General features: G+C 45.8%; 1 protein-coding gene and 1 long non-coding RNA gene across 3 annotated transcripts; one reads left to right on the forward strand and one right to left on the reverse strand.

The window, feature by feature from the left end:
* The first annotated feature begins 3,618 nt into the window (after positions 1-3,618).
* On the forward strand, positions 3,619-5,058 carry LOC140609564 (uncharacterized). The gene is made up of 3 exons (XR_012011369.1): positions 3,619-3,830; positions 4,067-4,383; positions 4,886-5,058. It is a non-coding gene; the product is annotated as an uncharacterized lncRNA (long non-coding RNA).
* A 9,236-nt stretch (positions 5,059-14,294) lies between these two features.
* AKR1B1 (aldo-keto reductase family 1 member B) lies at positions 14,295-29,396 on the reverse strand. Of its 2 annotated transcripts, none has more exons than XM_072784638.1 (10): positions 29,233-29,396; positions 20,970-21,137; positions 20,173-20,289; positions 19,377-19,454; positions 18,954-19,076; positions 18,366-18,472; positions 17,971-18,052; positions 17,501-17,584; positions 16,577-16,659; positions 14,295-14,672 (listed from the first exon to the last, which is right to left on the reverse strand). In XM_072784638.1, exons 1-10 carry the CDS (start codon positions 29,296-29,298, stop codon positions 14,630-14,632), a joined length of 951 nt encoding a protein of 316 aa, XP_072640739.1. In that variant the 5' UTR covers positions 29,299-29,396; the 3' UTR covers positions 14,295-14,629. The 2 variants fall into 2 exon arrangements, with proteins under 2 accessions (XP_072640739.1, XP_072640740.1); XM_072784639.1 differs by lacking the exon at positions 29,233-29,396 and adding an exon at positions 28,807-28,925.
* Positions 29,397-71,829: the final 42,433 nt, after the last annotated feature.

The raw sequence follows: 71,829 nt of genomic DNA on the forward strand, positions 1-71,829 counted from the left end.
TTCAGCTTCAAGTGTTGTGGGTCATGATGCAGAATTTTAAAAGTTGGCCTTTTAAAAACAGATTTATTAGGCCCTTTTCATATTGATATAAACATTTCCCAAGCTGTGTCTTACCTTTTTATATTGGATTATCTTTCTCTTGTACCATTTTAATTTTTCATGGGGCCTGGCCAGCAGTCCTCTGCAATTCCTTATTTCAGTTGAAAACAGAAATTCATCTTGTTTCTACAAAGCTGATAAATGATCTGTCCCATCTTTTTGTCAACTCAATTCTTACTGAAGTGTTCTCTGGACACCCCTGAACTTATAAAAATTCATGTCAGCTCAGCAAAATGCAAATGGGGAGCTCGGATACAGATGCTCTCATGGCATGGGCAGATCAAGAATATGCCTTAATCATGAAAGCACAGGCCTCGGTACTCACTTGCCGTGTCAGAGGTTATGTTGCCTCAGCAAACTGAAGCACAAATGCTGCATAAGCAAATGTTTTAATTGTCATCCAAAGGTAGCTACAGAATGACCAGCAAACTTGAAGAGAAAGCAAAGCTGAAAATTCCCAAACACTTGGAAAGAGTCAGAATGATAAGGGGAGCTGAGTTTGGGGATGGATATCAGTTGGAGATTAAGAAAATGATAATAATACTCATGGCTAGTTATTATGTATTTTCCAGGCTCATTTACTCCTCGCCATCTCGTGTAAGGTTGATCACGATTTGCATTCTGCAGGTGAGCAAATGTCAGTCCTAGAAAGCTACGTGACCTACCTGAGGTTACTCAGCTGGCAGGTGCCCGGGATTTGAACCTCAGACCCATGCCACATCCCACAGGGCAGCCAGGGCTTGAAGTCAAAGGTCAACGGTGACTGCCTGGGGATGGTTACTAACAATTTTGGAGTCTCAAAGGAATGCTTTTATTGCCCTATGGGGAACCTTCCAGATTTCCCCTTCCACTCCAGGGAGTTTTTTTCAAATAACTGGATCTAGTCACTGAGTATAAAAGCAGCTGCTAGCCTGTGCAGTGCTGGAGATACACAGACCCATGTTTTGTATTTCATCTATTATTTTGCTGGATGGACTCCGTTCAGGACATGAAAATTCCTAATGTTTCCAGGGCTCAAAGAGGCCGTGGAGACCGAGGCTCGGGGCACAGATGCGGCAGCCCGAGAGCCTCCTCACTTATAAGATGGGAATAATAATAGTACATTCATTCCTGTCGCAGACAGCACCCGATCCACCATAAGCGATACACTGATTATTTTTATGATTGTTATAGAACATAGTTATTTCTTTAAAGTCAGTGCACAGGCATCACCCACTTTTCAAAAGTTCTCATTGCACCACTTTGCTTTTACGAAAGACCTACATTAGTACTTATTTTTAACTGAAAGAACTCCAAAGAGGATTTTCCCTTTTACAAAAAAAGGCCAAGAGGGACGCCTGGGTGGCTCAGCGGTTGAGCATGGGCCTTCGGCTCAGGTCATGATTCTGGAGTCCCAGGATCGAGTCCCACATCTGCTTCCCCGCAGGGAGCCTGCTTCTCCCTCTGCCTGTGTCTCTGCCTCTCTCTGTGTCTCTCATGAATAAATAAATAAAGTCTTAAAAAAAACAAAGGCCAAGGGTGTAAACAGTGTTCCATGAGCCCCTCTAGAATCAGCGTGCACCCTGGCACCCTGCCCCGGGAGGGTGTCCCCACCAACCTCTGCCCCAGGAATGACACCCAGCCTCTCAGCATCCGGCCACCATGGCTGTGAACCATGTCTGTGAGCACCTGCTTTATCTCATTTTATTTTGGGCATCTGTTAGCAAGGTGTGTCCTCAGGTACCAGGAAAGCTTGGGAGAGGTTAGTTTCATTTGAACGCTCAAACGAATTCCATATAAATTAATGACAATCGTTCCTTCGATTGATACCCTTTTGGCTTAGGAAGGTTTTCTTTTTTACGTATAAATTTATTTTTTATTGGTGTTCAATTTGCCAACATATAGAATAACACCCAGTGCTCATCCTGTCAAGTGCCGCCCCCAGTGCCCCTCACCCATTCACCCCCACTCCCCGCCCACCTCCCCTTCCACCACCCCTAGTTCGTTTCCCAGAGTTAGGAGTCTCTCATGTTCTGTCACCCTTTCTGATATTCCCACTCATTTTTTCTCCTTTCCCCTTTAGCTTAGGAAGGTTTTCATAGGACTACTCTACTTTTAGATGGTGGGGGAATCCCGGCTTTATATTAGTTATACTTTGCTTTCTCTGGATTTTAGGATATCATCTAGTTTTATTAGCAGCACATTTATAGAGTTTTTGTGCTGATGTTTGTAAGTTACATTTAATCACCTGGCATTTTCCTAATCCTTTAGGTTCCCAGGTACATGCTATTTGGGTGGGGTGACCATATATCCTGGTTTACACTTGCTGTCCCAGCCTAATTATTAATAGTGCCCCCCTTTCAATTAAAAAGTGTCCTGGTTTGGAGGCTACACCATATGGCCATCTTATTTGGAGAACTGCAAACACTCTTATCCCTGGTCACTGCTACATTATACGATCTGGGTCAGGAGGACCAAAGCGTGGCATAGAATCAAGGGCAGTGGCTCTTACTTTTCATGTCAAGACCCCGTGGGTGGCTACAGAAGCTTCAGAACCCATTCTAAGCATATTTTTAAAATAAAAATTGTAATAGATAATGTAATATTTTAAAAATAAATGTAATAAAAATGTACAGGATTACAGAGGAATTCCATAAATTTCAGAGAAAGCTATCAAAATGTTGAAAAAAATGACGTGGCGAAATATATATATATATACACACACATATACTTTTATCAGCAATAAATAACAGATCTCATGACTGGCTTGATAGCTATTGTAATTTCAAAGCAGTGACGAGCATAAATGATATTTTGAGATATCTGTAACCATGGCAACACGATACATAAACGCCTGTGATTTCTATTCGTGACAAAGTCATGGCATTTCTGCTTTTTTTCTGTATTCTGTATGGAATAGAATTCTTTCCCTGACCAAGTGCACAGACCTCTTGATTCTGTTCAGGCCTCTTGTGGGCTCCACTTTAGAAACCCCTGCACTCGGGCGGCTGTTTGTGGCACCAAGAGGGAGACAAATTGCACAAAGGTCAAAAGAAAAGAAAAAGACTGAAATGATCATAGGTTTGGAGATGGGCACAAGAAGTGGAGGCAAAAAGTAATGTGAGAGGTTGCCAGGATGTGGATAAATTGAATAAAAAGGGACAATGGGTCTGTCACTGCCTCTGCTGACAGGGCGAGTAGGGACAAGTATAGACCATCCAGGATACAGCCCGCCAGGAACACGAATTTGCAACGTGGCTCCGAATGCGGACTCTGAAGTCTGACACACCTGGGTCTCCATCCTAGCCCTGCCATTTACCAGCGTGTGCTCTGCGCATTCATTCACTGCTCTCTGACTCCGTTTATCTTATTTAGCAGGAGTAATAATACCTACCACACGAAATTGCTTTGAGGATTAAATGAGATGATGTGTGTAACAAGCTTGGTGCAGTGTCTGGGATATTTTTACTCGCCCTCCACCAATAGTTCTAGCAAGAGTATTGTGGTTACTATGGAGACCCACTTCCCAGAAGTAAACAAGGCTCCTTGCAGGTCACTAAGCGTCACTGAAACGTTGGGGTTGACTCGCATGTGGCCAGCAGAAGGCAGCAAACACCACACTATAGGCTGAGGAGGACACGAGAAGGCAGTGGTGGATGTGGATGGAGAGACAGGCCCTTCTGCTCCCACAGAATGAATTCGATGAGCTAGGCTCCTTCTGCCCCCTTGGCTTGGCCCTCAGTGGCCGGAAGGTTGTTCAGCCCCTGTGCTAGGCACTGTCAGGAATGTTCTGGGCAGGCTGCAGGCCAGGGACTGGGCCAGACACCAGCTGTTTGTGTCTACCCCATCCCAGCCAAGCAGGGACTGGAGAGAGCCATATAACTGGGTCCCGGGAATAATTCTGCATGCAATGCACGCCTCTCAGTCTACTCTCACTTACTCCCCCCTTACACTTATCCTACTATCTACCTTTTCACCTGCCCTCCAGGTCATCCCAGGAGCCAACAGGGTGTGTACTGGCTGTGCCCAACCGAGGAGCATCCAACCTGGGACATACCGCTCTGCTCTCTTTCCTTCCACAATGAGGAAATAATTGCCTTATGCTATCCTGTCCTGAATAATCTGGAAGGCTTTTGAACTAGTCACCTGTGAACATATATAGAGAAATCACCCCTATTTTATAGTGGTTGAGAGTCGGCAATTGGTGTCACGATCTATCTCCCCATCCTTTTGCAATCCTTCTCTGAAACATCCCAGAAATGAGGTGTGATTCAGTAGGATGCCAGAACACTGGGCGCGAAAGAGGCAAGTCGAAGCAAGTATTTGTTAAACTGTTGCTAAGGGGAGGTTCTTCCTTCCTCCGAGCCACTGATTAACCTCAGAATCATTCGTGGATCTGTATCTTGAGGTTGGAGTGATCTCCTTTCCTGTGCCCCTTAGACGCCCAACTAGAACATGGAACTAGGGGCAGCCCCGGTGGCGCAGCGGTTTGGCTCCACCTGCAGCCTGGGGTGTGATCCTGGAGACTCGGGATTGAGTCCCCCGTTGGGCTTCCTGCATGGAGTCTGCTTCTCCCTCTGCCTGTGTCTCTGCCTCTCTCTCTCGTTCTCTCTCTCTTTCTCCGTCTCTATGAATAAATGAATAAGATCTTAAAGAAAAAAAAAAAAAAAGAACGTGGAATTAGGTCTCCAAGAATATTCCCTGAAAGGGACTAAAACTTGGGAAATGAGAGAGCCCCTAAGAGATCCAACTTGATTCTCCACTCAATGATTTTAATTTTTCTGCAACTTTTTTTTTTTTTTTTAAGGACCAGAATAGTCCTCACAAAAGAAATCTGATACGGTTCCAACAAAGAAAGCAGATAAAAAGGAACTGGCTCTGGTGGAGGCAGGAAGGGGAAGGACAGAGGAGACCTTGGCCACCCCTCCTTGACTCTCAGCCCTGACCAATAAATCTGAATCTCCTTGAAAATGCTCTTTTGAGATCCTTGGCTTCCCAGTGGATGATAAACCAGGGTAGCGTCTGGTTCAGATGAGGCCACAAATTGAGGGTTGGGGGTATGTATCCAAAATGATTAATGTAGACCAAGATAGCACCAGTGCAGGCGACCTGTAGGAAAAGAAAACTGGATAAACATCCGAAGACATAAGCTTTGATCTGGCTGTTCCACTAGTGGTCTGGCTGGTCTTGACAGAGTTGCTTGGCCCCTCTTACGCAGTGAAAGCTGAAACCATATGGCCTCTGAGATCAGGCCCTTCCAGAGACAATATTCTTGTCCAAATTGGCTGATTTGTGGTGACTGCGAGGGAAGCCCACACGATTCTCTCAGTGCCTGGGTCCAGGCTGGGAGCCTCACTGCAGGCTTATATGGAAATGTGCAGCAGGAATGTGTTTATCGGGACGCCTGGGTGACTGCCTTAGTTGGTTAAGGGTCTGCCTTCGGTTCAGGTCATGATCTCAGGGTCCTGGGATCAAGCCCCATGTGGGGCTCCCTGCTCAGCGGGGAGCCTGTTTCTTCTCCCTTGCCCTTTGGCCTGTGTTCTCACTTGCTCGTGCTCTCTCAAATAAATAAAATCTTAAAAAAAAAACCCACAAAGGAATGTGTTTATAACCATAGGCCCCTGTCCAGGCCCTATGCTGGTCTTTGTGGCCTCCCCACTATACTGAGCTATGGGTATGTACCTGCCGCCTATGGCCAGTGCCCCCTTCTCTGGTCCCTATGGTGCTGTGCTCTGGTTCCACAAAAAACATATCTGACTTCTCTCCTGGGTCTTCAGGCTGACCCTTCCCTCCCGGGTACCAGTTACCCAACATGTATGTGAAAGTCAGTGGAGAATTCTCTTCAAAATCTGCTGTCTCATGTCTAACCATGTCTCTCACTTCCTAATGCCACTGCCACTATTCCTGGTTCATAACTCAGCACACCTTGCGTATGACTAATGAACGAGTATCTACACAGCATAGCGAACCAAGATCAGTAGGAGAGGACATAGATTTTTTAAAAGATAACTCTGTTTTTAAATAAATTGATAACATGTCTTTGGGCACTCACAGTTTTCTGTGTCTAGAATTAAGACAGCCCTAAAGGGGCCTCTGGATGGCTCAGTTGGTAGAGTGCATGACTCTTGATCTTGGGGTGCTAAGGGTTTCCTTTTCTCCACACCCTCACCAACACATCATTTATCTTTTTTTTTTAATAATAAATTTATTTTTTATTGGTGTTCAATTTGCCAACTTACAGAATAACACCCAGTGCTCATCCCGTCAAGTGCCCCCTCAGTGCCCGTCACCCAGTCACCCCCACCCCCGTCCTCCTCCCCTCCCACCACCCCTAGTTCGTTTCCCAGAGTTAGGAGTCTTTATGTTCTGTCTCCCTTTCTGATATTTCCCACACATTTCTTCTCCCTTCCCTTATATTCCCTTTCACTATTATTTATATTCCCCAAATGAATGAGAACATACACTGTTTGTCCTTCTCTGATTGACTTCCTTCACTCAGCATAATACCCTCCAGTTGAATACCCTCCACGTTGAAGCAAATGGTGGGTATTTGTCGTTTCTAATGGCTGAGGAATATTCCATTGTATACAGAGACCACATCTTCTTCATCCATTCATCTTTCGATGGACACCGAGGCTTCTTCCACAGTTTGGCTATTGTGGACATTGCTGCTAGAAACATCGGGGTGCAGGTGTCTTTTTTTTTTTTTTAATAATAACCACTCCAATAGGTATGAAGTGATATCTCATTGTGACTTTTTTTTAAAAAATTTATTTCAGAGAGAATGTGTTTGTACGTGGAGGGGCAGAGGGAGAGTGATAGAGAGAGAGAGAGAAAATCCTCAAGCAGGCTCCCTGCTAAGGGCAGAGCTTGACTCAGGAGGATTCAATCCCACAACCCTGAGATCATAACTTGAGCTGAATTCAAGAGCCGGCTGCTTAACCAAATGAGCTACCCGGCGCCCCTCTCACTGTGATTTTGATTTCTATCTCCTTAATGGTTATGTTGAGCACCCTGTTAGGGCTTGTTGGCTATTTGTACATCTTCGGGAAAATGTCTATTCCGGTCCTCTTCCCGCTTTTTAAACAGATGGGTTTTTTTGCTTCTGTTTTTGTCTTTGCTATTGCCAACTCCCACTCCTGAATTTTGTTGTTTTTCTGAAATTTTTTTTAAATTTTTATTTATTTATGATAGTCACGGAGAGAGAGAAAGAGAGGCAGAGACATAGGCAGAGGGAGAAGCAGGCTCCATGCACCGGGAGCCCGATGTGGGATTCGATCCCGGGTCTCCAGGATCGCGCCCTGGGCCAAAGGCAGGCGCTAAACCGCTGCGCCACCCAGGGATCCCCTTTTTCTGAATTTTGAATATGATTCTTTGCTCTTTATGGTTTTACGATCTGTGATTATATCCTTACAAAAATGTACTATTTAGTTTTGCCTGTTTTAGAACTTTGTATTAGTAGACTGTTTTTTTAAAGATTTATTTTTTTTGAGAGAGAAAGAGAACACAAGGGCAGGGAAAGGCAGAGGGAGAGGGAGAGAATCCTCAAGCAGGCGCCCCACTGAGCATGGAGCCCATGCAGGACTTGATCCCACGACCCTGAGATCATGACCTGAGCCAGCCACTGAACCGACTGAACCACCCACGTGCCCCTGTATGAGTAGACGCATTACTGTACACATTTCTCTGTGACTTGCTTTTCCTGTCTCAGTATTCTGTTGTTTAGGTATCTGTTCTTCCATGAGATTCGTCTGTGATTTCCCCTTCTGGAACTCTCGTAGTATTTTGAGTATCAAATTTGTGCTGGCTGCATAAAATGATTTTCAAAGTATTCCCTCTTGTTCTGCTTTCTGCAACAGCTTGTGTCGGACTGGCATTGTCTGTACCTAGAACATTATGCTACATAACAACACTTCTTTTCTTTTTGAGATTTTATTTATTTATTTATTTGAGAGAGAGCTCCCATGAGTGGGAGGGAGCGGCAGAGGCAGGAGAGGGAGAAGTGGACACCCTGGTGACCAGGGAGCCTGATCTGGGGCTCAATCCCAGGCCCCTGGGATCATAACATGAGCCAAAGACAGATGCTTAACAGACTGAGCCACTGAGGCGCCCCTATAACAATGCCTTCTATAAAGCCATCTTTATCTGCTTCTTTGTGGAAATATTTTAAATTATTCTACTTCTTCGGTGGTTTTAAGACTCCATAAATTATAAGACTTCTAGGTATTGCTTTAGCTGCTTCCCAAAATTTTGATATGTCTTATTTTTACCATTCCACGTGTGTTTTCTACTTTATATTGCAAGGCAGCCTAATAGAACCAGAATACAGACTCTGGAGCCAGACTGCCCACATGCAGACCCAGTACCACTGTTTTCCAGCTGTGCATTCTTGAGCACTTTGTTCATTCTGTGTGCCCCTGGTTTCTTCCTCTGCAAATGGCATGATAATAGGACCAAACTCAAAGGGCTGATTTGAGGATTAGAAAATAAATAAAACTCATAAAATGTTACATGAGACATAATTAGTAAATGCCATGTGCCGTGTTTCTTCTTTAATCCTTGAGTTGATTGTGTGTTTTAAAATTTCTGAGTGTGAATATGGGGATGGGCAGTTCCTAGTTGATGTTTTTTGCTAATGTTTTTTACTTTTATTGAATTGTGGTCAGACACTGTGATCCATAGGATATCAGTTTGTTGAGGCCAGCACGCTGGCCTAGCGTATCACTGCTTTTCATAGATGTCCTACATGTGCTTGGAAATACGTGTTCTCCAAGAGCAAGGTTAGTGATCATGCCATTCAACTCCATACCCTTGATAGTTATTGTGCCTGCTCGATCTAAAAGAGATGTGAGCATTTTTCAAGTGAGTAATCTAGGCTCGTTATATTTTGTTTAGAAAAGCAGCTCTTTCTGAGCATTCTGTTTTTTCTTAATAGACATGTTGTTTTTGAATGGTTTTATAGAAAAATTTCAAAGACAATACAGACTTCCCATATACTCCATACCTAGTTTCCTATTATTAACATATTATATTAGTACGGTACATTTGGCATAATTAGTGAACCAATATTGACAAATTATTGTTAGCTGAAGTTCAAACTTTATTCCGATTTCCTTCGTTTTTACCTAAATGACCTATTTCCTGTTCTAGGATCCCATACAATTTGTTGTCGTGTCTTTTAGGTTCCTCTTGGTTGTGATAGCTTCTCAGACTTCATGTATTTGATGAACTTGACAGTTTTGAGAGGTATCGCTGTCGGTCAGATATTTTATAAAACGTCCCTCAAATACAATTTGTCTCCTGTTTTCTCCTGATCAGACTGAAGTTATGGGTGTGGGGGAGGAAGATCATAGAGGTAAAGGACCATCCTCATCACATCATGTCAAGAGCACATATTATGAATGGGACCTATCATTGCTGATGTTAACCTTGAACCCTGGTGATAAGGCTCTACACATATGCAAGTCATTGTAATCTTTATTAACGGAATGTTACTGTGATAAAATCTTGATGTAATACAAGAGACTAGATCCAGACACCTGGATTCTAGGTCCATTTCCATCACTAAGTTGCCGTATGAGTTTTGGCTGGTCACTTGACCTCTCTGATCCTCAGGGTTTTCTGTTGTTGTAAAACCAAGGGGTTGCCAGGCTGAGTAGGACAATCAGAACACGGTACTCTTTTGAAATATTGTTTGCACGTTTGTGATTCTCCCGAAACACTTTCTAAAAATATGCAGTTCTAGGTTTGCAAATTGCGGTCGCCAGCCTCCAAGTAGAGCAGTAGATAGGGCTGATCTTTTGAGGAAAGGATGGGGTGTAACTTCTGTGACGTCAGAAGGTTAGATAATGAAAGACATTATGGCTCCCACTTTGCGATTGCCTGGATCACTCATCAAGGAGAGGCAGCCACCGTGTCATGAACACTCCAGCAGCCTTACGTAAAGGAAACGGGGTGAGAAACTGGGGCCTCCTGCCAATAGTAAGTCCTGTCTGGCCAGTGATGGAGTGCACTGCCTTGGAATCCGATCCTCTGGATTTCATCAAGCCTCCACATGATGCAGTCCCACCCACCATATTTGCCTGCCACCTCATGAGAGGCCTCCATCCACAATCACCCAGCTAAGGCACTCGGGAATTCCTGAGTTCCAACAACTGTGTGAGAGAAATCTTTAAAGCTCTTAGAAACAAACAACAAAGGGTCGGATGGATCCCAAGGCTTTGCAGCGGTGTTCAGGCCCTCATGGTTTAGTGGATTGTGTGTGAGGGTATTGACTGGCTTGGGTCCCACTCTCTTCCCCGCTCTTAAACCACAGCAGCTCTGCCTTCTGGTTTATAGATTGAGGGTCCATGGAGGACTCTTTCAAAGAAAGAAGTCTGCAGCCAAAACTAAATTGCAAAACACTAGATCAGATGGCCTCTAACACTCAATGATTTCATCCATCAGTACAAAAAAATACTTCCTGCAAACACATAGGCAGTATTTTCTTTCTTTTGGGGAGGGCGGGGTACAGGAGAGACAGAGAATCTTAAGCAATGTCTATGCCCAGTGCAAGCCAGATGTGAAGCTTGATCTCAACACCTTGAGATCATGACTGGAGCTGAAATCAAGGGATGGACACTTAAATGACTGAGCCCCCCAGGTGCCTCGGCAGCATTTTCTTCAGGGCCTGCTCTTCTTGACAGGAAGCACAGTCCTTGAGCTTGGAAACAAGAGCACACAGTGTGCTGTTTACAGATAAGTGTGTCAGGTGCTGCCCTTTCTGTGTGAGGTCAACACAGCCAAGGGTGCAGAGGAAGCGCTGCTCTCTGGGCAGAGCCCCCATCCCCCGGGCACCAGCTGCCCTGCTGAGTGATCTGTTGCCAACATTCACTGGGAAGAATAATGGCAAGCAGGTCCTGAGTGCTGTGGGCAAAGCCCAGGATAGGGGCTGCCCATTCCACAGCTGGTCTCATCCCTGTTACCCCTAGGAGTTGGGCACCTTGTCACCTGGGGAAATAGAGAAGGAAGGCTAACCAGCTCGCCTGAATCACAGATTAGGGCGAGGAGAGCTGCAAGACCATGTTCTTCTGCATCTGTGAAACCCTTTGCCTCCTTCATGTATTCCGGGCCACAATTCAAACCTGAGCAGCCCCTCTTCGGGTCTGAAGTACACTGATTTCATACCAAGAGGTTGTCATAGTTGCTATTAAGAAAAGCTCTTTGGGATGCCTGGGTGGCTCAGGGGCTAGGTGTTTGCCTTTGGCCCAGGGCGTGATCCCGGGGTCCTGGGATCAAGTTCCACAATGGGCTCCCTGCGAGGAGCCTGCTTCTCCCTCTGCCTATGTCTCTGCCTGTGTCTCTCATGAATAAATAAAATCTTAAAAAAAAAGAAAGAAAAGCTCATCATTGATTTGGTCACTCGTTCACACAAACGGCATCATTGAGAACCTGCCCTGTGCCCCAGCACTGCTCGAGGCACTGCAGATAGAAGCAAAGGGAAGCAGACTGGTGCTCCCTGTGGCCCAGGCTGGGGCATTGTGTGGCTGGAGGAGGGCCTGGGAAGCCATCAGTTGTTTCCACTGCTTTAGCCAAACTCCGGGAAGGGGAGGGGAGGGGAGGTTCCTTCAGGACCCTGAAGACCCAGATCCCCTGGGAATACAGCTAGAAAATGCCTTCCTGGGTCAAAAAGACAGGTGTGACCTGGACCCGGATCCCAGAGAGCCGTGAACCGCAAAAGTAGTCCCTGCTGTCCGTCTAGGAAGCTTCCTGCAACTGGACCCAGGCCTAAGCCTGCTGCCCTTGGCTGCGCACCTCCCACGGGTGTGCCTGGGAGCACAGACCTTGCCCAAAAATAGCTCGCTCGGCAACTATAGCCACACGGAGCAGGGCTCAGCGTTGACCAACGGAGCGGTCTGAGGTCAGGTCTGCATTGTTCAGCAAGATTGTCGAGTGCAGGTCTTAAACGCCTAAGTGATTCAATTAAATTTAGTTTTGCCTTTCAGGGGGTCTCATTATCTTATTAACAAGTCTGCTCTTTGGCTGGGACTTTGTCTTGGTGAAAGTCCAACTATTTTGTGAATGTCACTGGGAGGCCCCAGCAGAGCTGGTCAAGGCGGGACGCCAGGCTATGGTGTAAGTTCCACGGCCTCAGCCCCTGGGGAGCCACGTTATTCAGGCCCAGGAGTCCACGGGAGAGCGGAGGCTGGATTGGAACCCACCCCCCTCACCCAGGAACGTGCAGGGCCGTGGGGGTCTTAACTCCACACAGGGGAGGGAGGGGGCTCCACACTAGGAAGGCACGGCCCGTGTATACAAAGACCCCGAGGGACCTGGGAGTCCATCTGCGCCGCCTGGGATCAGTCCTCTGCGGGATGAAGCAGGCCCCCCAAGGCTGGCCTCACTGCTCCTTCACGCCACCTCTCAGTGCCCCTGGCCCCAGGGCCACTGACGGCCACACACACCTTTTTTTTATCTTCAAAATGCAGAACAACTTCTTTAATCCAGAGGCTTGAATTCTCCTCCCCTCTCACAGGCCAGGCGAGGCTCCTTCTCAGGGATAGGCTCTAAGCTATAACCGGAGTCTCTGCTTCGGAGGGAGTGAGGCTAGAACAGGGCCTTTTGACTTTTTTGTGTTTCCAGCCTGACTTTCAAATTACCTTATTTTGGTAGCTTTTCTTTTTTCTTTTTTTTTTTTTTTAAAGATTTTATTTATTCATGAGACAGAGAGAAAGAGAGAGAGAGTCAGAGACACAGGAAGAGGGAGAAGCAGGCTCCATGCAGGGAGCCCGACGTGGGACTCAAAACTGGGTCTCCAGGATCATGCCCTGGGCCAAAGACAGGCGCTAAACCGCTGAGCCACCTGGGCTGCCCGGTAGCTTTTCTTAAAGCAGGGCTCCAGCACACTGGCGTCGGGCTGGAATTCCTATTAGCGGTCACCTCAAAGTTTTTTCCAAAGTGTGTTAAAGCCAGCCCTGGGCTAATTGGAGAAATAAGGTGGGGACGAGGTCAGAGCTTATTTGGCTCAGTTTACAGTTAAAACGGTAGGGTGCTCGGATGATTTAGAGGGTGACTGCAGAGATTTGCAGCCTAACCTGGGGTAAGGCGGGACTCACTGGGACTCACCTATCTGGTAGGGGAAAGAGGACCGCTGTGAGGAGCAGGTGCTAGGGAGACGGGCCCAGGCCTAGAGCTGGAGGCTGTGGGCAGCAGTGAGGGCTGGGTTCAGAGTCCCCATCTGGCCCAAACGCTGCCATGCGGGGGCACCAGCAGCCACCGTGGCCCAATGATCTAAAACCTTGGAGGTAGGGCTTACCTGCGGATCACCTGCAACGCAGGGAAGATCACCTAACCGGGGCTCCGGCCACCCAGTAATACTCAGCTGCAAAGCCATTATCTCCATGAAACCCCAAGTTCACTCTTGCCCGGCTCATCCCATTTCCAGCCTTTGTCAATTTAATTCCCATAAAGAAAATGTTACTAATAAAAACAGGCAGCAGCGTCCGTAGAATCAAACACAGACCTTTACCGGTGCGAGCCTATTTCCAGCATGCCTCTGTCCAAGTCACACAAATACACGGCAAGAAGGGGACTGTCCATGCCACAGGAGGACGGCTCTCACCAGAACCAGACCTGGTGGGCCCTAACCTGATTTCCAGCCTCTAGAACTGTGAAAAGTCAATGTACTGACCCCACTCAGTGTACGGTATTTTGTTACAGCAGTCAGCACTCACCTGGATGCCGTCCACCGATGCTGCTCTTCCCTGAGTCTAGATAATGAGCCTCACGAAAGCAGTTTTTTGTCAACAGTTCTCTGTAAACAATGGTGCTTGGCAAACATAGGACTTTGGTCTTCGCAGGTAGGAGAAACAAGAAGGGACCTTGTGAAGTTCCAAATGGGCTTCAGTCCTCTCTCGGGTCTAACACACTGGCTCTCAGCCTTGGCTGGGCCTGCAAACCTCCATGGCCTGGGGACACCCGGGGCCAAGTAGATGGGTCCCTGGGGTGAGGGCCAGACATTAGCAGCATTTAAGGCTCTCCAGGTGACTCGAATGCGCACCCACCCCAAAGCTAAATGGATGAAATCCCGGGGTGAGGGGTTCCCGGCTAGAGGGGAAGAGGTCAGGTATTCAGTCTTCTTGCCCAGCTGAGTGGTCTGCTTTATAGGCATGATGGGACGAAGGCTGAGGGACACGGAAGGTGCCGTGTTTCAATAAATCAAAATAAAACAAACAGCATCAAGTTCACAAAATAACTCTTTATTATTTCAGGCAAGAAGTCTGGATGAAAGGGTTACCGTTCCCGGTAGCCAAAATCCAGGTGTTAGTGGCACTATTTCAACTTTATAGATTCAACTTAGTCAGAAAAGGGTGCCAGGGTCCTACATTCCCCAGCTGGACAAGAAGAAGGGCAAAACTGGAAGAGACTCTAACCTGCTGATACTGCTCTTGAGACCCAACACCTCACGGGCCCGTCAGCAGGTCACGGACCCACCACCGAGGGGCAGAGGCCACTCTACGCTACATACGGGAGGAGGGACGCGGGGCACCTGGGCGGACAGGCACCGACAGCTTCAGAACTCCTCAGTGAATGGATAGTCCTTGTGGGAGGCACAGCTGTCAGGAGAAAAGGAGGGACACGTCAGCTTTTCAGAGAAGGGATGTCGACATGACCGAGTACAAAAAGCAATGGTGTCTCATTAGAGGCAGGAACACAGGCCTCAGGGGCGCGCCAGTTCAGATGCACAGCCCTCCAGGCTCGTCAGCTGGCACAGGCGTGATGGACACCATCCTCCCCGTGTGCCCAGCACTGTGCCTGAAGCGCACGGGGTGCCAAGACACGATTCCTGCTCCCTGGTCACTCGGTCTAAGTGGCAGGACCGAAGAGCATCCCACAGTCTAAGACTGTAAGAAGGTGACGAGAGAGGTCAGGCGTCCATCTATGTGAGAGCCGGTGCTCTGGGGACACAGAGGGAGCATGGGGCCCTCTGGAAGCTGCCTGGTGTCAGCTGGGTCACATGTGGGACATAGGAAGCAGGGGAGGAAGGAGGCTGGGTGCTGACCCAGGGGCAGAGGTGCGGGTGTGTGTCAACAGGCCCACCCAATTGGGCCAGCAGCTCGTGTAAGGAATGTTCTGGCTCTCATGCTGGGAAGACTGGCTGGGCACAGCATGAAAGGCCCAGGGTGAGCCCAGCACAGGGCAGAGGACTCTCAAACCACCTAAAACATCCCCAAAGTCTGGCCCCCATTCTTGCGTTCCCTCAGACCGGGGTAGCATCACCCTGCCCCGAGCGACAGAGGCTCTGTAGAGCGAGAACTTCCCGAAAGCAGCCATGTACAAGTGTGTCAGCGAGAAAGCTTCTCAGGTGACCTGGGAATGCAGCGGCCAGTCTCTCCATCCCCCGCTAAACACCAGCAGCCCCCAGAATCACCCGACAGCAGTTCCTGGAGCAACACTGGACAGTGTATAGGGACCCACTGGAAAACCACTGTGGTGTCAGCCCTGATGCTCCAACATACCAGGTCAGCAGTGGGAAGGGCTCAGGGAATGAATGAATGACAGAGAGACTCTTAACAGACAACAGAGGTTACCTGGAAGAGAACCCTCTATACTCTCTCCCTCACCCACTGGGTCCCAAACTGGTATCAATGCCTACAGGTTAAGCACCAGTGACACGAGCGCAGAGAGGCCCTGGTGTGCCAGCCCCACGCTCACAGACATGGTGACACCTGGTGCATGGGACAGTGTCTTCGTCCAAGGTGTGGACCAGGGGGGTGGGAGCGGGGCGGCTAGAGGAGGAGCAGGGGTGGAAGGCGCGGGGAGAGAAGGAGAGGGACAGAGAAGGCTGGCCCCTGCCCCAGCTGAGGGCAAGTCCAAACCTGGCTCGGGAGACTATCTACCCCGGGAGACGGAGAAGAAACAGAGGCCCCGCACATGGAGACAGGAGGCCCCAGGCCCGCCACACAGGGAGACAGGAGGTTTCTCCTGGAAAGCAGGGAATGACTTTTAAACTTTAGTTACTGTACTATAGGAGAAGGGAGGGAGAAAAAAAAAAACAAAAAACAGCAACACCTTCCCTGTCACCTCCCTCCAATTCCAAATTATAAGCGGCAGGGAATACAAGCAGCCAGTAAAGGGGCGCCGGGGGGGAGGGGGGGGGCGTCGAGAGCTTTCCTCAGCCCGTGCACCACAGTCTCCCCACTGAACCCCTTCTATTAAGTCGGTGTAAGGAAGACTCATGTGCGAATTCTTCTGGGAAGGTGGCACAGGAGCCACATGGGATCAGCGGATTTCAGAAGAGCCTCAAAGATTTGAAAATTAATGCTAAAAATAGGGGGTTGCTGCCGGTTGGGCCGACCACGTCCCTGAGCTGGGGAAGGTACCCAGAGCACATGTCCTGGCATCTTCCCCACGACCATGAGTGGCTCAGCTGACACGGGCTGCAGTGTTTCCTGCGGCACGTGGACGGGACCCCAACACCACGGCCTCCCCCAGCAGGCCCTCCCCCAGCCTCACTCACCTCACCAAGGCACAGACCCTCCAGTTCCGGTTGTAGCTGAGTAAGGTGGTCATGTCCACACTACTCAGCTCAAAGTCAAAGACCTCAAAAGAAAAAAAAAAAAATCCAGTAAGTTCTTCAAAGAAAGGTCAGGCACAGAATACCCAAGTGTCCAACGGTTCTGCACAGGGCCATCGAGGAGACGCCGCCCTGCGTGGGGAGCCGCAGTGAGGAGGACACAGCAGTAGGACTGACTGGGGTGCCCTCTGGAGAAGGCACAGCACGGGCCGGGTACCACAGGGAATGGGGAGAGACCCCTGCCCTTCAGGAGCTCCCGGCAAATAGTACTGTTAGTCCCACGGAGTCACTGTGGAAACCAGAGAATGCAGCACTTCCGTGACAAGTGCCGGTCGGGGGAAAAGAATGGATCACAAGGGTTTCTGCCTCAGTTTACAGGGAGGCAAAGTGAGGAGGAAGATCAATGACTCCAACAGAAGCAATGATTGATTGCACAGCATGAAGGAGATGCCACAAAAAGCATGAGGCTCCCAGAGGAATTGGGAACAGAGCCCAACTGGGGAGCTGCAGGATACAGAGGACGGTATGTGACATGGGTCTATACTGCCAAGTAACAGCTGGACAGAGAGGACAACAAAGGTCCGTCAGGAAGGGGGGGCTCCCAAGAGGCCAGCAGGCAGGCCCAAGGCAGCACCCGGAGACCCAAGGAGGGCCGTGGGGTTAGAATGTGCAGAGGGCAGCCTGCTGTCCACTCCATGCTCTCACACCTATGGGCATGTGTGCAAAGACTACACAGGTGTGGACACAGGCTGGCTCCCTGCGAGGTGACAGGAAGGTGGGGGTGCCACACCGGACAATCCAGGCACGACAGGAGGCCCTGTCCCCTTCTCCACTGAGAACAACTAGGCCAGCCAGCCAGGGTCTCACCTGAAAGTTCTCAGCAATGCGTTCGGGTGTCACGGACTTGGGAATCACGACCAAATTCCTCTGCATGGGGAACCGGATCAGTACCTGCGAACAGACGTGCCAAGTGTTCGTCTACATTACTATAATCTTCTATGTGGTTGGGTCACTCAGTCTTATACAGCCACTCTCCGAAGAGGGAAGTTCCAGAACTTCACATGGGAGAAAACGGAGGCTCAGAGAGGTCAGGGTCATCCCACCTACGCCAGCAAATGCTGCCCTTTCGGGTGGCCTGTAGAGGTAGTCGGAGGATGCTACCCTCCCCATCAACGGCAATCTGCTGGCTTCCTTGTCTGTGCCCCTTTCTACCACCCACTCCAGGGCCTTGAGCTACACTTCCAGGGAGGCCATGGCTAGGCTTGGTCGCCTCTCCCTCCCCACCATGAATGCAGGGAATTCTGGGAACAGTCACGGGCACCTGCAGAGGACAGTACCTGGGCTGTAGTTTTATTGTGCTTGGCTGCGATCGCTTTGATCCGGGGATCCTCCAACAGGGAAGGGTCCTCAGGCTTGGCCCTGGAGACAAAGATGGCCCATGTGAGCAACCACCATCGCTTGCACTCAAGGAAGCTGGCAATTAACTGCCATTGACCTTAGAGGGCAGCCCTGCACGCCCCTCCTGATTTGAAGTTCAGGTACAAACTCCCAACCCGCGGGAAAAGAGCAGACATCCTGCTACTAGAACTACCACCCAGGAAACCCAACAAGAGGCTCTGGGGTAGGCTTGCAAACGAGTGCCGGAAACATGTTCCTTGATGCTGAGTTTTTCTTTCTAGCATTTCTAACCTTCACCAACGGACAAGAGAACACGATCTGCTAGGAACCTCACCAGGGCCTGTCGGGGGAGCCAAGGGGACTATAGGCGGTCACCACGATGCCTTTGGCTTGGCAGTACTGGATTAACTTCTCCTGAGTGAGGTACGGGTGGCACTCGATCTGCAAATGCAAACACGGACAGATGCTGGCCTGTGGGCACAGGTGTCGGGACACACAGAAGTGCCCCCTCCACAGACAGAAAATGATGTCCAAACAACATAGTATCTCCCTGATGAGCTAGAACAGCTGTCTACACTTCCCAGCTCCTGTCCTCAACAGGAATAACTGATGTGCTCATGGATGTACTGTGGCCGTGGGCCCTAAGGGTTTATTTTGGCTTTGGCCATTTATCAACTGTGACGGGTCTCAGGATCTCAACGTCTGCAGGCTGATACTCTGGGAGGCCCTGAGTCATCACAAGCCAGTCTCAAAGCCTGTGTCTCCTGCAAGTTCGGCTCCCAGACAGGTTGTCATCATGCTCTGTCCCAAATCAGGACCTGCCTCCTGGCTGCTCCCTGGGTGACACGGACCTTAAGTAACTGCCAGGTTCAGACAGTAACAAAGCAGGCTCCCGGGCACACCCTTCCCTCAGGATGTTTACCTGGTTAACAGCAGGCTTATATTTTAAGCCAGGTTTGTTTAAGATCTTCTCAATTTGGAGATGGTTGAAGTTGGAGACTCCGATGGCTTTCACCAGCCCTTCATCCACCAGCTGTTCCATGGCCTAACAACAGAAGAGGGTGCATGTGCTGCTAACACGTGCCCAAGAGGACAAAGACAGGAAAAGCATCTCTGGCTCTGGTTTAACAGGTCCTACCCTGACTAACCGGAGCCACTGAATGAGATCTTTGAGAAGCCCAGAGACACCAAGACACAAGTCAGGCTGGCTTTACTAAGACAGGGAGAACAGAGACAGTGACCAAATACTTGAATGCAGTGAAAGACAAGGCAGGGCAGAGCAGATCACTCACAGGAGAACGGGAACCAGAGACGAAGGAGAAGACCGAGTCAGGGACTGCCTTACCTCCCACGTGTCCACAAAACTGGTATCACTGGGAATCACATTGCCTTCCCCATCCAGTGGGAAATATTCCTTCCCGGCCTGTTGTTATAATAACAATCAGTCAATGACAGCCTTCCACAGACCTAAGTCTTTGAAAGCAAAGTCAAAAAAAAAAAAAAAAAATCACTCTTAAGTACCACAGCTAAGTTTTCCAAATGTAACCAAGGGCAAACCCATGGGCCAGCAGGGAGAAGGAAACAGGGCCCCAGACACTTGTCCTTTCAGATGGTTGCAGCTGCCGGTCAGAGGGAACCAGCACAACAAAACAGGGCTGGCTACAGGATAAATACTATGTGCCTTCACTCTGGCTGACAAAGCACATAATGGACCCTATGGCCGGAAAGAAGGCAAAGGATGTGATAACCCATTTGTTTGAGCAGAGACTCAGGCTCTGCCAGGGAACAGGTATGAGGCTTCCCCAGGATGGGGCCTGTGTGTGGAATGCATGACCGTACCCACGTGCATGGTCTTTGGTGCCCTGGCAGCTTATCACCTGGGCCACGTGTGTGGTCACAGTTTGCAACGGGACCACCAGCAAATGACAAAGCACAGTGCTTCTCAAATTCTGTAATGGGCAAATGTGTCTGTGGTTCACATTCAGCAGGCCTGGGGGTGGGGGAATTTCTAACAAGGGTAATGCCACTCCACTGGCTGCTGCTCCAGGACACACACACAGGGTGTGTGCCCGGCTGTACCCGAGCAGAGGAGGGCCTAACACATCACAGGCTGCACGGAGGGAGCACCCCCTGCCGCTTACCTTGAAGCCTGTGGGCCAGTGAATAAGGTAGAGGTCCAGGTAGTCGAGCTTCAGGTCGCTGAGCGTCTTCTGGCAGGCCCCCTTCACCATGCTCTTCTCGTGGTATGTACACCACAGCTGGAGCCAGTGAGAGAGCATGTTTTAGCTTGCGCGCAGGAGGCTGTATCCCAGCCGGGAGCCAGACAGCTCCAAGACGCAACCCACCCCTTTCACTGTGATGCTATGATGGCGGTGGGCGAGTTTCCATTGCATGCAGTGCATCCTAACTTTCCAAAGGCAGGCCAGATAATTAGGTCAGGGAAACTGCTCAGAGGGACCAAAGTGAAGGCATGCTATAGAATGGACAGGTCGGGAAGGCCCGGGCCCGAAACACGAGCTCTCAGGGCCACTTTCCTACACGGCTGGTCCGTGGGGCCAGCCTCATCCTCCAACCCCGTGTTCCTTTGGGCCAACAGCCTCCAGGTGAAAGATGGTGCCAGCAGTGGAGGTCGTCTCCAGATGGAAACCAAGTTCCGTCCTCAAAGATATCTCCCTGGAAACGGAGGCCCAACCCACAATCGAAGTCTCATCAACAAGAGGCTCTAGCCAACAGTGCTACACAGAATGACCATCCCATAAAGAACAGGTGACCGGTGGAGCCTCTGGTCAATCCCCTGCCCCAGAAGAGTGGCCTCCTGAGCAATAACCATAGCATATTCAGTGGCCCCAGAGGATGGCTTCGGCACCTAAGCCGACGCTGCCACTGGACAGGTGTGGAGTTCGAAGCCTATGGCCCAGGCTGCCCTGCAGAGTAGCACCTTGCTGACGACGAAGAGGTCCTCACGCTTCACCACCTGCTCCTTGAGCTTCTCCTGGATGGCCAAGCCCACCTCATTCTCATTCTGGTACACGTGAGCGCAGTCGATGTGGCGGTACCCAAGGTCGATCGCGACCTTCACAGCATCGGTCACTTTGCCGGGAGGGGACTGAAAGGAAGAGGAATGGGAGGCATGCAGTTAAAATAAAAAACGAAGCAGCCCAGGCAGCATGAACCCCACACTCTTCATTGAAGCTCCCGCCCATCTCCAGTGGCCTGCGGATGATCTGCGGCTTCCTAAGCAGCTTCCTAAACCACTCGCTCTCAAACGAGCTGGGGAACCGAGGTGCAATGCCGCGCGGTGTCACGTTAGGATATCCTGGCCACCACGGAACGGCAGCCTACACCACCTTCAAGAGATGTGCCAACGTGGTCTCGATTGCTTCTTTCCATCTGTTGTTTTACAAACCACGGTATAAGAAAAAACCCCTACCTGCATCTACTGGGTTTCCAAGACAGTGAGGGGCACGGGCACGGTTTCCTCCAAATAGTTCAGAGCCTTTTACCAACCGCTGTACACATTAACCCACTGCCCCTCCGGTGTCTGAGCTGGCCCTGAACGCCCATGCTTTACTTCTCCTTTTGGGTGTAGATCCTGACATTGGCAATCACTCATTCTCAGGCGGTTCTGGGGGATCACAGTAAAGTCAAGCACGTTACTGATACAGATTCAGAGGCCCAGATCTACAGTGAGACTCTGTCGTGAGAGGCAGGGGTGGGACAGGCCCCTCTGAGACATCAGCGCAGACATGAGTCAACAGGAGAGGGAAAACAGGAGTCGATAGTTTTTGGGCAGAGCCGCACAGGGACTGCACAGCTGTCAGTGCCCAAGCCAGCTGCCGGCTCTGTGACCAGGACGGGACACAGGTTCCCAGGACAGACCTCCTGGGAGTGGGAGGAGGTGCTTGGGAGCCTTCAAGCTCTGCCCGCACCCAGACTGACCACCTGGAGGTTTACTCCGTCTCCTCACTGATCCTCTCAGACCACAGACGTGACAAATACACACGTGTGCAACAGACTGTGCAGTGAACACGGCGCATTCCTCCAGGGAGCTGGGGGAGAAGAGAATGGAAAGGAAAACTGCCCGGGGCCACGGGCAGCTGCACATGTTCACGGGTTTGGCATCAGCTGTTGGGAATGGGCACAAGGGGTAGGAAGGGGGACAGGGCGCCAGTGGGAATGAGCATCTGGCCAGAGCTGCCAGCATGTTGAGGCTCAGCCCCAAGGCGGGAGCAGGGCACATTCCCCAGGTACCTGCCACTGCAGCTGGCACACAGGCAGAGGCATGACCCAAGCCAGGCCCAGGAGACTCGGTCTCAGGAACCACCAGGCCAAGCTTCCATTCTGTGGGGGGGGGTCTCCATGCTGGGAGAATGGGAGCCTGGAGCTGCTTGCAAGACAGTGGGGCTAGAGATAGGATCCAGAGAGATTTGCTCCTGGTGGCATCACGAGTGGCCCTGGCTGGTATGCCCATGGGCATCTCGTAGGTCTACGAATCCCCACCTCAAACGTACTTTTTTGTGTGCCAAAGATTAAGTTGGTTATTCTGTTGCTTGGAACCAGAAAACCGCACGCTAGGATAATCAAGGTTGCTGAGAGAGTGGCACAAAACTGGGAAAAAGTTCATGTTATATTTTCATAGAGAAGCCAAGGACAGAAATGACTCAGGAGATCAGCTAGGGACACATGTACTGGGAAGATGGCCACACTGCTTTCCGAGGGAGAGAAAAACAAAAGCAAGAACTGTTTGGCATTTTATAAATTCAATTTGTAGAAAGAAGTTGTAGCAATTTGTGACAAGACTCCTGAGAATGGAAACTGTGCGCCAGCCTCCCCTTTTGGGGACACCTGTGCCATACGGGCCACATGCTCTGCCGAGGGAGGACTGACTGGTCTGCCCTGGGCTGGCCCTGAACAGGCCTTGTGGTTACCAGAAGGCATGGGCCTGGGCTGATCATGTCACTGAATGCAACCCAACCAGTGTGGTGTTCGGTACACACTGGCTCAAACTGAAAATATGGACGTTTTCACTAGTTTCAAACATGTTAGTACGCTGAATCTTTATCACAACCCCCGGCAGATCCTGTTATCTCTATAGTTAAGGGAAGTAAGGCACGGAAAGGTGATGCAAGTGGCCCACAATCACAGTCAAAGAGGTCAGGACTCAAACCTTGGCAAAGGACCTGAGAGCCATGCTCTGCCAAGAGGTCTGTCCTCCTGTGTGAACCCCGAGGGGGTCTCAGAGACATCAGTCACTGGGAGGACAAGTCTGCTGGGCTTGCAGAAGCCATTCTTTGTAATGAAAATATGCCAGAATCCACAAACTACCTTCAATCATTAATCATCTCAATCTAACCCTTCCCAGAAACTGCTCTTATCACTAATGAATCAGCCAATTTAAGATTTGGTAAAAAAAAAAAAAAAAAAAAAAAATTTACATTTAAATAAAAAAAAAATCCCACAATAAACTTGGTAATGCTATGACGTGATTATACTATCTCTCCGTTTCATGTCTGCACTTAAAAACTCACACAGAAGGGAGCAGTCCAAACTGAAACTTTGAAAAGGAAATAAATCATGATATATTTCTAGACATCTCACTGCAGATCTGCAGAAAATCCTTCTAGGAAATGCTCAAATCACAAATGACCAAACTGTATAAATCCTGTAGACTAAATCATGTTTTAACTCGATTCTGCCAACGATCTGCCCTGTGACTTAGGCAAATCCACGCATGCCCAAGTCTCCTGGACCTTACAGCTCCAGAGCACTAGCTCAGGCACCAACCTGACCGTCTAGGCCGATGGCATCAAGGGAAGACAGCGAGAACTCCTGGCCCCGGGGCCCCCATCACCTCCACAAGACAGGCCTCCCTGGCTCCTCGCTTTCTAACACCAGCAGCCAGCCAATACCAACTGAGACCATCATATTAGCACCCTTCCCCTTAACATACGTGCACTTTCAAAACCTCATCATCTTCCCTTTGCACGTAGCCCTGACCTGTCAGTTTAAGATAATAATCCTCCCTCTATTCCCTCTGCAAGGTTCAACTCCAAAGGTTCTAAAGTGGGGTCAGTGGTAAAAAGATAAAGTATTTCAGACTGAATATCCCTTGCAGTATTAGCCATGGGGATTTCTGGCAAGAGGGGAATGTGCTCTTTCTGATGCATTTTTTTTTTTAGAAATTGCCTCTAGTTTGCAGGTATTACATTTGCAATGAAAGGGGGGTGGAGAACAAAGGGAACTTTACTTTGGGGGAAAAAAAATCCCAGGTAAGATGTATGAGAAGTGTCCCAACATAATCCTAGAGTAAGGAATAAGAAACCGTAACTTCTGACGCGAACTTAGATTTAATAAAGAAACAGGGCCATGGACCTCTGAAGCCTTTAAAAGTACCATGATCACAGAAAAGCTGTCCCCAAGAACATTATTTAACTTCTTCCAACTAAAGCAGCTTTTTCTTTACAGAAACTCAACCAGCATCTAAGAGAAACTCATCTTATTGTCTATTACTAAGCTAGTTTAAATACTAGTAGTCTCTCAATATAATTTTCTATTTTAAGTGTTCATTTAAGTGTAAGTCATTTCAACCAAATTCAAGTGTAACAGGCATTTGTGACTTCTCAGAATGTATGCCAAGTTCCAAAGAATTCACTTAGAATCTTCTGGAACAGGACCTGGCAAACTTTTTCTTAAGATGCCAGACAAAATATTTTAGGCTTTGTGGGCCAAATGGTTGGTCACAACCGTTCCACTGTATTGCTACAGCACAGAAGTGGTCATAAATAATACATACGCATGAGATCCATTCTAATAAAATTTTATTAACAAAAAACGGGCTGGGGGTTGTAGTTTACTAAACCCCTTTCTATGTCAGAAGAGCATACAAAGAAATGGGAATTAGGCAAGAGGCCCAAGCCTATTCGCAAATAAAACTTCTGGTGTCCGATTCCACATCGGGATAACAAAAAGTTAGGTATTCTGATACTGAACGTGGATGTTTTGGGAGCTAAGAGGGTTTAATCCTTGTTCTAATTTAGCCAATTGACAACATAGTGTCAATCATACTTAATCATATTAAATACATGTCAATTATATATTGATCTTAGTTGATTTCAGGTAAATTTGAGCAAGCTGGCCTGCTCACTCTGTGTGGCACAATGCTCCCTCTCTGCACAAATGGGAGACTGTGGATCTAGTAGTTTTGTAGAACACCAAGGCTTAAAACCTGCCACAGCCTTAGGACTCCAACAGACCAAATATGGGGGAGAATCCTGAGGATCACTACAACTTGCTACCTTTCAGCCAATCTACAGTCAATAGAAAGTGCACTTTCTACTGTTTGGTGCAGATAAGTCAACCCCACTGGGCTCCCCATCAGGATGTCTGCATCATTTTACAGTTCCATACAAATAAGGAGTTGACTGCGCTTTTCATTTGCCTTATCACATAAAATCAGGCAATCTGGCTACTATTTTGCATCAAAGCTCATCATCTGGCTTGGCAATAAACACAAACTAATGAAACTGAAATGAACTTCCTCATGCTCAACTCGAATCAGTCTCTGCTGAATTCTAAGACAAGGAGCTCCCCACTTGGTTGAGACTGAGACGGGGATGGACAGGCCCTGTTTGGGGAAGACTGATTTAAAGATGTTTGATCTTGAAGTGTGCCAGTCGAGGCCTGCAGGGGGACGAGGCAGGTGAAGGGTAAAACCAAGTTATTGTCGCAGCTCTGATGCCAGCACCGCTACCCTCTCCCCGAACCTGGGCTCTTGAGGCCATTACAAGCTCGCTCCACTCTGGGAATGTGGCAGGAAAGTCTTTCTCGGCACATTTTCTTCTACTTCATATGTTCATAAAGGGGGAGATATCACCCTGGCAAAAAGTGGTTCAGTGGGAGCAAAATAATTCACTTATTTATTAATTAAATCTTAGCTTACACATGGTTTGTGGCCCTTTGAAGGGCCCATACTTTTTCCCCCCAAAGTAAAGTTCCCTTTGTTCTCCACCCCCCTTTCATTGCAAAAGTAATACCTGCAAGCTAGAGACAATTTCCAAAAAAAATACATCAGAAAGAGCACTGCCCCGTCTTGCCAGAAATCCCCATGGCGAATACTATAAGGAATTCAGTCTGAAATACTTTTGTCTTTTTACCACTGACGCCACTTTAGAACCTTTAGGGTTGAGCCTTGAAGGTGGAATAGAGGGAGGATTATTATCTTAAAGTGACAGGTAAGAGCTATGTGCAAGGAGGATGATGATGAGGTTCTGAAAGTGTGTGTATATAAAGGGGAGGGGCGCTAGTATGATGATCTCAGTTGGTATGTTAACATTTTATGTGGGGGGCAAGTAGGGAAAAACGTGTCCAATGTTCTAAACTATTTAGAAGAGATAATGCAAAAGGGGTTAAGAGAAACAAAGTTGTACTCTACTTCTCGGCTAGGAGTATGTAGGTGCATCATAATGACCATATCACCAACAATTTTTCAGCTAGATCAGAGCATTTACTAGCAACAGGACTGCAGCTGGTGTCAGAAGTAATCTCTGCTTTAACGGATTCCTGGCAACACAGTGTTGGTAGGTGTACTTCCTGTCTAATGGGGAAGGCAAGCTTGCCGGGGAGAAACACTCGCTAAGCCGCACGGGGTCTGAGGCAGAGATGCTCACCCGTCTGCCTGAAAGCCTCCCCTCCAAAGACGGAAGGGCAAATTTAAGGACCTTTGATGCAAAAGCAGATGAGACCACTAGAGCCCTGTGAAGGGTCTGGATGGTGCAACAGATGTCATGACAGGAGAGATCCACAAGAATAAGGAACCAGTTAGCCCCTTGCAGAGCCACCCTCACTTCTCACAAAGATAAGCAAATGCTACTTAGATCACTCCTTCTTTTGCCCAGCATCTGTGAAGAAATATGTACACACACATGTGGGGGAAAAGGGAATAGCCACTCTCTATAGAACTGTTATACTTGGGGATCCCTGGGTGGCTCAGTGGTTTTGTGCCTGCCTTCCGCCCAGGGTGCGATCCTGGTCGGACTCCTGACGCATGGAGCCTTCTTCTCCCTCTGCCTGTGTGTCTCTGCCTCTCTCTCTCTCTCTATGTCTATCACAAATAAATAAGAACTTAGTCTGCCATAATGAATGACTTAAGTGTAGATTTTTATGATGCTATTTTAAACAAATATATAGCACCTCAGGGCATTAAGTGCTGAGGTGCAGGATTTAAAACTCTCTTTATGAAGCACCTCAGTGGCTCAGTTGATTAAGAGCTTGACTCTTGACTTCAGGAGAGTGAGATCAGGCTCTGCCCTCGGCGTGGAGACTGCTTAAGAATCTCTCTCCCCCTCTCCCTCTGTACCCACCCATCCAGCTTTCACGCACGTGCTCTAAAAAAGAAATAGCACATAGGGGCGCCTGGGTGGCTCGGGCGGTTAAGTGTTCAGATCTTGGTTTCAGCTCAGGTCACGAGTTCAGAGCCCTGGGCCTGAGAGCCCCGTATCAGGCTCTGAGCTCAACGTGGAGTCGGCTTGAGGATTCTTGCTCTCTTCCTCTGCCCTTGCTCGTGTGCTCCCTCTTTCTCTCTAAATAAATCTAAGATAATAAATAGAATCTTTTAAAAAATGTTAAGACCCTCTTTTTAACAACTTTATTCCTTATTCACCCTAGAGCAGTAGTTTTCAAACAATGGGCTATGGTCTGGCACATAACTTCTGAAACCACAAAACAGAATAAAGGTATCAGAATTCATCCCACCTAGTAATGTTTTGTGGATCTTTTGTTCAAGTTTTACGTATATATCTGCATGTTGCCTGCATCATTATATAAACTGTAATGATTGACTATTGCCACGAAAGTGTCTTTTTCACATCCATTCCAAGAGAATAACCCTCAGCAGATGAGATTTAACTCAGTATCCCAGTCATAATTTAATTATGCCTTCAGAGCCAACCATCCATCATTGGACTTTTTGAAGGAAAACACAGATTATACATACGCTGATTACTTTGGCCAAGAAACACTTTGTGCCTGAAGCAACTCTAGGACCCTTATTTACAAATTTTCATCTGCAGCTTTTAAGGGTAGAGGTAGACACCACCCTCCGCTCTACATCAACTGTTTAGTGGTGCACTTGACCCTCGTCTCTCCTTTCCTTGTCAGTGTGTACATATCCAATGCCCAGGTCCACATTCAAAGTTCCTGCGAAAACCTGGGTCATCACTATAGAATGTAATACCCCAAAGCTAACTTCTAAGGAGCTTTTATTTTCAAGATTCCTAAAAATGTACGCATGAGAGACAGAGCGAGGCAGAGACACTGCAGGGGGAGAAGCAGGCTCCCTGCGGGCTGCCTCCAGGAGCCTGGGATCAGGACTGAGCGGAAGGCAGAGCGAGGCTCACCTGCTGAGCCACCCAGGTGCCCCTCCGGAGAGCTTTTAAAAATACCGGGTTTTGTTCCAGCGCCCGTAACACCACCGCGCCGTGCTGCCCACTTTTCCGACGACCAGGCCAGCCTCTGTACTCCTAGCTGGGTCTCAAGGCGCCGCGGAAAGAGGTCAGCGTTGTTAAGGCCCCGGGGAGTCCCCGCGCGCCAGCGACATTCCCTCCGGGCAGCGACCGCAGGCGCCGGGATTCTCCGCGGGGCCCGGCCCGCGCCCGCGACACCCCGCCCAAGCCTCCCCCGGGAAGCCCGCTCGGCTCCGGGGGAGGGGCCCGCGCCGCGCGTCCGCGGCCACGGAGACGGGGGCACCGGGGCAAGCTCGTGGCAGCTCATTTCATTACCTGCAGTCGCCGCGCTTAATCTGAGTGCTTATTCCTGGGAGAGCAAAATCCGGGACGAAGACAAACTATTTAGGAGAGAGACAGGCGCGCGGTGCCGGCGGGGCGGGGCGGGGCGGGGCGGGGCGGGGCGGGGCGGGGCGGGGCGGCCGAGGGCGGGGCGGGGCGGGGCGGCCGAGGGCCGGCGCCCCCCACACCCGCTGCGGCCCGCGCCCGCCCCCGCCCGGGCTCCTCGCGGTTCCGGAGCTGCGGGGCTCGGCGGTCTTCGTCCTCCGGCCGGGGCCGGGTTCCCAGCGCGGCCCGGGAGGGGGGTCCGGGAGGCCAGGCCGGGCCAAGGACCGCTCCACCGAGGCCCGGGCGGGGGCCGCCCCGGTCACCGCGGGTCCCTTCCGCCCCAGGCCGCGCCCGCCGCGCCCCCGGGGCTCCTACCTTCCAGGTGCCCAGCCCCAAGATGGGCATCTTGGCGCCGTTGCAGAGCACGAGGTGGCTGGCCATGGCCGTAGAGCTCCGCGGACCGCGCCCGAGGACCACGCGGCGCGGCCCGGCGCAGACCTTTAAATAGCCGCTGCGGCGGGCAGAAGGGGCGGGGACGCGGGGCGCGCGGCTCCGCAATGGCGGCTTCTGATTGGCCGACCTGGGGCGCCGCGCCCGGCTCCTCCCGGACGCCTCTTCCGCTGGGTCCCAGAGGGGCCGGATTCTTTCCGCCCCGCCCCGCCCCCGCCCGCCGCGGCGCAGACCCGCCAAAGCCCGGGGCGCGTGCAGACCGGCCTGCTGCAGCCGAGGTGGCGGGCGTCCGTGCAGAAGTCGACTGGGAAGGAGCTCGGCTTTCGTGGTTTTGTTTGTTTGTTTGTTTTGTTTTTTAAGGAGCCCAGAAGGATACGTGTGTCTAACGCCCAAGCCTATAGTCATGCTCTTTGACAATTGGACCGACGTCCCAGCTCTAATCTATAGGAATCATACCGACCAGTAGGGCTTAGCGCATTTTGCTTTTGGAAAGGCACACCCCGGGGAAATGGCTTGCCCTCTTGTCGCAGGGCACCTTCTGGAGGCCGCGGCTGACGCAGCCGGTGTGTGGCTGCCTGGGGCAATTGGCCTCCCACTGCAGCGGCGAGCGCGGCTGATCAAGTCTTCTCCAAAAGCCGGCGTCTCCTGAGGTTGGGCATCCCTGATGAGCTCCGTCCAGAATACACAGGAGAATACGTTCGGTCTTCAGAAAACAAGACTCTTGCCAAAACGGCAAGTTTCGATAGGATGACTTAGCAGAACTCTCTAGAAGAGGAAATAGAAACCCACCCAAGAAAAGTTCACTTTAATATTATAGCTTCTAGTATTTCAAAATCAGGAGATGCTCAATAATAGGTTGACTAGCTTAAATTGTCAGGTAAGAAGACATTATTTTCCAATATGCCCAAAAGAAAGTTACTGGAAGAACTTGGAAGATAATTTGGATTTCTTTTCAACAACCTCTCTCCATGATTCTCTATCCTACCCCAAAACGGCTCTTTCTGCTCCATCACCCTCTAATCTTTCCTAAGTATGCAAGATTGACACCACATCTGCAGGGGACAATGACTCAGGAACCAGGGCTCACTAAACTCCATTCTGGTGATTTTCCACTGGGCGACTTCTAAAAAGTGTCCCCTAGGAAAAATTTACACACAACGGGTTAGCCCAGATACTTTTCCATTTGACTTTTATAAAAACTGGTTAGTTGGCAAATTCTGATGCTCTTGTCCCCAAACAATAGAATTTTAATTAGAACCTTAGGCTGGGGACTTGGTTTGTAATAAAACAGCAGTAGACTAATACTCTTCATTCATAACATTTCTGTTGATGGATTATATCCAAAGGATTTTTTTTTCCCAAAGGGCTAGTCCCTTGGGAAAATGACACACCTTAAATGATCAGGTTGGTATGCATGGAGGGGTCATCTGTAGAGACATGGACCCAATATGAACATCTTACTGTTTCTGTGATGATTGATGATGAAAGCTGACTGCATGAAGATATAATATAGCTAAAGTTCTGACTTTATTCTGTGTGCGTTATGCAAATGTGAAAACTCATACCTGGGCATCTTCTGTAGCAACAAAAGTACTATCATTGGCACGTATTGAGATAGTCTTCTAAGTGCCCCACTGCCTGTGTCATCTCTGTAAAATGCCATTGTGCACATATTAAAATTATGCTTCAAAAAACCTTCAGTGGAATCCTTCCAAGAAACATTCTTGTACTTCATATCAAGATCAGAATCTTTATGTTCTGAACCAGTAATCCCGTCACGAGAACCACTAATCTCATCCAGAGGAAATCATGTAAGAGAAGCATGTTTGCGAGTGCGAATACATGGTATAGCCCTGAGACTAGGGTGAGGAAAGTGAGCTATCATTCAGATACAGCCTGGATGTGGGCATCTCCTTAGGCATGACTCCCTGGGCACTTTACTTGCTTTGTGTGTGTGTGTGTGTGTGTGTGTGTGTGTGTATGTGTATGTGTAAAAAACAGTTCTAACCACATAAAGTAAAACTGTTAAGTGTCCAACTATAATAGACATGATATAGCCATTGAAAATGAACACCATATGTAAAGTGAGCCTGAAATAATACGAATGTGAAAGTAGAGAACAAAATGTGAATATGGCCTCATTTTAAGCATGAAAAAAAAAAAACCCACGTAACATATAAAGTTAGGAGGAAGCCAAAGGAAATGGGAATACTGTATGTCAAACTATCATTAATCAAACGTGTTTTGCAACTACAAGACACTCTCCAATTAACTCTCCAATTCCCGTAGGATGCAACTTAAACTCCTTAGCCTGGCATTCAAGGTCCCGTGAAATATGACATAACTGTGAATATATGAAAAATCACCAAATCATATACTTTAGTGGGGTGAATATTATGGCACGTGACTTATATCTCCAGAAAGGTGTTATGAACAAACATACAAAGCTTACATGTGATCTGTGCAACACAGGCCAGAGAGTAGGTTCTGCTTCACAGTGTCACTCAAGGCCCTAGACTACAGGTTCTACTACACTGTTTCCCTGCTGTCCCAATCCAAGTCTTCAGGCTTTGCCTTGGGAGAGCCAAAGAGCATGAGAGAGTCTCAAATGATCATTCAATTATGTGGGCCTGGAAGGGGGACCCTTCACTTCTCTCCACAGCCTACTGGCCACACCTGTTTACGGGGTCCTGCCTGTCTTCACCAGGATGGGGAAAGGCCATCTTTTTGCGTGCCAGAAAGGAGAGGAGAACAGAATGTAAAATACAGTAGGCACCAGAAGTCTCTTCCACCATGACCACCAGCCATTGAGTCTTTATTATATTTCAGGCACTGTCTTAGGCACTTTACATACATTATAGGAAGATGCGGCCTGCTGCTGGTAATAATATAATAGCTCACATCTGTTGAGCTTGCTAGTCTATAAACATTGTATGTATCAAATCACTTAATTCTCATAGCTGCACTTTGCAGTGGGTGCTATTATTAATTCACTTTACATATAAGGAAACAGAGGTGCAGAGAAGAGAGGTAAACTGCTAAGGTCTCAGAGAGAGTAATGGCATTGTCAAGATTTAAACCCAAGGAGTTGGACTAAAGCACCCAAACTCTTAACCATTGCACTGGTGGCTTTCAAATTATTTTACTGTGACTCATGTGACACAGCACACATGTAGGTAGATAGAAGAGAAACAAAACATTGACAAGGTAATTCTTATCCTTATTAGGTGTGGCATATTCTGCTGTTGCACATTCCAGATTATTCTCATGCTGGTCTCAATAATGGTTCACTCATAGTTCCATGATTGACAATTTCATGATCCGCTAGCAGATTGTGGCTTGCAATTGGAAAAACCTCTGCCCTCCATCCACTCTGTGGTCTTGCCACATAACTCCTCATCTCAGGCAGCAGGAAATCTATGAGAAACTCATGTCAGGGATGTGATGCCAGCTCCAGGAGAAATCCACAGCATGAGCCTTTCTACCATGCCCGCAGAGCTGTCTCTCTCCCCACCTCGGCCCACTCCATTCTTCTGTACCCTCTGCCAACCAGTCATAACTGTAGAAAGAGGACTGAGACTGGTCCTTTAGTAGCTAGAAGCAGGGAGAGGTAATGAGGCAGGAGAGAAAGAGTGTGGAAGCCTTAAGAACAGGACAGAAGCCTTAGCCCCTGCCAGGGAAGGAGGTTGGCTTTAAAATCCCAGGGTGTCAAAAAAAATAAAAATAAAAAATAAATAAAATCCCAGGGTGTCAATATTTATCCATAGTTGTTTGCAAGGGGAACTTTAGATGGCAAACATCCTTGAGAGAGTTGTCAATACTAACTCTCCTCATAGGTACTGGAGGATGATAGCAACACCAACAAAAAAAAAAAAAAAAAGAGAAGATGGAGAAAAAATGAAAAACATGCTGTCCCTTTTAGCATAGCTACTCAATACATTCTTGTGAATAATAACATCTACTATTTTCTGGGTGCCTTCCACACCTGAGACATTTCAAACACATTGCTTGACTTTATCCTTGCAAACTCCCGGCAAAGGCGTGACCCTATGTCTGACGTTTTTCAGATTGAAGAAACTGAGATTTGTTAGTTATTGATTTGCCCAAGACCAAAAAGTTAGTAAGTAGCCATTCTTTAAAAGTTTCATATTTTGTTCATCATGGATTCTTCTTGTGTTTAGATTTTTAAGATACTGCATTAAAATAATTTATTTTGTTTTTTTTTTTTTGTTTTTTGTTTGTTTGTTTTTTGAGAGAGAGAGAGAGTGAGAGAGAGAGAGCGTGAGCAGGGGAGGGGCATAGGGAAAGGTAGAGAGAATTGGGAGCATGCTCCATGTGGGGCTCCAATCTCACGACCCTGAGACCACCAACCTGAGCTGAAATCAAGAGTGGGATGTTTAACCTACTGAGCCTCTCAGGTGCCCCTAGTTTACTTTAATTACTGATACTTGGGGTGCTCTCCCTCCCTTAAATTCTGCAGTGAGGCAAATGTCTCATTTGCAATCACTTTCCACACTGCGGGGATCTGTGACTGCCACGCCCTTCTGAGTGCAGGCAGGAGGACAAGTGTGAGCATCTCTGTGCTTCTGCACAATTCCCAGCCCCTACAGCAGTGACTCCACCCCCCCTTTTCTCCCAGTGGCTGAGACTCTCCTGTAACTGTGCCTTCTCCTTCCAGAGTGAGGGGACTTAGGATACTGGGTGGCCAGAAGGGAAACATGTCTATACATCATTGAGAGAGGAGGGGGGAGGTGGAATAGGCCTTGCAGTGCAAATAAGTAAGTCTCCTGCACTCCAATCTAGGAATAGGTTACTGGTGAGATTGAGGGGTCTCCTTGTTTAACTGGGGTCCTGGTTTTGGTGGCAGTGGGGGGTAGGTGGAGGGCAGTGAAACTACAGAATTGCCAACACAGGCTCTGGTATTTTAAGCAGTACACAGGAGCAGCTGGTCATTCTCATCAGCATGGATTTGCATGAGACCATAGATAACTTCTTGGTTGCTAGCTCCAATTTCATCTGTAATGGCCAGATCCACAGCTTTACTAGGAAAATCTACTGGAAGAAAAGATCTCTGTGCACACGCAAAGTGCATGTGGTATTATAATATTTGGCACCTGTATTCATTCAACAAATGCATTCATTTATCCAACAAATACTTACTGAATATTTAATACTACCAAGTACTGCTTTAGGTGCTGGGATTACAGAGATAAAGAGAACAAAGTCTCTGATCACATGAAACTTCCTTTCCAGAGGAAGAGATGGCTAGTAAACACAGCTAAAAATGAGTCAATGTAATTTCTGGCCAGATAATGATAAAGTATATGAAGAAAACAAAGGTGATGAGGACAAAGATGAGTACAGGGTTGGAGAGGAAGCATGAACCCCTGGTGCATACCCAGAGAGACACATTCCAGTAGGCAAGAAGGGTTCTGTATGGACCTTAAGGGTAGGATGAGTTGAGTGGTGTGTGTATGGGACCTGGGGGCAGGATGCGTGCAGGGGGAGCGGTGGGAGAAGCAAGGACATTTCTGTGGGTAAAGCAGAGAGAGTGAGCTGCAGGTTCCTAGGAAATGAAATTGGAGCTGAAATGGGGGAGGTAGGCACAGGTCAGATTATCTAGAGCCTTAAAGGGCCATCACATAACAATTTGGTTTTATTTTGAATGTGATGAGAAGCCATTGGGAAGGTTTTTAACAGGGGAATGCCACAATCTGATGTTCACTTTACTATTTTTTTAATATTTTATTTATTTGTGATAGACATAGAGAGAGAGAGGCAAAGATACAGGCAGAGGGAGAGACAGGCTCCATGCCAGGAGCCCAACGTGGGACTCGATCCTGGGGTCCCAGGATCGCACCCTGGGCCAAAGACAGGCGCTAAACCGCTGAGCCACCCAGGGATCCCTGATGTTCACTTTAGAAGGCACAAGATGCACCACCGCCTCCCAAAACCTAGGCAATAGTCAGAGCTTACAATTTAATGGGACTCTTGCTGTATCTGCTGGCAAATGTGACTTCATTCTGGGAGTTGCAAGATGCAATACTCTGTCTTTTCCTTTACTTGGTTGGAATGTCCTAGAATGCCCCAACCACAGGACCCCCCCAAAAGTCTTACTGATGTGATATGCATCCTGAGTTACGGTAGTGTTTATCTCCCACCCTCTGGGAGGCATATTTATTTCCTAAGTCCCCAATGTATTAGTCCTTTCTTGCTCAGACAGTCCAATTAGCACGATGCCATTGATATAGTGGATCAATGTGGGATGTCCAGAAAGCCTAGACAGTTTTCAACTATGACAAAGGACAAGACAGGTTAACTTAGCCGGGGGGCACATCTGTAAGTTGTGTTCTGTCTGAAGGCAAATTTTCTCTCTGATCCTCTTTATTGTGAGAACAGAAACATTCATTTGCCAGATACACAGAAATGCAAGGAGTAATTATTGGAATAGACCAATATGTATTATTGGAATCTAAGCTGGCTAAAGAGGAAACTGAGGATGAGAAGACATTGACTGTCTAGGAAAGTGGTGATAAGAGAGTGAAATGATATGAGGTTAGCGGGTTAGGGGTCTTTACAGTGTCAAGGAACTGATGAAGTCTGAGTGTTAGAGGATATAAGATAGGGTAAGAGGTATTGGGGAGGATGCTAAAATTTGAGATTTAATTGTTGTAGATGTATTGGTAATGGCAGTAAAGACAAGAAAAAGTTTGTAGCAAGTGAGAAAGCCAGTGAACAGACATCAGAGGCACCAAGAATTAGAAGGATATTGTAAGTCACCAAGAATGATTACAGAGGGGGTAGTGGAAAGTAGTAAAATCTCTGACAACCAAGCCAGAGTGACCCTGAGGTCAGTGGAAGGGATGATGGGGCACATAATGAGATGCCATGAACTTCCAAGTATTGGGATGTTGAGAGAAGAAGTGGGATGAGATCTGCAGGATCCAACGGGGATATTTTCCTCACTTTTAGGCTCACTGGTATGAGGATGGACAGAGGAACACACCAGTGCCCTCTGTAGAGAGCAGAGGGGGAAAGCACTGTCCTTCTTGGAGCTCACACTTTCGCTTTCACTTATTTACAGCAAGTTCCTGAAATGAACATGGATATGCGATAATAATAGCCCAAGCCATCTGGGTGATGAGGTTTGTTGGCAGGGTCTGAGCATAAATGTGTGACAACCTTTATTTGTTTGGGGGGATGGGAGTGAGGGGTGGAATTCTGATTTGTAGTGATTATCAATTTCTCTGTAGTAGGTACTTTCCCCCACCCTCAACCCGGTTTTAAGCTGCCCCACCTGGGAGAGAAAGAGGGGGCAAGATCAAGGTGAGTCAAGTGAAGCCATCGCCTCAGGCTCAAAATTGAATGTACAGCCGAAACCCCCCTCAGTTACCATTGAAATAAGATTTTAATGCAATATTTTGAAAAAGAATGAATTCATTACATGAGTGGAAAACCATGATTCCACTTAAGGGAAACAATATTGAAAGAGTTAAAACAGGGTAACTGAGTGGGGAGTGCTTGGGAGTAGGGGAGGGGCTCTTTTGGTCGCTGAGGAGGCTCCACATTTCCTTAGAGATTTTCAAGTACTCTGCGAAAATCCTGAAAGAAGTCTTGTTTGCTCCTGCAGGCCTCATCAGTTTCATCAGAATCAGGGCTTTGAGTCACCATTGGAATCACAAGATTTTAGCTAGAAATGGGAGCACACTCCAACTCACTGACTTTGCAGAGGCCTTCTGGAGGCACATGATCAAACTTCAGGCAGTTTTTTCCCTTTTGTTAAGAGGAAAGGAAAGCCCATTGTCAAAACAATTTGCCAAGCTTGAACATTTATGAGAATGAAGGAGTCATTAATTATCGTATATATTTTTAAATATTAGTTCTGTGAAGGAAATGCGTTTTCAACGCAATAAAAAAAAATCCATGATTGTACAATTTGGAGGACGTTTTTATTGCATTTTTCCAGGAAGGAGTTCAGAGCTTTCTTTCAGATCCTCATATGAATTTTTGACCTCCCAAAAGCTAAGATGATCAGAGAGCAGCTTCCGTAAAATGTAGATGATAAAAATATACATTATAAACCCACAGATTGCCAATGGCTAAGTGACCGTCCAAATCGAACAGTAAGACTGTCAGCAAATCTTTAATACTGCTTGGGGAAAACATGTCTTTTGAGACTATATGATCAGTTCTGATTTTTAATGCAGAAAAAATCCCTAGCAAGTTTTATAGGAGGTAAAATTATAGTTGAGAAAATGTTCTAATTCCACGCTAAACAAGCAAAGGGAATTACGTTTTCCAGGAGAAGATTTCTTGGTAAACTTAGTGGCTGTGAAAGGGTTATACCAGCCCTTCTTTGTCTCTTTCTTTCTGCTGCCTGGAATGTAGATATAATGGCTGGAAATCAAGCAGCCCATTGAATGGTGAGACAGCAAGACAAAAAGAACCTGGATTCTTTAAATGGTGCAGCTGCGATATTGGACCTGGATTGTTCTTCCTTGATAGAACAAAAAAAAAAAGAAAGAAAGAAAGAAAAGAAAAGAAATGAAAAGAAAAGAAAAGAAAAGAAAGAAAAAAAAAGAAAGGAAAAAGAAAGAAAACTTCCTTCTTATTTATGCTACTGCTTGCGGAAAACTGCGCACATGACCTACTAACACATCGTAATCACCCAAAGAGGTATATACTATTACTATTATACCAGTTTTATAGATGAGGAAGCCAAGACCCACAGAAGCTGAGTAGGTGACAGGTTGAGTTAGACAGTCTGGCCCCAGAACCAGTGTTTTAACTCCATGTCATTCATTTTCCTAAGCACTTAACAAATTTTAACTTAAATAATCCCCACCAGGGAAGTGCCTGGGTGGCTCGGTGGGTTGAGCATCTACCTTAAACTCAGGTCATGATCTCAGAGTCCTGGGATTGAGCCCCACCTGAGGCTCCCTGATCAGCGGGGAACCTGCTTCTCCTTCTCCCTCTGCCTGCCGCTCCCTGACTTGTGCTCTCTCTCTGTCAAGTGAATAAATTAAATCTTCTAAAAAAAAAATAATAATCCCCACCGGAAACTTAGAAGATAGTTACTGTTATCTCCCTGGCCAACTTGTAAAAGAGGCAGTCTAAGCATGTACCACATAACAAGTACCATATCACAGTGAGTAAGGTGCACCCTGGGTTTAAGCCAGGGCTCTGAGTCTGGGTGGGGTTCTCTGTCTGGCAGTCTGTGATATGGCCTTTCTCAGAGGCAGCGATGAGCTCTGTGCCCTGAAGGACCATTATCTGGTAAATGTTTATGAGCTGCTTTTGTCTGATGAACAGATACCTATCATTGGTGTAAACCCTGGTCAAGCACCTTGATTTAAATCTGGTACTGAAGAGGCATTGAAGAGGCATCAATCTGGTGGCATTGCTAAAGGCAAAACTATATACTCACACTGCTTTTAGAGGCAGAAACTAAAGTTAATATTTGCAAAAGCTCTCTTCCATGTCCATTATAACAAATGTCAGAGAGCTAGCCTTTGGAGCAAAGCTTAGAAAAATATCTACCCAAATCATAAACTGATTTAATACCCTCACACACTAAAGTTAGATTTCTCTATTTTAAGAATATCAGAGCTTGCTTAGCAAACAAAAACAAAAACAATACATTTATGTGATGTTTAAAAAATGCCATAATATATGTTCCTAGCCTGGAAATCTCTGGGCAACCGAAAGTCAGAGTCATAGTCAACACGTGTTAGTCATGTTCTGTTGGAGTTTGAGAGGGACTACTCTCCTTTTCCTGAGTTTGAGAACACACTGAATAACAGACACAAGAATTAGGCATATGGAAACCCAAATACCAGCTTTGTTTCTGACAATGCTGAATTGGAAAATATGGTTTGAACTTTGTTGACAGGCTTGATAACATGCCCGCTGGGATTGAACATGCCCACCAGGGTCAGGCAAAGCTGGACTTCTGTGTCTGCCTCTCAGAGGCAGGTCATTGACCGGGTGTAAAATGTATGCAACGTGAAGACAGGGAGACCAATGAGCAAATCCAGAAAAGGCTGTGCCAGTCATGCTCAATTCAAATTCAGGAAAAGACCAGAATTCACCAAATAAGTAATTCGACTGTTCTTAAAGAAGAGTAAGTGAGGGGATGGGTGAAAGGGAATGAATGTTATCTTCTAAAGGAGTTCCCCGAGAACACAATGTCCTACTGTCCTACCTCACTGGGGCAGCAGAAAATCTACAGAAACATAACCAAGAGGTCCTGCTAAGATGACTCATGTGAAAGATGATGTGCTAAGTGTTTTACACAGCAAGGTGACAGGTAATGAAGTAGTCTGACTCCAAGACCCCAGACAGAACCTTCACACTGCCTGGGCATTTCCAGTCACAAACAGCCAGCTTGGCTCAGAAAGCCCATTCATTGAAGGAGTGTCACAGGTAATTCCATTGTAAATGGAATCCTCTCCTCTGTGCAGCCTACTTACATCCAGGCTTTATTATTCTACCTTGTAAGTGGGCATATCTTACAGGTGAATTTTTACAGTTAAGAGGGATTAGGTAGCTTGCCCAAAACCATATAGAGCCAAAAAGAGGATGGAGAATCAATACCTTTAGAAAGCCCCTTCATTTTTTTCCTTTATTTCATTGCCAAAGAGAAAATTATCCCCCAGAAGCATGAACCAGGTTGAGGTATGTTATTTGCTAATCGACACCATAAGATTTCTTGGTAGGAGGGGTTGTAAGATCTATAAATAGAGAAGGGCCATGGTGAGAGCTAGCCTTTGGAGCAAAGGCTATGCATCTATGATGAGTTCAGTATTTATTTTCCTGGCTCCTCCAACTGCCTAGATCAGAGATCTATTTCTTCTTCCTGTGAGATCTTCAGAAAGTTCATAACTATGGGACACTCTTAAATACCACGTAGCAGAGATAATACATATCTGTCAGTTATAAATCTCAACAACTTTTTTTTTTTTTTTGAGATATGAACTTGGAGGTTTTGTGTTTCACAGTTATAGATTTCTTTTTTTTTTAAAAGATTTTATTTATTTTATTTGAGACAGAGAGCACAAAAGCAAGCACACAAGCAGGGGGAGGGGGAGGGGGAGAGGGAGAAGCAGGCTCTCCACTGAGCAGGGAGCCCGATGCGGGGCTGGATGATCACAGGACCATGAATCATGACCTGAGCCAAAGGCAGACTCTTAACTGACTGAGTTACCCAGACACTCCCACAATTACAGGTTCCTGAGGGTCAAAAAGGACTGAGGAGGAGAAACTCTGTCCAGCTGGAAGATATAACGAGATGTCTCTCAGTGGAAGATGAACATGGATGTCACTTGGTAGGACATGGGAGTGGACAGTCCTTTAATTTCTTTATTTATTTAAAAATAAACAGAGTAACACTAAAGTAACTAATGGTTTATTAATTTCATCAAGAGTTATTCTTTTATAGAAAGAAGGAAGCACATGCATTGCCAGTTTTGCAAGACTTTGCTCATACATCCTCCCATTTAATCCTCATAAATCCCTGCAAAGGAGGCTATAATCTCTCTCTCTTTCTCTTTCACCTTTTGATCTTTAGCATATAAAGATCCTTGGGCTCAAAAAGATTAAGTAACCTAAGTACACAGATCCAAAACCAATGCTCCTTTCAACATGAAGTAGCTGATAAAGAGCAGAGCTGAAATTCAAATGCACGTTTCTGACATCCAGTCTCAAGCCCTAACCAGTACACTGCCCCACTGAAATCTGAGAAACATTCCTTTTCACCCACAGGAAGCCGTTTGATTTGAGTCATGACTTCATAGACAGAACAAAGCTGGCTGCCTAATGACAGATCTGCGGTTCATATGCTCAGACTTTTAAAAAATCTACAAAGTAATTACCATTATCTTTTTATAAAAATATTTATTTATTTATTTATTTATTTATTTATTTATTTATTTGAGAGGGGAGGGACAGAGAGGGGCAGAGGGAGATGGAGAGAGAATCCCAAGCAGCACGGAGCCGGACACAGCCTCCATCTCACCACCCTGAGATCATAATGTGAGCTGAAATCAAGAGTCAGATGCTTAACCAACTGAGCCACCCAGGTGCCCCCCAACATCATTATCTTTGAAGCATCCTTTAGGTACAATTATGGATTGCAGCTTCAGAGTGTGTTGTGAAAGATAACTTTACTAACTTCACAGAACCTTCAGTATCCATCCCTGTTTTAGCCAGGATTCTCTAGATAATGGAACCAATACACAAAAATATAAATATAAATAGATACATAATAGATATATAATATATAGATTATAGGTACATAATAATAGAATATAGATATTACAATCTTTCTCTCTCTTTCTCTTGAGATATATCATAAGGAATTGGCTCATGTGGTTATGGACTGTACAGATCTGTAGTCAGCAGCCAGTGAGTTGGAGACCCAGGGGAGCCAGTGACATAAATTCTGCTTAGAGAGCAGAAGAAGACTGATGCCTCAGCTCCAGTATTCAGGTAGGCAAAATTCCCTCTTGCTAAGCCTTTTTTTTTTTTTTTTTTATTCAGGTCTTTAACTGATTGGATGAGCTCCCTCCCACCCACCAGGAAAGGCAATCAACCTTACTTAGTCTAGTGATACAGATGTAATCATCCCTATAGACAGACCAGAAATAATGTTTGATCAAATGTCTAGGTACTCTATGGCCCAGACAAGTTAATATATTAAACTAACCATCACAATCACTAACGAATGACATTGATATTAAGGAAGATCATCAGGATCTTCCACCACATATACCTCATTGCCTTTAAGAAAGGCAATATGTGCAGATAACTGGACAGTCATATTTGTAAAGTCTAGAAGTTTGCACCAGTTCTGTAACTTTTTTTTCTCTCTCACTTTTAATAATTGTTCTCTTCACATGCCTCCTGTTTTAAGCTGTTTCCTAATTCCATCACTAGCACTTGTCCATCAAAAAATAGGTTTTCACCAACAATGAAAGTTAGTTAGCATGGTATGGAAGCACAGAAGGCTGGGACCCAGAAGATTTAGATTTGGACTCCACTTCTGCATCTTACTAGCTAATGTAAGATTGAAAAGAAGAAAGAAAAGAAAAGAAAAGAAAAGAAAAGAAAAGAAAAGGAAAGGAAAGAAAAGAAAAGAGAGAAAAAAAGAAAGAAAGAAAAGAAAAGAAAATTCAGCATTTTGAAATGCAAAATGTCAGTTTCATGTCATTTAACCTAATAATGGTGGTCAGACTGTGTGATACATGTTATTTCATGTAGCTCTCACAAAGCCATTGTGAAATAGGTTTCTCATTACCTATGTTTTACTGATGAAGAAATGGAGGTTCATAGTAGGGCCACAAGCTATTGTGCAGCTAAACTGAAAATCTACAGGTCCTCCTGTTTCTATAGTCAACAGTCTCGTTTATGACCTGAGTCACTTAGCTGACATCATTTCTTCTATTTATCATCTGCAAGGACAAACTCAGGATTCTCTTTTTTCCATTAGTTATTATCAAAGGGAAAAAAAACCTTGAAAATTGACAGAATTCATAAATAATAGAATAAAGATAAAAAGAGATCAAGGCAACAAGTAAAAAGATAAATTAAAGTGTCAGATCTGGATACATGTAATAATATAGTATCATGAGGGAAAGTAAAAGTGATTAATATGAATGTGTGATACCAAAAAAACCATGTGATACCTTCTGAACTTAAGATTCCTTTAAGATATATTTTGTTCCTACATTAGGACTCATTCATTTGGGGAATATAAAAAATATTGAAAGGGAATAAAGGGAAAAGGAGAAAAAATGAGTGGGAAATATCAGAAAGGGAGACAGAACATAAAGACTCCTAACTCTGGGAAATGAACTAGGGGTGGTGGAAGGGGAGGTGGGCGGGGAGTGGGGGTGACTGGGTGATGGGCACTGAGGGGGGCACTTGATGGGATGAGCACTGGGTGTTATGCTATATGTTGGCAAATTGAACACCAATAAAAAAAAATAAATTTATTAAAAAAGATATATTTTGTTCCTTATTAAAAAGGAGTGTGCTTCAACCAACTATGACAGTGTGTAAATTGTTATAATCAACACAGACAAACAATGGATTTCTTTCTAGATCATTGTTTAGCTTTTGCCTTATCCAGATTGCAAGCTTTCCTACCCAGGTAGGAAATGGGGCCAAGGACAAATTGTCCCCCTCTTATTTCTTTGAAGAAAGAATTTCAGAAGGCACTTGGTATAACATAAGATGGAGCCCTCAGTAAGGAAGGGTTTCCATCCTTTCTGGGATCCAAGGCTTAGATAATCCCAATGAAGGCCCACCTATGCCTTGGTGGGTCTATGGGTTCTTCTACCTGTGGGTTAGGAGGGAAATGGGGGCCCTATCCCCAGTCCCACGTCTGCTATAGCCAAGACAAAACACTGTTAAAAGTATATGTCCTCCTCCCTTTGTTCCCCAGACCCTCTCACAGGGCTGTCCAACCATGGCAGCTGCATTGTCAGGTGATACTTGATATGCATATCAGCTAAGGGACCTTCAGGCTGTACCCATCATAAGCACTAGAGTTAAGAGCTCAGGAAAGCAGGCAGGAGTTCTCAAAGATGATGGGGGAAATGAAAAACATGACAAAAATATTTGTATTTTTTCATGATAAGGAACACTATGATCAGCCTACTAGATCTTCTTGCTTGACGTGCCCTCCCAACCCGTCAGCTATCTGGAAGGAAAGGGAAGAGAGCCATTCATGGGTCTCAGGCCACATGAAATGGAATCTTCACTCCTTCCTTGAATTAATTCCTAACATCCAGGATCCATTGTCTCTAGGTGGGGAGGTGGTTATACTTTAGGTGAAGAAAAAAAAAGAGTAATATTTAAAAATAACTGTTTTTTAAAAGTAAAATTCTATTTGCCTCCTGCTGGGAAACCAGAAGCAAGAGAAAAATAACTCCAACAAGGAGTACTTCTGTTAAATTTTTTGAGTGTTCTCACATTTCTTCCATTTTTCCTATGTGTCTGCTCGCCCTGCAATGCAGTAAGGAAACCACGACGGGGGTTAAAGTATAGTAAAACCATTGAAGTGTACAAAGTGGCAGGCTTAAATAAAGTTAGATCAAACCAAACCAAGTCAAATCAGTATGGTTCAACCAACAGCATGTTGCACCGTGCACCAGCCAGCGAGGCCTCAAAGGAGGTCATAACCTGGCATAGAGCAGACAACTAGAAGTAACTGTGAGATGGCAGGGCAAGGGCAATAGAAATGCAGAGATGGGAGGATGGGAAAGTTTACACAGAGGTGGGGTCCTAGTCACACTTGGCCTTGAAGTTGGGCTACATTGCCAAGAGTGTTTGGGGAGGGCATTCTAAGAAGTGGTTATGACAAGAAGCAAGGCACCTCCACATGAGTAAATATGCTGGGGACAGGAAATGCCAAGGACCTTGGCACAGATGGTCAGGGAGGTCCTGGGGAAAGAGAAGGGACATAGAATGTGGCCAGAAAAGTAGACTGGTCCAGACCTCGTAGGTCTTGAGTGTCAGGCAAAGGGAGATTTAACTTCATCTTGTGGACTATTCTGGGGATTATCTTGGGAAATCAGAGTGTGTGTACATGGCTAAGCAGTGATTAAAGAAGTATTAGCAATGCTGTCTTAAAGAAACAACCATGGAATTTTCACTAAGTAAACGGATGGTTCTGTTTGCTCAGCACTGACTGTTGTGAGTGGACATACCATTGGTTATTGTAGATGTCATTCTTCTGTTTGAATGTTGGGGTTATTTCTTTGTGCACTTCTCTCAGCGTTTTCTTAGTAGCTAGCAATAATTTCTAAAATTCTTGCCTAACTTAGCTACGCCCAGGAATTGAAAAGAAAGGATATTTTTGTTCCAACTTGGGCTGGAATTGTAAACTGTACTCAGGGAAATCTGGCCTGATGGTGACAAAGGCATAAAATGTTGGAGCCCAAAAAGGAAGGAGGAGCCTGGGAGACAGAATCAGGCTGCTTGACAGCTTCTCCTCCCTACATGGAGTTTTTTCATGCATTTACCCCATAAATATTTATAAGCATGTTTATTTTTATAATTTACATTGTTTATATATATGTTCAGAATAAATAACTTTGTAAAATATTTATATATGAGGCATCCTTTTCTCTACAAAGATTATGTTCTTTTTAAAAAGATTTACTTATTTATTTATTTATTTATTTATTTTTACTTTTTTTATTTATTTGAGAGAGAGAGAGAGCATGAGAGAGCATGAGCAGTGGGGAGGGACAGAGAGAGAAGGAGGAGCAGACTCTCTGCTGAGCATGGAGCCCGATCTGGGGCTTGATCTCAAGACTCCAAGATCATGACCTGAGCTGAAGGCAGATGCTTAACTGACTAAGCCACCCAGGCTCCCCAAGTTGTGCTCTTTTATTAAGAAACATACTCAGAACTGAAACCATCTATTCCACATGACTATGGTCTACATTAAATGAGTTTACTTTCTTCTTTAAATTACTTCTTAAGGAAATTCTTGCCCTGGAAGATAAAAATAGCAGAAAACTATAGTGTTCATTTCAGGAGCTTCCTAAAGGACCCACCAACTCTTTAATACTAAGCAGCAAATGACTGTTTACCCCAAGAATCTTTGAAGACTGTCCTCGAAATCTTTACCTGGTGGGCCCCACCAAACCTAGTCTATTCTCCCATAATTTTTCCTGAGTTCTAATCTCGTGCCATTCACCATCCCTTCCTCCTCAAAAGATCAGACTCAACATTTCAATAAATATCCCAACTTTGCCTTGTCTCCCCTCTGAGATTCTAACAAGACTCCATAGGCACCATTCCGTTCTGGAAGCCTAGTTGTTTGGTGTGATTTGAGGGACCCAACATTCCAAAGAAGCCTTTCTGTGAAATTTGCAGAAATGTGAAGGTTTGTGTTGGAAAACTTTATGGGGAAAAAAATTTAAAGAATTGAATTACTGAGGTACAGTCTTAACTAAGAATTAGATCACCAAATAATGATTGGTGATCTATGATCACCAATGATTTTTCTCATCAAATAGTGAGAAAAATCAGATGACTAGGTGAGAAAACCATGTGAGAGATACAGAGAAACTGGTAAACCAGGTAATTGTTAGCAATACATGATAAAAAGCAAAATGAGTGTAGAGAGTTGGATCTTTTAGGAAAATGATGAGACAGCTTCATTTTTTACTAAACAAATATTGAAATTATTATCCAGTTACTAAGAATAAGCTGTGGATTAGACCATATACTTGACTTATTTTGAGAATAATTTAAATACCATAGCATCACGAAAATGTAAGGAAATGGATTTTGCCGGATATTGGGCTTTTGTAATACGATACCACAAAAACAACTATTTAGAGAAGTCAATTTAATAGTTTCAGTGGCAATAAGCTTTTATTGTTTATAAATTAGCCCAACATTTTTTAAAGGATATTTTTAAAAAATTTTATTTATTCATTCATGAGAGATACAGAGATAGAGAGAGGCAGAGGCACAGGCAGAGGGAGAAGCAGGCTCCCTGCAGGGAGCCCGACATGGGACTTGATCCCAGGTCTCCAGGATCATGCCCTGGAAAGAAGACGGTGCTAAATCGCTGAGCCACCTGTAGCCCAACATTTTGATCTTGATCTGCCTGAAGCTTAACATAATGTACAAGGACATGTTTTCGCAAGCTTATAAAAATATAAATTTGACTATGTCGAAGCAAATGGATTCTGATAAATATGATCCAAAGATTTTTAGTGTTGTGAAAGCATGTAAATATAAATTTAGCTGAAAAAATTCAGTGTAAGTTGGAGTTTCTTCCTCTTCAACTGTAAACATGTTTGAGCACAGTTATAATAAAGCTTATGGAGAACTGAGAAAACAGTGATGATTACTTATAAATTAAACATTGCTTTTAAATTTCTGAATTGAGAAATTACTTTTTAGACAACTTGGAATTTAAATTTCCTCATAGATATATCAACGTTGACATGACCCAGTTAGGAAATTTATCAAGATGGTTGCTTTGCAGGTGAATCATTTAAATTCACAATAGCCAACAATATGACACTATCAAGAGTGTTGAACTACTTCTACTAGTTAAAAATTTTGTTATGTCTTGATATGGAAAAAAAATAATGAATGATCTTTTTGGATTTTGATGAATTCATATGTTGATACTTTCTTCCAAAGAATTCTCCCACCAGAAGGGGAGAGCCTGGCTTATTCATGTAGTATTGTTTGTTCTATAAATTGGAACAAAATTAAAAAGAATAAAGGTCTCAAACTAATAACCTCAGTTTCCACCTTAAAAAAGTTTAAAAAAAAATCAATGAAACTTGAAGAGAGAAAAGGAAAGAAATAATAAAGTTTAGAACAGAAATAGATGAAATAGAAAACAGGAAAATAATAGAAAAAAACCAGAGTTCAAAAAATATATTTTTAAGCAAATCAATAAAATTAATTAATCTCTAGCCAGACTCATCAGGTGAAAAAAAGAGAAGACACAGATTACCAATATTAGAATGAGAAATGTGACATCACTACACATTCTGTAGATATTAAAAGATAATAAAGGAATGTAATGAGCAATATTTTGTCAATACATATGGTGACATAGATGAAATGAGCAAATTCCTTGAAAGACACAAACTCTCAAATCTCACTCAAGAGGCCCCAGGTCACCTGAATAGCCCCACACTTACTAAAGAAATTGAATCTAGTCCTTTCTCCTAAAAAACCCTCTAGTTCCATATGGCATTAACGTTGCATTCCACCAAACATTTAAGGAAGAAATAATATCCATTCTTCACAAATTCATTCAGTAAAGTGAAGAAGAGACAATATTTCTCAACTCTTTTTATGAAGCTACCATTGTCCTGATACCTTGATATCTTGATAGAATCAAATATATTATAGGAACAGAAAACTATAGACCAATATCCCCTAAGAACATGGATACAAAAATTCTAAACAAAATTGTAGCATAAAATTCAACAACATATAAAAAATATAAAATCCCATTCTGATGGTGTGAGGTGCTATCTCATTGTGGATTTGATTTGTATTTCCCTGATGCTTAGTAATGTGGAGCATTTTTTCACGTTGCCCATGTGTAGGTCTTTGGAGAAATGTCTATTCATGTCTTCTGACCATTTCTTGACTGGATTATTGGTTTTGGTGTGTTGAGTTTGAGAAGTTCTTAATAGATTTTTGGATACTAGCCCTTTATCTAAATAAGACATTTGCAAATATCTTCTCCCATTCTGTTGGTTGTTTTTTGGTTTTGTCGACTGTTTGCTGTGCAGAAGCTTTTTTAGATTTATTTATTTATTTATTTATTTATGATAGACATAGAGAGAGAGAGGCAGAGACACAGGAGGAGGGAGAAGCAGGTTCCATGCCGGGAGCCCGATGCGGGACTCGATCCCAGGACTCCAGGAACGCGCCCTGGGCCAAAGGCAGGCGCTAAACCGCTGAGCCACCCAGGGATCTCCTGTGCAGAATCTTTTTATCTTGATGAAGTCCCAATAGTTCATTAATCTTTGGTTTCCCATGACTTTGAAGACTTGTCTAGCAAGAAGTTGCTGTGGCCAGAGGGCAGGTGGGTGGAGGGATGACATAACTGGGTGATGGGCATTAAGGAGGGCACTTGATGAATGAACTTTGAACTTTGGGTGTTACTTATTTGTAACTAAGATATCACTAAATGCTACTTCTGAAACAACAACAACAACAACAAAAAAAAAAAAAAAAGGGAAGAAAACCCCATGACCAAGATGGGTTTATCCCAGGAATGCAAACTTGCTTTAACATTTGAAAATCAGTTAATTTGCATTTTAACAACCTAAAAAAGAAATAAATGTTTAATCATATCAATAGATGGAAGCACTTTTGACAAAATTCAACATCCATTCTTGATTAGACACTCTTGCCAAAACACCTTCAATTTTTACTTCTAACCTCTTCCTCCAAAGGGGCTCAAACCCACCCATCCTGGAGGAGGTAGGTGGTGGGAGCAAGTAAGGGTGGGGAGGACAGGGAGCAATACCTTACTTGATCAGTTGCCTATGAAAAGCAAGTACCCTGATCCAAAATAAGAAAATCCTACCCTCTTCTTTAACTCCAAACAAAAAAACACTCACTCCTAGAATTGTATAAATTTGCTTAATAATCTTAGAATTTGTAAACTCTCTCTATTTTGTCTTGGTCAATGATCATCCCTTTTCCACGTCTGGTGAGGCTTTTGGAAGCATACTCATGGAATGATATAATATCTATTCCTTTCTACTTTGATTTGCACCTGAATATTCTCCGAGGCATATTTATTGTTCAGGGGAAAGTCTTGTGATGCAGGAACCCCTACTGTCTCAGGCTAGAAGGGATGTTTGGTTGCCCTAGCAAGAGTTAGTTATTCCTGACAAGTGACCTTATCATATCCACTTAAGAATTTTACCCTCATCTCCCCTTTGCTCCTCTTGTTATTTTTGCCCCCTTCACCATATCCAGTGTTACTAATTTCTCTATCAGTTTCCTCCTTCCTTTCCAAATTCCAAGCAGGAGAATCCTTTATAGTTGGAAGGCAACTTAGATGTTATCTGGTCAAACTCATTGATCTCTAGGTCATCAAACAGGCTAGAGAGAGGGGACCAGCTAAATGACACATCTAAATACTGAAGTGGTTATGCGTTGCAATAACAGTACCTGTAATAATAATAGTGACCAATGCGCCTATGCTGTCAAGTCTTCCTGATTGCTAGGGACAACCTGTCCTTCAAAATTAAGTAAAAATGTCCTCAAGTTCAGATCTCATTTATGACAAGCAACTTGGCTTCTTTCCCAATGTCTTGATTCTTGGTGTTCTCAGTCTTGCTGGATACTTCTAGCTCCAGGCCCTGTCCCTGCTGATTTTCTGATGCCCAATCTGCTTTCATTTTCCACACAATGTTGTTGGGGCTTCATTGATTGGGACATTAGCAGCTGTGGGCCTCATTTCCCTTCTAAAGTCTCTCCTTCCAAAGTTGGCCATTACCACAGGCCATCACCATGCTCACCAGGGTCTTCCTCCAACCAGTGTTAAAATTCTTACTGAATTTCGCCACTTAGGTTCTTAAAAATGATCTTTCTTTAGCTCACCCATCAGGGCCATATGAGCCCTGGTCTTTTAAAACCTGGAGCTAGTTTGTTGGTCTAGGGTAGAGGACATCTTGAGAGGTCCCACAGGAAACATTCCTTCCACTCAACCACACGTCTGATACCTAACCAAAGTGTCCCTGAGCTTTGGTACTTCAAATCACTTCTACCTCAGAAAAATTGCCCGTCTACCCAACATGCTGCCCAAGATGAGGAGGGGTCTTTCTTTCTTTATTCACACCTGAGTCAGAGTTCTTGGTTACAGGCTATGGTTCCTATTCTGGCTTTGTCCAGGGGATGGATCATAACTCCATGCAAAGAGGCTCCTAAGGCACCCCCAGCATTTATGTGGGTCCCCAGATGTGGAAATCACACCTTTTCAGGTCCCCATTACATTTGAATATATATAATAATTCCCAAGACCCTAGCTCCGTGGCCCAAATACAATTTTCATAGTATGGTATGAAGATAGAGCAATTTCTACCTCAAGTCTTTTTTTTAAACGAATTAATTAATTAATTAATTAATGTATGAGATACAGAGAGAGAGAGGGATAAAGGGAGGGAGAGAGAGAGAGAGAGAGAGAGAGGCAGAGACACAGGCAGAGGGAGAAGCAGGCTCCATGCAGGAAGCCCAACATGGGACTGGATCCCGGGTGCCCAGGACCAGGCCCTGGGCTAAAGGCGGCGCAAAACCGCTGAGCCACCGGGGTGCCCTCTACTTCAAGTCTGATGCTGGAATTACAGAAACGTGCTGCATTGAGTATTTGCTTATCCTTCTGAAAGAAAGTGGGAGAGAAAAATCAACTGCTTCTTTATTCTGGAATAGACATGGGATCATTTTGACATCTCAACTCTTGCTTTTCTGTTAACTTCTGTCAGTTTTCTGCTAATCGTCTCAGATTGGGTCGGGCCTGACCTGAGGAGCCAGCTCAGGGAGCTGCAGGGGCAGCTGGGAGGACAGAGGATTTCTTTTCCCCTTCCCTGTGCCCTTAGCACTCACAGCTGGCATGGGCCCAAGCTTTGAGACTTTATTCTGCACCTCAAACAGTCTCCAGGAAATGGAACACAGTAATCTTCTGGGGACAGTGTGTCCCTAGGGCAGGCTGAGCCAGGCCAATCTCTGTCTCCTGGGGAGGAGGCAGTCGGCACAGCCTGGCAGTCAGACATAGCCTGCATCCTGAAGGAAACAGATTTTCTTAAAAAGCAACGGTTGTGGGGCTCCTGCGTGGCTCAGTCAGTTGGGCATCTCCCTTTAGCTCAGGTCATGATCCCAGGGTCCTGGGATAGAGCCCCGAATTGGGTTCCCTGCTCAGCGGGGAGCCTGCTCCTCCCTCTGCCCCGCCCCTTCCCCCCATTCCCTACTCCCACCCTCTCTTTTTCTCTCAAATAAATAAATAAAATCTTTATTAAAAAAAAAACATATATACCTCAGGTACTTTTGCTATTGAAGAATCGCCAGTTGGGTGCCTTGCTAGCATCTTCCCAGTTCTTTTCTCTAAAGCCCTTAAATAAAGATCAGTGGGAAAGGGGTCTGTGGTCTCATTGTCACCGGTGTCTGCCAAGGAAACTGTATCCATTCATTTACTAATTCATTTACTCCACTGAATGATATTCACTGTCTTGTTGCAGTGGGTGCTGGTGCTGGGAGAGGGTCGTGTGCTTCCTTCCTGCTCTCAGGAAGCTTCGGAAGGACGAGTGCAAGACAGGCAAAGCTCACCCAGCTTACTGTTGGTTTGGGTGGTCTGAGTGCAGCCCGAAGACAGCACAAAGGAGACAGTGGCTTCCGCCTGGAGGGGTGAGAAGGGCTTCCGGGGCGGGGGGGGGGGGGGCATGGACCTAGATGGGTGGGAGAACCAGACCGGGCAGGAAAGGCCAAGATTGGTGTCAAGATGGAGACCTCACCTGTGCGGGGACAGTCACTATTCATGGCCCGGGCGGCGTCTGACCTCAAACTTACTGGAGTGCTGTGAACACGCGAGTGGTACCCAGGAACTGCTTCCCCTGCCCCACTCCCCTGGCTGCCAGGCATTTTCTTTTACACATGTGGTTTCCTCCACTTACCCCTTAGGAGCCACTACCTGGAGAATATAGAAAGCAGAAGATTTGGGGTTCGCTCATGCCACAAGGATCTGCCCTTCCTATATGCATGGCACTGTCCCAGGCCCTCTGGGGGAAACAAAGAAGCATAAGGCACAGTGCATGCTTGAGAATTGCTTATCATTTTATTGGGAGCCATTCAGAAACAATGCCAAGTTCTAAGTGTGAGTCATAGAAACAAAGGTTGTGAGTTTGCCGTGAGTGCTGGCACCTTCCATATTTTATGGAATGCAATGCTGAATACCACAGACCCTAAAAATGGTTTTTCTAATCTTCCCTCTAATATTCTTTAGGGAATTAAGCTTAATCTGTTTGTAAGAAGTGTGCTCACACTGACAAAAGCTTGTTAGTTCAGAAATTCAATGTTGAGAGCTGTATTGCTGATGGCGATGCACACCAGCATCAAGCAACCAACCATCTCTGGTGTCCTATCAATAACCCAACGTCCCTGACTTCAGTCATCTCCTATTTCTATTTTTCCAAGAACCCACCATTATTACCACCATGACTCTAAGTTGATGGAAACTATATGTTTCCTTTCATATTTCATTTGAAGTATAGGGATGCGTGCCAACCCCAGGCCCAGCACTTTCCCAGGTGGGAAAATTCAAAAGTAGAGGACATAGTAAGAGGTAAACACCCATGAGGTGAGGGATGTACTTAGCCAGGATACACTAGACCTTGGGATCTAGCCTTCTCTCTGGATAAACTAACAGAACTCCTCACCTCTCAGACCTTCTCTACCAATTCACTCACAAGATTTCAGCCCCAATCTAAGCTTTTAAATGCAAATATCCTGAAGGAGGTAGTTCTTGGAGCCAGGAAGAGTCCTTTCTGGCTCACTGTGAATAGGTTTTCAATGGGTTTATTATGAAAAAAGGAGCAGCACCCCAATGTTTATAGCAGCAATGTCCACAATAGCCAAACTGTGGAAGGAGCCTCGGTGTCCTTCAACAGAGGAATGGATAAGAAGATGTGGTCTATGTATGCAATGGGATATCACTCAGCCATTAGAAACGACAAATACCCACCATTTGCTTCAACGTGGATGGACCTGGAGGGTATTATGCTGAGTGAAGTAAGTCAATCGGAGAAGGACAATCATCATATGGTTTCACTCATACATGGAATATAAGAAATAGTGAAAGGGACTATTAAGGGAAAGGAGGGGAACTGAGTGGGAAAATTAGAGAGGGAGACAAACCATGAGAGACTCCTAACTCTGGGAAGCAAAGGGTTGTAGAAGGGGAGGTGGGTGGGTGGGGATGGGGATGGGCACTGAGGAGGGCACGTGATGGGATGAGCACTGGGTGTTATACTATATGTTGACAACTTGAATTTAAATAAAATATTTTTAAAAAGACCTATGGGGACTGGGTCTGGGCTTTGAAGTCCTGAAGCCCTGAAGTGAGGGATTGCGGAAAGTGACACATTAGGGCAGGCCCTGTGAGTATCATGAGCTTATATTCCAATTGCTTCTTAGCAGAGAGGAAACAAGAAAGTGCCACGTGTGAGTGAGCAGGGACACAGAGAAAGAGAAAAAGAGAAGGAAAGGAAAGAGGGAAGGAAGGCAGGGAGGGAGGGAGGGAAGGAGCCAGTAGAGAAAACAATTAGCAGGTGACCTAGTTCATGGACACCTCCACTTCTAGCCTGGGGCAGACAGTTACCAATTCCTCCCCTTCTCTTGCGTGTAACCCTTTAAGGATGGGGATTAGGGGATTTACACAATTTCTTCACACCTTCTACTCTTTCCTTCCACCTGTAAGGGAGAAGTGAACTAGGGGAAAACTTAAGGCAGGGCTGAGAGGAGTGAGGAGGAATCCCTGGAGAGACATCAGCAGGCCCTTGCCTAAAGGATCGGTTATCTGAGCACAGAGCGTCTGGCCTCCCGGGTGCGACTCCAGTCCCGTGGTGCTTCCAGAAAGGCTGCCAGTTTTCCAGGCCAGCACCATGCGCCATGCATTCACACATCATCCTCGTGAGCTCCCGAGGTGACAGCCCTCCTTCCCAAAGGGCCTGTCACACAGCCTTGGGGCCAGGCACCTACCTCCACGGACCCATCGGAGGGTCCTGGGAAAGCCTTCTCTCTCCAAAAGAAAGCAGAGGCTCCTACGCAAACCCTCGGTCTGCAGAAAGACAACTATCACTGGAAGGAGCTCCTGGCAAGAGCCCACCCCCCAGGGGAAACTTGCTTAATGTTTGCTTTCTCTCCAACAGCGCGCTGACGGCAGCCTCCCTGCCAGAAAGTAGGATTTGGACAGGAAGAGGAATCTTCTGGACCCATGTCCTTTCTCAAAGAGGCGAGCGGCATCCAGGGGGAAGCCTGAGGCATGAGATGCACAGTGGTGACGTCTCATGACGTCAGAAGGAAAGAGTGCTGCCTTGTTTCTCTTTGCTGGTTCAAAGGCTACCAAGTGCTCATCAGTAAAGCAGAAATTTCGTACTCCAAAGCCCTACACTTCTATATTTATTTGAACCAACTCTGGACTGTGGGCTGTAGGGATTAGTCAGTTTTTAATCTCTTTGGGCTTCTTGCCCCAGTGTTCCCTGGCTCAGCAGCTGCCCAAAGACAAATATAGCCGGATGGTTGGAAGCATCCTTGGAAGTCCCTGAGAGGCCCGGAGAGGAAGTCTCTCAGGCCACACGAATGGCCCTGCTGTGCTAAGCCTGGGACCAGCAGCAAAGCTCTCCTGCAGTGCTGTGGGGTGCATGCAGCTGAGGTGTAGGGAGAGGCTGGGGACAGGGAACAGGGAGGTTTCTGGGTGGCACGAGTTTGTAGAGAAGGGGTGGTGACGCTAGTGTGTTTGAAACTTCAACTGTGAACACAACCTGGGAATCTTGTGGCAATGCGAGTTCTGACTCAGTGGGTCTGGGGAAGGGCCTGAAATGCTACATAGCAGACAAACGCCTAGTTCTGGGTGATGCTGCCAGTTCCTCCCTCCCCCCCCCCCCCATACTTTGAGAAGCAAAAGAGGAACACAGCAGGAAACCATGAGGGTTCAAAGACAACATTTTTCAGCTCCTGGACATTGCCTTGGTCTAGCTCCGGGCTTGGGTTTCAGATTGTGTTCCAAACGTCTTTTAATGGTATCTGCCCTAGTAGACTTGTTGAATAAGGCTAATTTCACAGATTCCTCTGGAAAGCCAGGCGCCTAGGCGTGTGCTGCCCCCTGCTGGTCGTCATCTGACACCTGGTCTGCCTCTGGGCTTTTCTGTCACACCTGAAAACTGTGGAGTCCTAGAAAGGCATTTAGAACTATTCCTTTGAGCACTGGGTGTTATACTATATGTTGGTAAAATGAATTTAAATAAAAATAAAATAAAATAAACTGTATCCATTTCTGGGAAAAATAAATAAAATAAAATAAAGATGTGAAAGGAAAAAAAATAAAAAGAATTATTCCTTCTGCCTTGCAGGTTAATTCCATCACACACCCTCAGACATCCACATTTTCTGAACTTTAATGCAGGTTTCTATCACACAGCTAGCTCTCCAGGTTGGGAGTTAGGTCTGTCAGGGGCATTCACGGCAGTGGGGGTGTCAGAGCGACTTTGGAGTTATTTTCACAAGAGACAAGGAAGAATTATGCATGCTTGGAAGGCATCCCAAGCTATTCTGATAGGCACCCCCTCTCTGCCGAGAGCCACCAGAGTGGTGTCATTTTTCTGAGCCTGGCCTGGTAAGTGATAGGCCACGATGGGGGGTGGGGTAGAGCTGGTGCATGCTGCCTCACCCAGGACTCCCAGGTCAGGCTCTGCACAGGATGTGGCAAGTCTCCTTTGAGTCTAGGATGGGTAGGGACGCCTGGGTGGCTCAGTGGTTGAGCACCTGCCTTTGGCTCAGGTTGTGATCCTGGAGTCCCAGGATTGAGTCCCGCATGGGGCTCCCTGCATGGAGCCTGCTTCTCTCTCTGCCTGCGTCTCTGCCTCTCTGTGTCTTTTATGAGTAAAAAAATAAAATCTTTTTAAAATATTTAAAAAAATGTCTAGGGTGGGTGACTGGTCAGGGCTTTCATCACATCCTGCCCAGCAAGTCAGTTTGGTCAAAATAGCTTCTTGATCAGAAGGAGGGGAGAAGGAAGCAGGACAGCCCCTGCTCATGGTTGTTAGCCCAACTGTAGCTGTGTGCGGGCTTCCTTCAGTCAAGGACAATGCTAGTGATGACCACCGAGAAACCCTAGGAAGCCACACTGGGACTTTTAGCCTCAGGCCTTTTCTTTAAAGGAGGTGGGGATGGAAGGGGATCATGAAGAAGCCGCATTCCTCTTAAAGAATACATGCAGTATCCTAACAGTTTCTGCCTGACACGGCCTCTGCTGTGATCCTAGGGTTTGTGCGTGTAACCCAATGAATAGAAGGATTTACCAGCAGAGAGTACAGAGAGTGGCAACTACTGGTGGGGCAAGGGTCAAAGAGGAAAGCACAAGACAACGTGGCTGTGACTGGCCAAAGAGAAAAGAGGAGAAGGGGAAAAAAAGGAAAAAAAAAAAAAGTAGGTGGGGAAAAAAATCCAAGAGGCCAATTCAGTTGTGTGCTCCTCACTATCTACCTTTCTCTGAAACCTTTTTAAGGCTTTCTCCTTCCTCCTGACATCACCAGCGCTTTACCTTCGAGTTTAGCCACTGATGTCCTTGCGTGTTTGGAGGCAATGATGCACAGAGAAAATGGACAAGGCCTACTTTGCAGCGAGGTCCTCCACCGGCCCATCCTCTGCCGTCCTGCACCCGCAGGAAGCTTCCCTCCTGCTATAACAGGAGGTACAACTGTGGTCCTAATGAGGCCTTTCTCAGGGGTGAGGGAGCAAGAAGACTGAGGCAATCCGTTCCCAGGTCCTCATGGAGCTGCCTATATGCCTCACTTGGGGCCTCTTTTATTCTACTGAATCATGTGGACTTCCTTGCTACCAGCCAGCCCCAGTGCCAGACTCCTGGGTGGGGGTGGGGGGGAGGCTCACCAGCCCTAAGGGCGAATCATGCATACCATCTCCGCAGGAAGGACATCTCTTGTTTCAGTGAGACAGAGGATCATGCCAGGCCTCCTGGAATTAACAACTTATCCCCCACTCTCTCCCTACCCCAATCCAAGGCCAAAGCCTTTTTACAACCAACCAGTCACTCCCAGCTTGACAGTATTTACTGGTCTCATGACATTGCCTCATCAGATAGACCTTGAAACGTTCGTACAGATTCCAGACATTTCCAGCAGCCAGGGAGGGGTTGGCTTAGATTTAAACAGATAGCTGAAGCTATCCAGTAATTCTGCCACAAAACATCTCATGTTTTTGTAGTAACTTTACAAATCCTTTGCCTCCCTGATCCATAGCTGTCTGCACTACATGCCATCCATCTGTTGGGTAATTAAGAACCGTGTAAGCAGGGGTGCCTGGGGGGCTCGGTCGGTTAAGCATTTGCCTTTCCACTCAGGTCACGATTCCAGGGTTCTGGGATCAAGCCCTGACTCTGGGAACTAAGAACCTTATGGTCGCAGGAAATAAAACATATTAAAGATTTTAATTTAGGGTTATTTCTGCTACAGAGAACCATGACACAGTGAATGGATAAAAAGCCCTTCAAGCATAAAAAGGCACTACATTAGGACAAAATTCTGTGAGGGTGGTTAAGCTGGACTTACCAAGTTAAACGAGAAAAAGGCAAGATGTAAAGTTTCTAAATGCTAAATAAACTCTTATGTTTAGGAGTTATTTTCCAATGTCAACACTGCTGATATACTGCAATTAGTCTTTGCAACTATTTCAAAAATTACATATTTTGCAACATTTCTTCTCATAAAAATATTAGATTTCCACATAGTGTGAGGAGGTACACAGTTTTTCCAAATCCTTTTTGAGCACATGTGCGAACAACTTGAAGATGTTTCCCTGAAGAGATTTACTGAGGTACATTTGAAGTACTGTCAAAATTTTTTACAGTTGCATTTTCAAAATAGCTATACATACATATATATATATATATATATATATATATATATATATATATGTGAATAACCCAAATGTGTATTAATGGGATTGACCCTTGACATGAGCAAATGTTATGCAACAGGAAATGTACACCTGGACGTGGTCCAGGTCAGTGGTAGGCCATCCAAAGCTCTCTGGCCACACTTGGCCTGCCACCTCTTTTGTAAACAAAATGTTACAAAGTGTTTATACCCATTTCCATATTGTTTAAGGCTGCTGTCATGCTACCACAGCACAGTCAAATTTTCCTGACAGCTTGCATGGTCTGCAAGCAGCCCTTTGTGTTCTTCTTACAGGAAAGAGGCAAAAGTAGTTTGCTCTTTTGATTTAACTTTGTATTTGTATTCAACTTTGTGTGAGAGAGAGAGAGAGAGCGAGAGAGCCAACACAAGCGGGAGGGACAGAGGGAGGAGAAAGACTCTCAAGCCAGGACTGAGCGCAGAGGCCACTGTGGGGCTCGATCTCACAACCCTGAGACCATGACCTGAGCAGAAACTGAGAGTCCAGAGCTTAACTGACTGCACCACCCAGGTGCCTCAAGTTCTGGCTTTTTATAGAAAAAGTTTCGTTCCCTGTGGTTTAGTTCATCAGCTGCATGGCGGGTCCATAAGCATCTTTTGTAATATTCTTTAATCTAGTGATCCATTGTGTTTATTCTTGTCAGTATGAGATGTGATAGACATTTTAAAATTAAAATATCAAAGAATACTTTCTATTTTCATATAATGTCAGAAGCTAAGTGTGTAGAAGAGCCCCCTGGACTACTAGAACATAGTTTTTGAAAAATAAGTTTTCTTTAGTATTGTTTCTTATAGTATGCTCTGTAGCTCACTCATCTTTTTTTTTTTTTTTTTTTTTTTTTTTTTTAATTTTTATTTATTTATGATAGTCACACACACACACAGAGAGAGAGAGAGAGAGGCAGAGACACAGGCAGAGGGAGAAGCAGGCTCCATGCACCGGGAGCCCGACGTGGGATTCGATCCCGGGTCTCCAGGATCGCGCCCTGGGCCAAAGGCAGGCGCTTAACCGCTGCGCCACCCAGGGATCCCTGTAGCTCACTCATCTTGAGGGTGATCTACTGACAAAGAAGGATAAGAGTGGGAGGATAGTGCTCCATGATCCAAAAAGCTTAGAAAAACCACATATTATACCTCCACTTCAAGATGCATAATACACATGCTTAGTGTATTAAAGGCTCTGATGAGTCCTGCAGAAAAAGAGACCTATTTGAATTAATTTAACCCAGAGTTTTCCAGACTTTTTTGAATCCATCCATTTGTGTGTATATGTTTCTTTTCCCCCCACACAACAGCTATTTCATGGACCACACTTTTGGAAGTCCTCTCACACGATCTGATGGCAGTGGGTAAGAGGAAGAATGGGCCAAAGGGAAGCAAAGGGCCATAGCAATGGCCTTGGCTGATTCTATATCATTCTGAACTGAAGTGCAGGCTGTAGAACAAAATGGTGTGAATTGAAATAGAAAACATTTTAAAAGGAAGGGTCAATAATGCTAGAACTGTATTTGGGAATGAGGTGGGAAGCAGGGAGATACAGCAGGATCATCGTATGTGTTTTAATAGTGGAGTGACTGGGGACAGCTAAAATAGGAAAGATTGTGGAGGTAAAGTCTGGGCCAGTTAATCAGTTGGGTAGACTATGTGGCTGTTTGCAGACCTCATGAGACTGCCTGCATGTGCTTTTGCCATTCACGGAAAGGTGGGGGAGTAGCTGGCCTAGAACTGTCCTAGGTCCATGGGAGTTTGTTGCAGAGTAAAGCAATCATGATTCCCTTCACTCAGGAGAGGAGGCAAAATTAATTTGTTCTTTTGATAAACGTGTCATAAAACCTATCAGCAAGCAGGCACGACTTTGCTTCATGACATTTTACTAATTGGTTTTTATTACATAATGGAGTGGCCAAGGAATTTCTCTTAAATGTCCTGAGTTTTACGGTGTGACATGAGGTGAAGGTTGGTATTTGTGCAAAATGTGTAATGAGGGGTTTGCATCTGCTAGGTTTTGTCCTTTATTTTTGAGCAGAATGTTGAAAGGAAGGAAGGGAGCATTCTTCGGGTGTTGGGCTCTGGCAAAGCTTTGATAATGTCAAGTGAGTCAGGTCCCCAGAGCAAGGTCAGGGGATAAGATAAGGACAAAAGTATGAGAGAGGAGAAAGTGAATCTGGCACTTTGGTCTGGGAGGGGAGGAGGGGAAGCAGAGGATGCCTGTGGCCACGGCTACTGGCAATACTCTGACAGCATTTCCTGGGGTCCAGGCCCCTCCTGCCCTTGGGATGATCACGAGTGACCCTACTGCAGACCGGTGGTATCCTGTGGGCAGTCTACTTGTTCACAACCCAGTCCAATCTCCTAAATATACCCTTCTGACTTATATTCCTCTGCTCTCAGGAAGATTTTCCCTGAACCATTTCATGAAGAATTCCTGCTTTTGAGATTCTTAACTAAATAATATCTTAGATTCACGCTTTCATTTGACGAACATACACCTAAACTGTAACCTACATCACGCAATCTGCATCCCAAGGCCTCCCCAGCCCAAGGGTGTGTGTGAGCACCATCACAACAAACATGACCACCCCACTGCTCCTGTCCTTAGATTCCTGGACCTGCTCAGCACACACAGCCTGCTTGTCTCCATCCCCCGGCGCCCTTGGTCTCCATCCTGTCCAGGCTGGGCTGCTCTGTGAGGATGCCGCCCTGCCCCTGATGTAGGAACAAGGTAGGGCCAGACGGGGCTAGCCAGGGATAGATAAGGGAAAGGTCCAGCGTCCGGATCCCAGGAATCTGTGGGCTCCCATAAACCCCAAGGACACTGTAAGGCCCGAGAGTCCGGCTCCTACCCATTCCAAAAAAAACAGAGATAAGACAGTAAAAACAAAAAATAAACCTGGCTCCCTGTCTCCAAAATGTAAGGGAGTATCCCCCTTTAATGCCACTAAGTAATCACAGAAATCCCAGATGTAGGAAATGTTGTGGAGGAGATATTAACCTGAGAGAAGGGAACACCCTGTCCAGGCTCATGATATTTACTAAAAAAAAATCTTGTTTGGTATTAGGAAGGTTACAAGTGGACCATGTTTGTTCTAAATATAGAATGATATTTACCAACCCACCTTGATATTGATAAGAAATTTACCAAGTTTCCTGGTCAGTTTCCTATAAAAGACAGACCCTAAAAGCCCTCAGTGACCACCCTGTTGGGACCCCTCACTTCTGAGAGCTTTCTCTGTATCTCTCTGCTTAATGAACTTTTATGGCTTTGCTCACTATGGTCCTTGAGATTCATTCTTCGATTCTGTGAGAGAGAGAACCAAGCTCTCCCATATCACCCCCACAGCTTTCCTGCTCACGGGCACCCAGCCCCGGAGGTGCCAAAGCCGTACCGTGGTCCGTGCTGGGAGATGGACCTGGAGCCCCTCATCCCTTCCCCAACCTGAGCCTGGCACCATGCCCTCCTGAGCACAGTGCTTGGCACACAGTGGACACTTAATGGCCTCATAAACATTTCTCCCTCGACGGTGAATGGGTGAGAGTCACAGATTCAGTTGTGCTTCATCACCCCTCTGCCTGTCCTGTCTCTCATGGGGTGAGCAGAGAAGGATCAGAAGGGAGAGATGGGGAGGGGGAGGGTCTGGTGGGAGTGTGCCCCCCTCCTAGCTCCCTGTGTGGCCTTGAAGATTGTGATTCTGATGAAGCACGGTTTCTTCTGCAGTGAAAACAGCATCAAATTAAATGGACATTTATAATGCAATGAGATTATCTGAAGGCTGGCAGGAATTAGGAGGGAGCAGGGGCAGGAAGGAGACTGGTGATTGTTATAGAAAAGCCCTGATGCCCACACACCTGTCATTGTACATTCTCACAAGGTGGGAACAAGGGCTTTTGTAGAGGGAACCAAGGGGACTGATTTCTTCAAAGGGGCAGCCCTCGTGCTAAGGGCTCTACTTTACTTCATCTGAGAGGAGACTTTCCTTCATTGAACACAGTCCACAAAGAGAATATTTGATCATTGCCCAAAGTGTTGGCGGGCATCATGTTGATCCCTTGTCAGCACATCTTGCTATTGCCTGGTGACTTCAAGGCCAATGCTCCTTGACAATGAGGGGATGGAACGGAATTGGTAGGGATGTGCTATTGCCTTGCCTCTGCTATTTCTCCCACCCTAGTCTTCTTCAGGAATCCTATGATAGCTGCCAAGGTTCCTTCTGACCTCTGGCCATGCTGCCCCAGCTCTGGAGTTGGTGCTATTGGGGTGTCAGGGTTCTGGAGGGATAGACCAAGCCACCAGCATCTAGGCATGGACTTAGCTTCCTCCTCCTAGGCTGGAGCTGTTCCTTAGTTCTTCTTGCATAGAGCCTGCAGGAGGGCTATTTCCAAATCCTTATTTATTTATTTATTTATTTATTTATTTATTTATTTATTTAATCATTTTTCTAATATATTTTTTATTTAAGTTCGATTTGCCAACATATAGCATAACACCCAGTGCTCATCCCATCAAGTGCCCCCCTCAGTGCCCGTGCCCCAGTCACCCCATCCCCCCGCCTACCTCCCTTTCCACTACCCCTTGTTCGTTTCTCAGAGTTAGGAGTCTCTCATGTTTTGTCACCCTTTCTGATTTTTCCCACTCATTTTCCCTCCTTTCCCCTATAATTCAAATCCCCATTTAATACTGCAGTGCCCTCTGAGGGTTCTGGGAGCCCTGTCACTCTTTCAACCCCCCCTACTCCCAGCCACTGGACCATAGACTTTTCTCTCCTTTAACCTGTTAATACATAATCTAAGAATGGGATTCCTTTGATTGTAAGGTTAACTTCTTTTAAAATGGTGTTAGATTCTGTATTTTAATACCATGGGCTTATTACCCAATAATAGATTTTACACCCATATCCCTTAGTGGATTGGCTTGTATCTTTCTTCCTCTTGCAATTTTATTGAGACATAATTGATATACAATGCATTATACGCTTAAAGTGCACAGCATAACGACTTGACACACGTATATATTGTGAAACAATTGCCATAGTAAGTTTAGTTAACACATATAGGAACAAAAACACTTTTTTTCTCTTATGATAAGGGTTTTTAGGCTCTACTTAGCAACTTTCAAATATACCACATAGCATTGCTAACTATAGTCATGGTGGTGTGCATTTTACATGCACTAGGACTCATAACTGAAAATTTGTACCTTTTGACCCACCTTCATCCATTTCCCCACCACCCTTCATCCCCTGCCTCTGGCAACCACACACACCTCTGTTTTTCTGAGTTTGGTCTTTTTCAGAGTCCACAAGCAAGTGAGACTGTACAGGATTTGTCTTTCTCTGTCTGACATAATTCACGTCAAGGGATGACCTCAAGGTCCATCCACATAGTGCAGAGCCTGTGTTTTCTCTTAGAGAACTGACTCTGTGGTTTTGGTAATAGTGTCTCAACCAACTCTTGGGAGAAACTCTGGAGGTTTTCTTCCTTCTCTGGTTCTGGAAGCTGAAAACATAGGGGAGTTATTCATTTGTTAAAGGTTTGATGTGAATTCGCCTATAAACCCCTTTGGACCTGTCACTTTTTTAGAAGCTTGGGAGCAAAGGAGTTACTGTTCTTTGACAAATTTCTCATTTTCTCCATAGTTATTTATAGGGTTGGGTTCCCTATTCCTTTTTAAGTACATTTTAGCAACCTATACATACACACACATCACAATTTAACATGGACTAGTATGGAATTATGTAAAATAATTTCAGAAATTGTAGAACTTCCTCTGTACTTCTAGTTATTTTTGCTTATTTATTTTGAGGTAAGAGCATTTGCCACTCCCTTGTTGTTTCTTCATTAATCAAGTGAGAGGTATTGCCTTTTTTTAAACTTAAAAAAATGTTTCTTTTTTTAAAAGGTATTATTCTTTGTTATCCTTGTTTGTCTCTTAAAAACATGTCATATAGATTTATTTTTCACCCAGTTTGCTAGGCCTTGATCATGCACTGAATGAATCATACTTATTCCATAAACATCTCTTGAGCATAACCCTTACGGGATGCCGGGTTTAGTGTTTCACAAGTATTAACATAATTTCATAAGGATTGTAAGCGCTTGGTAAGGATTAGTCTGCCTAGTAATAGTGAATAAGACAAGGTCCTTGCCCATATAAAGATGACAGTTTATTTTGACTTTTAGTAGGTAATTCAAAATATTTATGCCTATTCCAATAGAGGTAAGTTTGATCAAATATCTGTTATATTAACCTTATTTTCTTTTGTCCTGTTTTCCTGACTTTTTCCGGGTTGAAAAACTTTCCTCTATTCCTGATGGTTCCTCTTTCTATTGGCTAGGATGTTCTACAATCCATTCATTCGCCGAATATTTGCTTAATGAACGAAGGGAGTCTACGTGCAGTCGGCACTCTTGAATAGTTTTCACCTGCCTTTTATTTAACTAAAATGAGATTTTTGCATGCTTGTGTAGCTATTTGGCTTAAGGCACATTCTCAGACAGTCATGTTTGAATGGGAAGTTTGCCAAATACTGGGGTCAAATGGGATGTTGTGACTTTTGCTTGGATCCTCCCTCCTTCACCTTTTATCCCAAATTTCTCCTCCAGGAACTTTCCACTATCAGCCACCCTGGGTTAATAGCAGCTGCATACAAAGAAGAAATAGCAGACCAAGCTTGCGGGGGTGGGGGTGGTTAAATAGTTCCTGTGGTCATGCTGAAGATAGATGACAAATAATAGATACAAAGTAAGCAGCAGGAAGACAGAGCTATTGGTTACTTTGTTTTTAAAGATTTTTATTTATTCAGGAGAGACACACACAGAGAGGCAGAGACATGGGCAGAGGGAGAAGCAGGCGCCATGCAGGGAGCCTGATGTGGGACTCGATCCCGGGACTCCGGGATCATGCCCTGAGCTGAAGGTAGATGCACAACCACTGAGCCACCCAGGTGCCCCTGTTGGTTACTTTAAAAAAAAAAAAATTGTACTGACTCAAACTTTTAAGTAATATTTCAGGCTATGGAGGCTACTCCCTTGAAGACTACTTTCACTAACCTCATTCATACTTTCATTCATTCGTTCATTCATGTAGTATATATTAAACACCTCCTGTGGACCAGGTACTCTCTCAGGCAATGGGGTGATGTGGTGAACAAGACAGACAAGATTCCTCCCACATGGAGTTTACGTTTTGTGATGGGAGAAAGAAATCAACAAGTAAACAAACATTAATTCAGATTATAAAACACTGATAAGAGAAATACACTGAATGTGAGGTAGAGAGTTGCTGTGGGGAGAAAGGAAGGCTTGCCCCTTGACTCAGGCTGCTCGGGGAAGGAGGCATCCCCTTAAAGGGGACATTTGAGCTAGACTTGAGCGGAGAAATCAGCCCTGTGGAGAGCCAGTACCAGATTTCAAGGGGGGGTGGGTGGGTGGTAAGCAAGTGCAAATGCCCTGGGGCAGGTAAGAACTTGTGTGGGGCCCAGGAAATTTAACAAAATCCCCTACCCCTGGACAAGCAGAGCAGGACTGACTCTATTTTGTGCTACACCTGCCTTGTGCGGACCTGCTTATTGCTCAGGGCGCTGCCCCGCCCTAGTCAAAGACCAGGGCACACCGTAACGGGAAATCAGCTCAGTGATAGGCCAGTTCAAATGGATACTGTAGGGGAAAATGCAACCCAATCGGCCACCTGCGTGTGGACCGACATGACTGTGCACCTCTCTGCGTATCCCGTGGGCCACTGGCCCCTATAAAGCTGCCTCGCCTCAGTCTCGGGGTCCAAGTCCCTGCTCCGCCGTGTCGGGTGCCCTTGGACCCAAGCCCGAGCTTGTAAATCAACCCGCGTGTGTTTGCATCGGTGTCGGCTCCTCGGTGGTTTCTCGGATTCGCGATCTTGGGCACAACACTTGGACTCTTTGAGAGATGGCAAGCGAGTGTGACACGTGATCAGCAAAGGGAGAGTGGCCCAATTTGAGGTCAGAGAAGCAGTAAAAGAGAGAAACAAGCCTTAGAGGCTGTGTCCTGAAGTCTCCATTTTGCTGTAAGAACAGTGGGAGCTCATTCATGGATTTGTAAGCAGAGGGAATGTGATTCATTTTAATTGTGAAAAGGGTGTAGTTTAGAGAATGGCTTGTAGCAGTGGTTTTCCATCTCTGGTACGTGTCAGAAGCACTGGGGGGCTGGGCCCCACACCCACTGTCTCTGAATCCGGAGGTTTGGGGTAGGGCCTGAGAATGTGCCTTTCTAGCCATCTCCTGAGGGCTGTGGTCTGAACTGCGTCCCTTCCAAATTCCTATGTAGAAGCCTTGCCCCCCAGTGATGGTACTAGGATCTGGGGCCTCTGGGAGGTAATTTGGTTTTGATGAGGTTCTAAGGATGGGGACCTCATGGTAGGAGAGGTGCCCTCGTACCCGTGCTCTCTCATTTTCTCTGCCATGTAAGGACACAGTTGTCTGATGGCAGTTGTCTGAAAGCCAGGGAGCGAGTCTTACTAGAGCCATGCTGGCAGCCTGATCCAGCAGGATTTCTAGCCTCCAGAGCTGTAAGAAATGATTTATGTGGTTTAAGCGCCCCCAGTCTGTAGTATTTTGTTATGGCAGCCTGAGCTCTGACAGCAGGTGATGCTGGTACTGGGCAGGGGCTTACATGTTGGGAACCACTGCTCTAGACAGACTAGACAGATAGATAGACAAGCACTGAGATAGGAGCTATTTCAGAAGTCCAGGTGAAGTACACACATGATGCAGCATCTGTGGCCAGAGGGACGGTCAGACAATCAAGTCAGTTGATCTGTAAATAGCATTTACAGTGAGACAAACAAGAAAAATTAATACACTTCCTAACTAAATTTTACTCTGGAGTCTACAAAAGATTTTTTTATTATTTTATTTATTAGTTTTCAAACATTTAATTGATTATTTTTGTTGGAGTTCAATTTGCCAACACATAGCATAACACCCAGTGCTCATCCCATCAAGTGCCCCACCTCCCTTTCCACCACCCCTTGTTCCTTTCAAGAAATTCTTATTTAAACATTATTCTGTTTTTCTTTTGAGTCTTTAAAAGTCACAAAATAAAAGGTTCAGATAGAGGGGTAAAACGGAGAACAGCATATCTTCCCAGACTTAGGTGACAATTCTCACAGTAGCATTGTGGCAGCATAGGACGTCCCTCCTCTTGTAGTCTGCTCTGTGGCAACTAATTAGGCATCCATCCATCCATGCACAAAAATACCTCCGTGGGAGCTGTGGGATCCAGCATTAGAAGCCAGGGACCCCAGGAGGCCTGTCGCCCACCTGTGCTTCTGGTAATAGGCAGACAGACCTCAGTTCCAGTTGTTGGACCCCCAGAGCTGGCGAACCTGCCCTCTCTCGGCTGTGGCCAGGGAGAAACCCAGAGAATGCTGATGTGGGCAAATACCCACAGATGAAAGAGAATTTGTATAAGTCCAGCTTTTCCGAGGGGAGATTCCAGCATGGCATTAGAGCGGAAAAAAAAAGTGTACACGGTAGGGAGGGTAGGAGACACTTTGCCAGCACCACCCCTCCCCAAGACAACCTAGTGTGGGACTGAGCTAGGCCCAGCTCTGTGGGAAGAGGCTGGGGAAACCCATTTCTCTCCAGCAGTACCCAGAGTATTGATGCGGTTCTCCGTGACTAGGGAGGGGGCAGGAAATGGGGAAAGGGGCACAGAAAGTCTTCTCTGAGTGCACTCAGGACTCCAGCAGGAAGCCCGTCCACAAGCTGCTGGGGAGATCTCGCCTGGATCACCCAGTGGGCCCCAGTCACCCCAACACTCTGTGGTAAACACACATCCCCACTCGACACCTGGATCCTTTAGCATGTTCCCAAGTGTGGTAGGCAGAGTAAGTTTGGGAAAAGGGTGTGCTTTCAGAGAAACAGACCAGGATCTGCAGGCAAGGACAAAACCACAAGCCTGAACTATAGTATCACCTACGGAGAGGTTTGCAGCCACCAGCTGCTGAGTGTAAGAACCAGAGAAGACATAAATCTTAAGAGTGCTGCCATAGGAGGGAGCAAGAGGTGTGCAGCAGGGAGCTATACAGAAGCAGAGAGAAAACCCCCGAAAGCAATACTGTGTCTGAAGGCAACTAGGAAAGATTTGAGGAGACGTCTGCTACTTCAAATGCAAAAGCAGCAATGCAAAACTGTAAGGATCATGAAGAATCAAGGGAACATATCTACACCAAAAGGTCATAATGATTCTCCAGCAACACAGCCAAGAGGCACAGAATCTTGCCATCTAGCTGATGAAGGATGAAAATGAGCTATTTTGAAGAAGCCCAATGGGCTATAAGAAAACACAGAAGGACAATTCAATGGTAGCTGGGGGGGGGGGGGGGACATGAACAACAAGGGACATTTCACCAAGAAATATAAATCATAAAGAAGAACTAAACAGAAATTCTGGAGCTGAAGAATTTGATGACTGAAATGAAAAATGCAATAGAAAGCATCTACTCCAGAGTAGATCTAATGGAAGATAGATTAAGTTATCTAGAGGACAGGAACTCTGACATAGCCCCATCAGAGGAGAACAAAGCAAAAAGAATGAAAGAGTGAAGAAAGCCTACATGATCTAGGGGACCCAATGACATGTACCAATATTAGAATAATTGGGTTTCCAGAAGGAGTAAAGAGGCAGAGGGTTTATTTAAAGAAATAATAGCTGAGAACTTCCCTTTTCTATTATACAGGTAATCCCGGGCTCTGTAACTTGACCCAAGTCTATTTGCAGAAACGTCACTGACCAGAAATAGGCCCTCTCAAAGCTTGCTTCCCCATTTCCATCAGCATAACAACATGCACTGGAGAGCAATAAAGATGCCCTGTCCTAGGAAGTCCCAAGACTTGTCAGCAGGCTGGAGAAGAGTGTTGTGGTGGATGGGAGGTGGGAGCAAGCACACACTTTTCAGAGACTGCAGAGAGAACCACATGGGATTTTAGGTACCTTACCCCGGGTAGGCTGGATGTATAGAACTTAAATATAAGGTTTCAGAAGAAAAATATTGTAAGAAGACAACCAAGAGCTACTCTTGCCAGATAGATGATCCAAGGTTGTGCCCTTTAGTATTTATTCAAATGATTTGGAAACCAGTGTCCACACAAAAACCTAAATGTGATTTTTATACCAGCTTTATTTGTGATTGCCCAAACTTGGAAGTGACCGAGATGCCTTTCAACAGGTGAATGGAGAGGCAAACTGGGGCATGTCCCTAAGATGGCTACTGGTCAGTGGGGGGAAAATGAAGCTACCAAGCCATAAAAAAAACATGGAGGAATCTTAAATGCATGTTACTAAGTGCAAGAAGCCAGTCTGAAAAGGCTACTTACTGTATGATTCCTACTATATGGTGTTCTGGAAAAGGCCAAACTGTGGAGACAATAAAGAGATCAGTGGTTGGCAGGGGCTAGGGAGGACAGGGATGGATGACTAGCAAATGGAATTTATAGGGCAGTGAAAATATGTATGATATTTTAATGATTGATACACATCATTATGCATGTACAACATAATACATACAACACAAACAGTGGGGCCTAATGCAGACTATGGATAGTTGTTAATAATCTTTTTTTTAAAGGTTTTACTTATTTATTTATTTATTTATTTATTCATGAGAGACACACAGAGAGAGGCAGAGATGTAGGCAGAGGAAGAAGTAGGCTCCCCGCAAGAACCCCATGCGGGGCTTGATCCCAGGATCCTAGGGTCACGCCCTGAGCCAAAGGCAGACGCTCAACCACTGAGCCACCCAGGCACCCCTGGATGGTAGTTAATAATAATGCATCAAAATTTTCTGTAAATCTAAAACTGCTCAAAAAATTAAAGCTTATTCCTGAAAAACATGCCATAAGAGAAGGCTGAGGTGGTCACATCTGGAAATGGGCTACAGGCAGGGGCTGCTGGAAGCTCTGTAGGTATGGCATCTATGATCCATGATACTTTTAAGAGACCCACAAAGATGTTTTAATTTCTTGCAAACTCAGAAGAAAAAAATATGAATATATTAACGCATATATAATCATAAACCCAGTCTTTATAGCCATGTAGTCATAAAGCATACTTTTGAATATTTTTATTGGAAAGAGGAAGTGGGGAGGGCAATAAAGGTCCCAGCATGGCCCCTGCTATGTTAGTGAAACATAACGGCCAGTGAAGTGAGGTGTGGGCCTGCCCCTGAGCTGTGGTTCAGCTGAAAAGACCTAAGAGCGTAGAAACATCTGCATGGAGATGCATACTCTCTAGTCTAGAGAAGCATTTCTCAACCTCGGAGCACCTAAGGATCCCCCAGGGAGCTTTTTACAATGTGCACTGTTTTATCCTTGAATTCAGCAATTCCACTCCCATGTAAACACCCACCAGAAATGTGAACATATATAGTCACAAAAAATACATACGAGAATGTATATAGCATTGCTACTTCATGATAGCCCCAGACTGGAAAGATCCCTCATACTTGTTCATCAATACTTGACGAAAAATATTGCAGTCTCATCATACTGTGAAATGCTAAACAACAGTTGGAATACACAGACTACAACTATATCCAGCAACATGCATGGACCTTCCAAGCCACCTTCTCAGGGAAAGCAGCCAGACACAAAAGAATGCACAATGTATGGTTTCATTAAAACATTGAAATAGAGTTCAAAACCAGGCACAACTGCCAGGTGGTATTAGCAGCCAGGAGTCTGGTTGTTCTAATGTGTCTGGGGAGTGACTGGGCCAGGGGCTCAAGGGGCCTCCTCTGTCTGTAGTGTTCGATTTCTTGTTCTGGGGGTGGTTACATGGCAGTGTTCACCCTGTGAATTCATCAACCTATGCTTAGATTCTGAGCACGTGACTGGGTGTATGTTATTATTAAACAAAATACCTAATTCAGACTTAAAAAAAAAGTCAATGTTTGAGCCCTACTAGCCCAGTCCAAATAAATCTGAATCTTGTATGGATGTGGGTGTGGGGAGGCGGGAGGTCCCCAGCAACAATGGTCAGCAGTTCCCCCCATGATACTAATGTGCACATCTGCTCCATGAAAGCTCTTATTTTCCTTATTGGTTGTGTGATGTGACGTCAGGTCTTCTAGAGCCCAGAGGCTCCGTGACTAACTCTTGTGCTACTCTACTACCCTCAACCCCTGCTTCCTGAGTTGCTTTCTTGATCAACAAGTTTGGGATGATTGTATTCATTACAGCTAATACCTGTTGAGTGTGAGCTCAGAAAGTGCTGGCATCCTAAGCCCTTCGCATGTATTATTAACTCATTGAGTGCTCACTGCAGCCCCCAAACTGTT

Source organism: Canis lupus, chromosome 18 (genome assembly GCF_048164855.1).
Source record: "Canis lupus baileyi chromosome 18, mCanLup2.hap1, whole genome shotgun sequence".
Classification (NCBI taxonomy): domain Eukaryota; kingdom Metazoa; phylum Chordata; class Mammalia; order Carnivora; family Canidae; genus Canis; species Canis lupus.

Bases quoted from the DNA above. Each gene is read 5' to 3' on its own strand.
- AKR1B1 (XM_072784638.1), bottom strand. From the start codon at position 29,298: ATGGCCAGCCACCTCGTGCTCTGCAACGGCGCCAAGATGCCCATCTTG. The intron at 19,455-20,172 runs GTAAGCGGCAGG...TTATAACAACAG, and splicing joins ACTGGCCCACAGGCTTCAAG to GCCGGGAAGGAATATTTCCC. The intron at 14,673-16,576 runs GTGAGTGAGGCT...TTCTCCTGACAG, and splicing joins AGGGTCTGTGCCTTGGTGAG to CTGTGCCTCCCACAAGGACT.